This window comes from Botryllus schlosseri, chromosome 8 (genome assembly GCF_051294905.1).
Source record: "Botryllus schlosseri isolate E-star chromosome 8, Bs_hap1, whole genome shotgun sequence".
Taxonomy (NCBI): domain Eukaryota; kingdom Metazoa; phylum Chordata; class Ascidiacea; order Stolidobranchia; family Styelidae; genus Botryllus; species Botryllus schlosseri.
In genome coordinates, this window is record NC_137243.1 from 27,956,559 (window position 1) to 28,028,647 (window position 72,089).

General features: G+C 40.0%; 4 protein-coding genes and 1 long non-coding RNA gene across 7 annotated transcripts in view; 2 read left to right on the forward strand and 3 right to left on the reverse strand.

Annotated features, from left to right (window-relative positions):
* The first annotated feature begins 542 nt into the window (after nt 1-542).
* On the forward strand, nt 543-4,399 carry LOC145445464 (pre-mRNA-splicing factor ISY1 homolog). Its single transcript, XM_080323653.1, has one exon. It carries the CDS (start codon nt 2,800-2,802, stop codon nt 3,631-3,633), a length of 834 nt encoding a protein of 277 aa, XP_080179779.1. The 5' UTR covers nt 543-2,799; the 3' UTR covers nt 3,634-4,399.
* Nucleotides 4,400-5,844: 1,445 nt separating this feature from the next.
* LOC145445469 (sterile alpha motif domain-containing protein 15-like) lies at nt 5,845-12,558 on the reverse strand. The gene is made up of 3 exons (XM_080323665.1): nt 12,144-12,558; nt 9,062-9,278; nt 5,845-6,197 (listed from the first exon to the last, which is right to left on the reverse strand). Exons 2-3 carry the CDS (start codon nt 9,223-9,225, stop codon nt 5,987-5,989), a joined length of 375 nt encoding a protein of 124 aa, XP_080179791.1. The 5' UTR covers nt 9,226-9,278; nt 12,144-12,558; the 3' UTR covers nt 5,845-5,986.
* Nucleotides 12,559-27,081: 14,523 nt separating this feature from the next.
* Nucleotides 27,082-38,389, reverse strand: LOC145445461 (uncharacterized). 3 transcript variants are annotated; one of them, XM_080323651.1, is made up of 7 exons: nt 38,266-38,389; nt 35,322-35,435; nt 33,707-33,958; nt 30,371-30,604; nt 29,634-29,738; nt 28,410-28,509; nt 27,082-28,350 (listed from the first exon to the last, which is right to left on the reverse strand). In XM_080323651.1, exons 2-7 carry the CDS (start codon nt 35,365-35,367, stop codon nt 28,224-28,226), a joined length of 864 nt encoding a protein of 287 aa, XP_080179777.1. In that variant the 5' UTR covers nt 35,368-35,435; nt 38,266-38,389; the 3' UTR covers nt 27,082-28,223. The 3 variants fall into 3 exon arrangements, with proteins under 3 accessions (XP_080179777.1, XP_080179776.1, XP_080179775.1); XM_080323650.1 differs by having other exon boundaries at nt 27,082-28,347; nt 33,707-33,970; XM_080323649.1 differs by having other exon boundaries at nt 33,707-33,970; nt 38,266-38,379.
* A 9,576-nt stretch (nt 38,390-47,965) lies between these two features.
* On the reverse strand, nt 47,966-50,736 carry LOC145445377 (uncharacterized). Its single transcript, XR_013916984.1, has 2 exons — nt 49,499-50,736; nt 47,966-49,149 (listed from the first exon to the last, which is right to left on the reverse strand). It is a non-coding gene; the product is annotated as an uncharacterized LOC145445377 (long non-coding RNA).
* A 6,263-nt stretch (nt 50,737-56,999) lies between these two features.
* LOC145445452 (sodium- and chloride-dependent neutral and basic amino acid transporter B(0+)-like) overlaps nt 57,000-72,089 on the forward strand; it is a 19,892-nt gene continuing 4,802 nt past the window's right edge. Inside the window, exons 1-8 of the mRNA XM_080323641.1 lie at nt 57,000-57,152; nt 57,694-57,817; nt 60,087-60,218; nt 60,282-60,446; nt 62,393-62,600; nt 64,188-64,326; nt 66,824-66,964; nt 67,563-67,791. Of these exons, the coding sequence (XP_080179767.1) occupies nt 57,141-57,152; nt 57,694-57,817; nt 60,087-60,218; nt 60,282-60,446; nt 62,393-62,600; nt 64,188-64,326; nt 66,824-66,964; nt 67,563-67,791 (1,150 nt within the window). The 5' untranslated portion in view covers nt 57,000-57,140. The remainder of the gene's footprint in view (nt 57,153-57,693; nt 57,818-60,086; nt 60,219-60,281; nt 60,447-62,392; nt 62,601-64,187; nt 64,327-66,823; nt 66,965-67,562; nt 67,792-72,089) is intronic.

Sequence of the window (72,089 nt, forward strand, 5' to 3'; positions counted from 1 at the left end):
GTGACTGAGAACATCAACTTTTTTTTTTCAGCAATTTTTCAAATAAAATCAACGACCCATGACGGCGTGACCGTGTGCAATTGTCGACGAAGTCCGCGTGCCACGGACACCGATTCCATACCGGTTGAGGAGGAGGTGTTAGGATTGGGGGAAATATCCCCCTTTCCCCCCAACCCTAATATCCCCCCTTCCCTAACCCTAATATTGGGATACCCCAACCCCAACTTTGACCCTAACCCACCTCCTTTCTCCAACCCCAAAATTCCAATTTCCCCCAAACCTAATATCCCCCTTCCCTAACCCTAATCTTGGGATACCCTACCCAACTTTGACCCTAACCCACCTCCAATCCCCCTTTCCCCAACCCTAATATCCCCCCTTCCATAACCCTAATTTCCCCCAAGCCTAACATCCCCTGCCCAACCCTAATATCCCCCCCCCCCCAACCCTAATATCCGTCTCTCCATAGACACAAAATAAAACTATTTATATTGACGTTTATAAATTTTTGTTTGTGTTCATGGGAAACATTCATTGGTGATCATGGTGAACACTTTTCGACGTCTACCTGCTATCGAAGAATTGCCCTTCAATATTGCAGCAAACAATACATTCATATTGTTGAATTTATTCCACTGGAAGTTGAAGAGAGCCAGTCGAAAAGCTTCCAGTGCAAGAAATTTAACAATATGAACGTATTGTTTGCTGCAATATTGAAGTTCTGTATTTCGAAAAGCCTACTTAATTAATTCAAATCTGATTCATAACACTTGGTCAACACACATTTTGGTGCCAAGAAAGTTGAATGGAGTTGCAGTATTTTCAGGTCGCTGAATCCAAAAATGACATTAGTTTTTCTGAATTGGTTCGATTTTTTTTAATATTCCATATTTTTGGATCGAAAAGTGCTATAAAAATACACAAATTGTGACATAGGTCAATTGCTCTTCGGATCCTTGTATACTACGGTTTTAGGGCATTCTTATGTCGCTGAATCCGAAAATCACATTAGTTCCGAAAAGACCCTATTCTTTGAGATATTCCACATTTTTGTTCGGAAAAGTTCTCAAAATACGCATATTTTGGCATATGTCAAATTCACTTTATATACTACAACTTCGATGAGTTTACATTTGTCTTTTCAAGTGTGTGCATACGGCAGAGGTCTCAAACACGCGGCCCGCCAGAGCATTTTGTGCGGCCCGCGACAACATTTTAGATTTTTATTAATTTGACAATATATAAGAGTCACATAGGCCTATATCTTTTCAGGTTATAGAGTGAAAATTCACTCTAAAATTGCTCCGAAAGCCTTAAACTATTCAGCAAACTTCACTATCACATCTATTGCAAACTTTACCATGCAGTGGAAGATTCACTATTTCCCCACATTTCCAATACATGATGACAAAACCTGACCATTAGACGATTCGTGACTGAAATTTGTGAGTTGGACTTGGACACGACCTTTCTTAGAATTACCCAGACTCGGGCTAAGCCAATGGCAAAATGGAAATGACTCGAGTGGACTTGGAGTGACTCGGAATGCCGTGAATTTGTTATAACCACGGACGCAAAAACTAATCGCGTGTCAGGGTAATAGTAATAGATCAGAAGGTCGCAGCTTGGTATTTTGCTAACTGAGCAAGTAGCTACGGCAACCATTGGCAATCTGTTAGTTACATCTTCGGTCGCTAAACCATGTTATTAAGGCCAATTAAAGGTACCGAGTACCGCAGTGGTACACTCCAACGATGTAACAGCAATGGACCGTTCGGCGTTCCGACCTTTCAATCACTAGGACACATTCATTAATATATTTATATTATAATAAATAAAAATTCCGCTCCTATATTTGAAGATATTTGGCCATGACATTAATACCCTACTTATCAGAAGTATACTCGAATCCTGGATTGGAATTTCAATGCTCAACTTTAAAATGTTTTGATATCAGATCAGTATCTATTATCAATCTGGTAAATTCTAACTATGCATATTAGCTGAAAAAGTATAACCCGATAGCTATTACGATGGCATCATACATTTGCCCGCCCATATGGTGTCTATATCTTATAATTAATATATATCAAGTACAACAACAATTCTATTCAAATAGTTATAAATGTGATGAATGATGATTCTTTTCGTGCCAGTCCTAAATTGATACAAGAGTAAATCACATTTTGATGATGTGTGTTTACTGTCAGTCTGCTGGATCGGCTCACTTTCAATAGGACAATTCATTCCCGCCAAATAAGGCCTATAAATGCTGCGGCCCGCGACGTCGTCAAAACTGGAAAACTGGCCCGCGAGCACATTTGAGTTTGAGACTTCTGGCATACAGTATTGTTCTATTTCTCAAGCGATATCTTTGAAGACGCAATCGTTAACACAAGATAGCGTAATGGTGAAGCGTCCGGGGATTATCCTTGATCGGTGGATAATTTAAGAATTATAAAAAAGACTCAAATAACTCCGCTTCTACGGGTTGGAATTAAGTCAGATTTGTTTTACATCGTTTTTGGAGACAGCGCAACAATTTCATGGGGTTGACAAAAAAATTCGAAAAAATTTTTTTCGCATTTTTGGGTAAACTCAAAATTTTCAAACTCTACGAAATCCGTGATTATTGGTTGGAATGAATTCAAATTTGGTGTGCGTCGTTTTTCAAGGCAACCTAACGATATAATCACGAACCTCGCAAGATTCCGGAAAAAAGGTTTTTTTGAACAGCCCTAATCTACACCGTTTACAGTTTCTAGTTGCATTTTCTATAAATAAACTCAACACAGCAACATGGCAAGGAGCGCAGAAAAGGCCATGACTGCCTTGGCGCGGTTCCGAAGAATGAAAATGGAAGAAAACCAGATCATTGAAAAGAGACCCTACATCGCTTCGGAATGCAACAACTTGAAAAAGGCCTTCAAATGGAGAGGTGAAATTATCGGGGAGATTTCAAAGAAAGTGTCTCAAATTCAAAATGCAGGATTAATGGAACATCAAATCCGCGATCTCAATGACAGCATAAACAAGTCTTTGAGAGAAAAGCGTCATTGGGAGCATCGAATTATCGAGCTGGGCGGTCCGAATTTGATACGGTACGGTCCGAAAATGCTTGATCACGAGGGCCGCGAAGTACCCGGCAACCGTGGGTATAAATATTTCGGCGCAGCAAAGGATTTACCCGGAGTACGCGAACTGTTTGAGCGTGAGGCGCCTTCGAAAAAACGCAAAACGAGAACGCAGCTGATGCGAAATCTAGACGCTGATTATTACGGATACCGGGACGAGGATGATGGAGTTATTGTACGGTTAGAAAAAGAAATGGAGGCCAAACTCATGGCGGAAGCCGTCTCAGAATGGAAGTCGGTACAAGCTTTGAACACTACAGACACAACATCAAAAGAAGCCGATATTTACGCTACAGATAACATAGATTTCAATCCAAAAGATGATGACGAAGATAGTAACTACGACAAGCAGCCTTACGTGTCGCACGTGCCGGTGCCTACTCAGCAAGAAGTCCAAGACGCGCTGCTGCAGAGAAAAAAGAGAGAGTTGTTGGAGCAGTACGCAAGCGAAACCCTGCAAATGCAAAGTTCGGAAGCCAGAACATTAATGGGCCTGTGAATCTTGTGTAAGGCTGGGCTAAATTGAATAACTGAGTGATAAGATTCTGAATTGAGTATTACACTTCGAGCGAGGGTCACTCGTTATGATATCACAAAATTCACAACAGTATGAATGATGTGGAAAGATCAAATTGTCTACCTTTTATAAGACCACAAGGAATATAATGCCAATTGTACATCACATTCAAGATGACTTGGTATTTTTCGATCACATCCATCGCATTGCACTTTGTGACAATACCATGGGTTGAACACAAATTTTCAGATATCTCGTTTCCCCTGATGTGCTTAGCTATGTACTACCACATGTTGAATATGTTGCGATACGACCAATCGGGGTTTACAGCGTTGCACGGTGCAAAATACTATTGAAACTATAATTCTTGAGTTTGTAAATTAACTCTTGATGTCAAGGAGCGTATCATTTCGGTAGGTACTGAAAAATGATCTCTCAATATTCGACTTGATCACTAGAATAACTACTGTACTCAATTCGGATTCGAGTACTCGAATCATTGTGCCCAGCCGTAATCTTGTGTTGATAAGCTTGTTGTCAGCAAGTATGGAGATCTGCTGCTCGAGATGGAAACGTGCCAAGAAATGAACCTTGACCGCAGTTATTTCTGTGATCGGCATCAAATTGGTACCAGCTTTCAGCCGTTCTTAAAGATCTATCGTCAGCAAGCCATTCATTTTACTCAATCATGTTTAAACGAGGCAATACCGTTTGGGTTCAGAGCAGTTAATAAACGCAGTCAACCATTCTTTATTGATTATGTTGAATATTTCATGATACTCATTGCGTCAGTGTACTAAGGATCGAGGCACAGCGCTGCAATATCGCGGCAAACAAAAATATTGGGAAATTCTCTTGTAGGTGTAGAACTTCAATATACAATTGAAATGAACCCGAATGTTTTCGGCTGACACTCGTCAACAGTAATTGTTGGCAACTAGTAGAGAATTGGAATGAACATCGTACATCATGATATTCATTTTAATCTAAATATAATATTCAAACTATTATGTTCGTATCTATAGAGCGATATAGTGTAATGTTGATGCGTCCGGCTTCTCGTGCGGTATGTCGTGGGTTCGATCCCTGTCCAGGTCATACCAAAGACTCGAAAATTGATATCCACGGCTATCCTGCTAGGCGCTCAGCAATCATGGATAGCATGGAGGAGAAAAAAAACGGGGGCACAGACTAGATGACCTCACGGCCGTATCGCAACTCCGTCGTAAAAGCATCTCGATGGTGCAGGCGAAAAAGAATATCATCTCTCTCGTATTGTCAAATATATTCCACTTGAGCATTTCGACTGTCTCTCATTAGCAGAGAATGTCAGTAGCCTAGATGCAGTTAACAAAATTCAAAATATAGACAGTCGTTACAGTGGTGACGATTCAAACCATATGGACCAATTATTATATCTGTATCTGTGACTTTCAGCATAGACTTTTACAAACTCAAGGATTTTCAAAAGTGCAACTAGAACGCACTCTTCAAAGTTCGCAAATAGAACTACTCACTTTAAAATCTCCAACCAGAACTACTGAAAAACTAGTAGTTAGACAACTAGATTCTAATTTCAAATTCTAGCATCATTTGTGATGTTTTTTTGCTCTAATTTAATTTGTGCAATGTTTCTATGCTCTAATTTTCATCTGATCTGATTTCGGGTTTACCTGAAAATGCTTCGGGAGAACTGCATCGTGCGGAAAAAGCCAAGTTTGGTGTACAGACATTTGCTATTCTCATGCTTATGAGAATCAATTGATTTGATACGAATTTACCTTGATGTCCAAGTTCATGCGAATTCAGTAATTTTAAGTGAGGGAGTGTAGCTATCATTCTAATCTTGATTTGGAAAAGGTGAAAATGTTGTACTTGTCCAAGTCTGATACAGGGACTAATTGCCACGATTGCTACAACAATTTCACCTATAAAGCAGACGCAGATATTCCCCAAAACTAATTCTACTTCACAAAACAACCACTTTAGTACTCAGAAACAGTGGAAGCACAACTTCTACATCCTCCCCAAAGTACCTCGAGTGGGACAAATCCTATCATTACTAAGTGCAGAGAAACTCCTGAGCTAGTAGGGGAGTGAATCAGAGCCGCTTGACAAGTTGAAGTCCCTATGATGGAAAAGTGTTGCCTCATAGAGGCCTGACGTTGGTTTTAAATAACTGAATAAAGTGAATTCATGAAAAATGTAAGATTTATTCCATCTTGCTGAACAAAAGTAAATGAAATACAGTGAAGATATACGAAGAAAGATATAAGTGGGCTACTGACAGTGCGGCTTGACATAAGCAATGGTATGGAACGATGTCGACATTCTCTCATTTTCCCTTCAAGTGTTCAGAATATAACAATTCATCGATTTTCTTTCCGGTTCGACTTTTCCTTTCTAGAAACATGCCCATAGGCGTTCGTGCCGGCAGCGATATTGATTTATTCCAGTAGGGAGCTTCCAGACCCAGTAGGTCTCTGACGCTTGCCGCTATGAATTTGATGTGGTCGAAGTCCGTCACTCCCAGATGCGGTAGATGACTGAAAATGAGGAATTATGATTAGGGCTTGGTAAAATTGAGTACGGTACCTCAGTGATTCGATTATGAATTGAGTTAGAGTATTACGAATTGAGTCGATTACATGCGATCAGCACTCGTTATCACGTCACAGCCTTATCAATGATTAGAAAGTTTGAATATGCGACAGGCGACCACAAAAATATCATGCCAGTTCTACATCACATTAAAGTAATTACTAGGGCAAGTTTTTGTTGCAGTTAAATCCGTGGAAAGTTGCATTTATTTTTGAAAAAAGTTGCAGAAGTTGCATTTTGACCACACTTTGCTCGGTCGACTAAAAAAAAAAAGGGTCAACTTTCCAGATTGACTAATAAAAAAAGGTCAATTTTCGGCTCAGCTCCCGAAATGCCCGTAAAAGCGTTACTTCGGTGCTGATTTACGGTGTTTCAGTCGAATTTGACCGTGTATTTCACCAAAATCGAAATACTTTCATGAAAAATCGAAAAAGTTGCATGAAGTAAATGGACAAAAGTTGCACTATAAGATTCCTTCAAACAGCTTAAAACAGCATTCTACATATCTTACGAGTATTTAGGAAGCTGTAAAAAAAAGTTGCAAAAACTTGGACGCTTCTTCGTTTTACGATCAGAGAGAGCCAGTGTTCCCCCATGACACCAACAAATGTTTCACATGAACACGAACAAAAATTTATAAACGTCAAAATAAATTGTTTTATTTGTGTCTTTGGAGAGACGGATATTAGGGTGGGGGTGGGGGGTATTAGGGTTGGGGAAAGGGGGATTGGAGGTGGGTTAGGGTCAAAGTTGGGGTTAGGGTATCCCAAGATTAGGGTTAGGGGGGATATTAGGGTTGATGGGGGGGGGGGGGGATTGGAGGTGGGTTAGGGTCAAAGTTGGGGTTAGGGCAAAGGGGGATATTAGGGTTAGGGAAAAATTGAGGTTGTGGGAGGGGGGATATTACGGTTGGGGTTAGCATATCCCAATATTCGGGTTGGGGTGAGGGACACGATATACAACTCTAATAGCCCCCTACCCTAACCCTAATATCCCCCTTTCCCAACCCTAATATCCGCCCTCCCACAACCCTAATATACCCCAACCCTAATCTTGGGATACCCAACCTTGACCCTAACCCGCATCCAATCTCCTTTTCCCCAACCCTAATATCCCCCTTCCCCAATATCTCCTCAACCCTAATCTTGGGATACCCTAATATCCGCCCTCCCACAACCCTAATATTGGGATACCCAACCTTGACCCTAACCCGCATCCAATCCCCCTTTCCCCAACCCTAACCCATAACCCTAATATCCCCCAACCCTAATCTTGGGATACCCTACGCCCACCACCCCCACCACACACAGAAAAAAATAATTTATTTTGACGTTTATAAATTTTTGTTCCTGTTCATGTGAAACATTTGTTGGTGTCATGGGGGAACACTGGCTCTCTCTGATCGTAAAACGAAGAAGCGCCAAAACTTGCCCGAGTAATTGAGTGCTTATGTTTTTAGACTTCTTCTACACTTAGGCAAACCAAGACACTACTTACTTTTACACTTTGGATTTTGTGAAGTAGAAAGTCCATTTGGATACGCTTGCATCACTATTACCAGTGAAATTGTCATGAAAACAGGGTAAAAATAACCCCTGTGTCACAGTAACTTGGTATACGGTATTTTCGAAAATAGCATCTACCCGTATATTATGTAGTATCGTTACCATAGTCATATTTTGCATGAGTTGTGTTGACACATTTTAACGAAATTAGCCACCTGCGTTAACTGCTGAGAGTATGCGACCCATCGACCAAATTTACTCTTTCAAACCGCTCATTTGAGTACTACTCAACTCACAGCCTACTTCTCTACTGCTACTTGAAGAAGTTTTGACATACCGGTAGGCCTACATCTAAAAGGAATACTCCCACTAGTAATTGAGCAGATATTTACTTCTACTTGAGTAACAGGTGACTGCCTCAACTCACCATCTCCGGTACCTACTTGAAACAAACAACCAGGGACTTGGATATGTTGGCTACAAATCATTTTTGTCAATTATGCAACTATGTGATTCTACGGCTTGATTGAATTGCTTGCATACCGGAATATATGTTGAACCTCCCATTAACATTATTCAACATATCCTAAAAAGATCCAACATAATATGATGCCTCACTGGGCAACAATTTTGAACGCAAAATTTGTTGACTTCGATTTTGCACTTGATTTAGGTTAATTTTTGGCGTGCTGATTCCAAAAAAGCCGCTGATTTTCTTCTATCATGCCAAGTTTTTGCTCTACGACATATGACCAAAATATGCAAAAATCGCAAACCTTGGCATAGTCAGCGATGGGCAAGGAGAAAGTATCCCCCAATATCTGAAGATATGGGGGTAAGATACCAGGGTAGATTGGAGTTTAGGCCTACATATGTGGGCTGACTATTGCTAGTGTATGAAACGAGACAGCCCACAGAATTATGAGTTATTAGCGTGAATCTGGACCCTGAAACTCATACTTTATTTGTCCTGCAGATGCAGAAGCCATATCAGTTTAAATCAACCAAATAAAGCAGTGCAAATGTTTATTTGGAGTCTATTGATTTACTTTTGACTGCTTGTGGTTTTTGAAACGTTTTATACAATAAACTCAAAATATTAAAAGTAGTACCGGTAGCCTACTTTGTGGGTTATGAGACAATGTGCCAGGTGCCTCACCAAAAACTTGATGTGATGGAGAAAAACGAAAGTAATTTTTGAATTCAGCGCCCAAAAGTTAGTCGAAATCAATTGTCTGATCAAAGTCAACAAAAATTAGTGTTTACCAATGTAGTAATAATATAATTGATGATAATTATGATACCTTGCATCGGCTAGAATCAACTTTCTGCCGTTAATCAAGTTGGTTCGGAAGCATTCCCTGTACTGAGGAAGTCCGATTTCCTCTATCCAATTAGCGACATCTTCACACGTCCAGTGAATGCAAGTCGGTATGAGTAGATCCTCCTCTTTTACTGGACTTGCCATTATGCGTTGAATATATTGGTGTATAATAGGACCGAAAAATGCTTCTTAACACTCTGTATGCAAACAATAAATTGTTACTAATAGAGGTGTTACGGTAATTAACATTAATGATATTCTTGTATAAAGCTATTAGAAGCGTTTTTTAGCAGATTTGTACAAACTACCAATCTGTTTTTTTGAGTACTAATCGTGGATGCTGAAAAGTGAGTGACAGTGAATTCTACTTGCACATTTAAAATAAAATTAGTTGCCAAACAATTAGAAAACATGTGTCATCGTTTAGGCGTGAATCTTGACACCGATGTTCTTGCAGCGATTCCTAGCTCAGAGTCATGGCTACTAACAGTGGGGTAACCAGTGGTGTTTTTGGGATGAAACCTTTCCATTTTGGAATGCCGATTATCTCTCCAATATCCTATATGTTATGTCCTATATGTTAGCAAAACTGCACTTTGGGTAATTTGGATCTGTCAGCAACTTGGTGAAGCTTTGTAGCCAATATTAGCCAATATATTTCAATACTGAAATAGACATATCATCAGCAGGTTGCCTAAATTGATGAGAACCCTTAATATGGTGATGATGCAAATGCATCTATCAGATCTCTACATTGTCAGGTATAGCCTGGCCGCATGCCCGTGACTACATTTTTTGCGGCCCGCGAAGGCACCGGCAAACGTAATAAAAGTGTTGATAAATATTTTATTGTTTGTGCAATAGCCCGTCCTCGAGGCCAATGTCATATGAAATGTTACGACTAGAGCCCGACCGATATTGGATTTCAGACCCGATACCGATAAGACCGATATCCAGTACCTCCACCGATAACCCCGATATATTCAGCCGATATTCAAAAGATGTAGAATCTAGCTCAAGGCCCATATTTAACACCTCAGAGCATTTATTTCAACAACTTTACAGCCATTGATATGCTTGATCATGAAATATGATATAGGGGCTATAAAAATATATCAAAAAAGCACCAATCCAGCAGTAGCAGATTACAGTTCACGAAGCACAATTTCTCGGCCCTTTCTCCAAGGAGTGAACTTCTGTGGTCTTCCATAAATGATGTATATAGTACTAAACACAGTAAGCAGTCTTTCACTTGGTACCATAGTTAGTGGCACAGCAACAATTGGAAATCTTTCTTCATTTCGGTTTCACCGCTCCCTTGCAGGGGATCTTTCGTTCATGGTTTCACTAAATATTGATATTCTTCTGGCAGTACACCTGGAGCCTTCAGCACATCATTAACAAATAGCTGAAGAGAATGAGCAAAACAACTCAAATTGTACACGTCTGCAACTGCTCCACCCATCCCCTTAGGCCTTGACCATGACCAGCATTTCAACAATCAATTGATCAATAATAATTGGCCAATGTCATCATGGAATCAAAAATTTCTGTATCAATTATTGGCTTTACTCCACGTTTGCTTGATTTTCTTGCCCTCTATGCTCGCATATTTCCTATCATGGTGGCCCCGCAGGCCTCAGTCAGACGGCTTCATACATTACTGGTATAATTAGCTCTGTTAGTCTTGGTACCGAACCAATAGCACTATCTTCAGAGAAATGTTTCGACGCGACGCTTTTCTCTATCATCACGAGGGTCGGTCCAGCATGATTGAAGTTCTCATTTGTCTTACTGATTGAAATCTTCTGCAGACAACTACCCATCCAGCTGCACTCTGTCTTCATGGTGATCGATTACTGCAGGGGGATTCCCACGAAGTCAGTGGGGCATAACGGTGGTAAGTTATCTACAATATTTTTCAGATAGGCAGTAGAGGCAGTTAGGCACGCCTACTGCCTGTATGTGCCTACTGCCTGTATGCAGTATGCATTATATGCAGCTTGGCCATTTATTTTTATAATTTACTGTCCTCACGTCTTCTATCGACTTCTCTGACTCCCTGCCACCATGTTGTGACGTCACGAAAATGGCCGATATTTTTTTACCTTCAATGGCCGATACCGATATTTCTCTCCAAGCGTGATATCGACTCGATATTATCGGCGAGCCGATAATCGGTCGGGCTCTAGTTACGACTGCTAAAGAGAAAATCAAAACTGAAATGACTTATTAGTCCGGATCACAATTGTGATATTAGATTAGAACTCCAACTTTCATTGCTGTACTTGGAGAAAATGGGGGTTTTGTAGATTCATCCTCTGCGTGCAGTTAGGTGCAAATCACTAATAACTTTGATCTCAACTCATTCATAATGACGTTCCAAATCAATACAAGAAGCGAAGTTTTTTTTCTGCAATTTGAAACACTATTTGATACCGACCATCCTAAATACAGGCACAATTTATCATATTATGAGGTGTAAAATAAATCAACCGAATTAATCAAAATTTTTAAACAGTAGTAAATTTTGTTGTCTATGTCGTCCTCACAAAAGTACGTGAAGAGGTAATGCGGTAAGCTTTTAACTGAAACGTATTCAAACAAGATTGCTGGGTATGACGCTGTCAGGATCCGGAATGGAATTGGTGGCCACGTCACGCAGGATTTTCTGTTTATTTGCTTAATTATTCTATAGAGAAAAGCTCTCATCACGCAGGATTTATTTCAAAAAATGGACCGAGATTCCATATAGGGTCAGGATTGTGCGTTCTGAAGCTGACCAAACGTAGAATCAGCATTCAGCATATATATATCTATGAGCCGATTGCTGCTTCTATATTCAAATTTCCCTCCTTTCTTAAGAATCCCCACAGCCTACATTACATTCGTCCCTAATTTTGACGAATTGATTGAGGATGGATGGCCAGCTTATAAAATCTTGTTAATGTTTCTGACATATATAGGCTATGTGCTTTCATCAAACCAATGATTAAATAGTTTGTGTATTGTATCCAGGTCTTCGATTACTATATGGTTACTATAATCAAATAAAAGCTTACGTCGTGTCTTCAAATTCCGATTATACTATAATGCTGCCCGCGATAGGATTCAGATGCTGAATGTGGCCCGCGAGAAGTTTGCACACCCCTGCAGTAGGCTATGCTGCAAACAAGTATCATAAATATGAATGTGTTGGTTACACACAGTCTAGGTGACACATTTAAATTTTCATAACACTTCAATAATTAAGATTTTAAAACAGCTACGGATACTGAAGTCCGTAACTCAGATGTAAAACTTACCCTAGAATATCATAAAGACAGTAAAAGTGTAGTGCTAAATGATCCACACCAAGCAAAAGCACAAAAGAAATCATCTTATAAAAGCACATGACAATATTTGTCGGCAGATTGCCTTACCCAAACGAGTTGTAACTACCTAAAACTATTCAGGCATCTCTCACTCTCATCAAAAGTTATCAGCAGACTTTGCTTTTTGATAAAATAATCGTTATTTGGTTGGACAGATCAATAAATCTCTCTTTGATTTTGTGCAACTGTATGTGGTCATCGTCATCAGTTTATTAATAATTTATCCATTCAAAAACACCCTAAGATTACGATGAAACGAAAAGATTGAAAGGTAGTGTCCAGAAAATTTACTGAACTATTAAAGATCGGAACCAGTCTACATATTTATATAGGTCCTACGTCTTATCACTGTCACAACTACATAATTCTAGTTCTCTAATTAAAATCATTAGAGCGAAATTCCGGTAATGAAGTTGTAATGTAATTTGTCAAATGTTTCTGTGCTCTCATTTTCATTCTAATATCTAATTTCTGGTTTTATTGAAAATGCGACAACGGGAGAACTATATAGTGTGAAACGAGCCAAGCTCGGTGTACAGGCATTTGCTATTCTCGTGTGTATAAGAATCTACTTCTTTCTAATTCGGAATTCAATTTCTGAGCTTTTGCAAAGTCAATAATTCTAATCCAATGTGGAAAACATCAGCGTAGATATAATTCTGATTCTAATCTAATTTTAAAAAGCTGAAAGTGTTCTAGTTGTCCTAATCTCGTCACAACCACCGATCAGCACCATTGCAAATTGTTAATTCAATGATATTCATAACTGACACCATGGTAAACAAATCAAAGAAGCAAATTCGAAGGTCGTTCTCGTTGCCATAGTGTTTTAAAATGCCAATGTGCGACGTGCGTGCAGATTGCGCCATCTAGCGGGTATCTATCAGATCAACCAGCTGCTTCTGCTTTTAAAGGGGTACAGTACATATACTTTGTGAATGTCGGCAATGTCGCGCAATGTCGGCAATGTCTGCAATGTAGGTACAATATACGAACTTATACCGTGCAATATACTTATATACAAATAAATTTAACTGATATTATAGTTGACCGATAGCAATGTCGATGATGTTGCCGCAATGTCGATAATACCAACGCAATGTCGAAAATGCCGGCGCAATGTCAGCAATGTCGCCGCAATGTAGGTACAATATGTGAACTTATACCTTACAATATATATATCTATGGTATTGGGTGGGGATGTATTGTGAAATTCCTATGTTTTAAAATTTACAGGTGATAAACTTAATCTGTTAGTGACCGACGCCTGGAAGAAATAAAGAACGCTCTGAAAGAAAACAAGACATTTAAGCCGTTTCCATGTGCGGCCACTACTTGGCTTAGCCCGCATTGGCTGAGCCAAGGAATGTTGGCCCAGTGTTGCCAATTTAGCGATTTTGTCGCTAGATCTAGCGATTTTTCGTTCGGTTTAGCGACAAAAAATATCGATCTAGCGACTAGCGATAAATCTAGCGACTTTTGAAAAATAGTGATTAGCTTAGATTAGTTAGCGATTTTCTAGCGATTTTTTTCAAAAATATTTGACATCAATCCGTTTTGAGCAGTAAAGATCATGCACGTTCACCGCCATCTCTTATGTGCACCACAGCGTCAGCACGGATCGCCGATTTGTATTCAGGTCGCGTGCATGGAAGTCAACGTCTCTACTGACTTTCTTGGTCATGGAAGCGAAGTTGGCCATAACTTTTCCAGCCATAAAAATCGCTAAATTCGCCAAAATCATGGCCAATAGACCCCCAATACGAGCAATCACTATCATGCTTGCCCAATGAAATTTTCTATAGGCTACAAGGTCCTATATGTGAATTGATTCTTTATGCCTACGCCGGAAGAATATATAGGATTCCCCCCTCCAAAACTGAAACCGCGAGTTACAAGATAACTGAGGAAACTATTGTGCATACTATAGCACTATTCGTACCAATATCTAGATCCAACTTGGAACGTGTTTAAATCGCCGTCCCCCAAATCGCTCGAATACAGAGTTTTATATCTGATTCACGTCAGATAAATGAAAAAATAAACGATTACATCGCGTACTTTTGATACTAACACAAGATGTAACAACTCTCTAATTTATATACAATCGATCAGATGGATGGACATAGGGAAATAGAAATATAATTGGGTCGATGGTCAGCCGCTATAACTAGTGATATATACTTAGCGGGTTGGCCCTCCTAGGTTGGCCCTCCTATTATTTTCTGGAATGCACGTCGCTACTTATAGGCTAATTCCATTATAACTTAACAGGGGCTGTAATGCATACCCTCAGAATTGTCAAATATTTACAAATGTTGTTCTTTTTTGAATTCTGGGTACATTAAAAAAAATTAGATTGAAAAATTTCCAGCGGTTCAAAAGATAATGCGATTCAAAATTCTCATGTCACTAGGTGGCGCTGCACGCAAAAATTTTTAGAATCCATATTTTTTGCTGTAATGATGGTGGAGAATCAATTAAAATGTCTAATTATACAATTTTGAGGCCAAGGAATTGAAAAAAATCAACATTTTCGCTCTAAACTCGGAGAAAAAAAAGTTACGGACAAAACAAAATTGGGGGGAGCGGACTTGAAAATCCATGTAGGATACCGTTTACACAAAAAAAAATTATTGCAAAATGTACTCTGAAGCAGTGTGATTGATAAAAAATAGGATTTTAAAATCAATCTCTATTCCTCAGGGAAATCACGAAAAAAACTTATCTTTGTATTAAGTGATTGGTTATAATAGTAGTTGCGGTGGGCAGCAGTGCAAATCTACTACTTCAGAGTACATTTTGCAATAATTTTTTTTTGTGTAAACGGTATCCTACATGGATTTTCAAGTCCGCTCCCCCCAATTTTGTTTTGTCCGTAACTTTTTTTTCTTCGAGTTTAGAGCGAAAATGTTGATTTTTTTTCAATTCCTTGGCCTCAAAATTGTATAATTAGACATTTTAATTGATTCTCCACCATCATTACAGCAAAAAATATGGATTCTAAAGATTTTTGCGTGCAGCGCCACCTAGTGACATGAGAATTTTGAATCGCATTATCTTTTGAACCGCTGGAAATTTTTCAATCTAATTTTTTTTAATGTACCCAGAATTCAAAAAAGAACAACATTTGTAAATATTGAACAATTCTGAGGTTATGCATTACAAATGTCAGAAAATTTGCTAAATTATAATGGAATGACTATATAGTGGTTGGTAAACCAGGTGCGAGTCATGTCGTGTTCAAGTACATATTAGTTCAAGTAGTCGCTCCCAGTCAATGATATATATACAATGATTGGAAACTACCGTGAGCTCTGCGTTTCAGCGTGTTCCTGCGGACACGCTTCATCGCATACACAGTTGTGCTGTAAACAAAGGCTTCCTCAGCAATACTTCTTTGAGGAACTAGCGATGATATATGATTCATTGGGTATATTTATCAGTGGCAATTAGCGTTAACGTGTTGAATAGCTTTAAAAGCGCATTTCTTTCTCGCGTCTGGCATTTTTTTTTCTGATTATGCTAGCGGACCGCTGCCATATAAACGTTGATTCACGTACACGTACTTCGTACACCTAGTTCACAAGATAAATTTCGCGCGTCATGCGCGTATCACAAATCCAATTCACACATTGACGACTCGCAATTATACGCAATACCCGTGATGTAGCCTTGCGACGACCAACGAGGCCTATGCTGTTCACACAGTCGCGGACGTTCAACCTTTGTTGTAATTGACACAACCTTCATTCCAACTTGAGGTGTCGCTTTTCCATCATATTCCTACATCAATAACATCATATATAATTAACTATCAAGCAGATGTAGTTTTAGAGGAGTAATTCTAGTTATTTTGAGTACTCGAGTAGGTTTGCCTACTTCCTCGGGTGATATTGTTTTCTTACCACTCACCAAACAAAAACATTACAACTTGTTTTTTTCCGGGAATATCTAGATCTGCTGAGTTTTGAAGGTTTTTGAAAATAGCACGCACATATTCAATGGCCATTTTGTCGCAGTCACTAAGCTTAACCCTGCAACTTCAAAGTGACTATTTCCAACTGACTCCAAGCGAACAACCAAATCTAGTTTTAGAGCTTTTTAAAAGTAGGCCTACTATACAGATTTATATTTTCGCTACATCTATTTGAACCTGAGTAAATCATTGTAGCAATACTTCCACTACTTTGGTAGCAACACTGCATACATCACCCACCTATGAAAAAAGTCACCTATCCATGATCATTCCACAAAATCTCGATGCCTTAAAATACAGAATTGCATTTTCAGGATTCCATCATGTTATGTAAGAAATGAGGAAGATACATACACTTCACAGATAGAACATTTACGAATACATAATTTAATCCTCAAATCCCTAATTCATGTGTATATGACCGAAATGATGATGCATGCATTTGAAAAAAATAACATTAATATGCAACTGTACAGAACTAGACCAATGCAAAAATAACCATGTGGACAACAAAAACAGTTTATGCGTGATTTGTTAAGCAGTACTAGATATCAATTTTTGTCATTTTCAGCTTGGGAGAAGTATTTGGATGTCCTTAATAATGCAGCAGTACACTCGCTTTCGTTGGCTCAAGAATGGCCAAATATGGCCCGAATGATGACGTATCTACTCTTGATGAAATCTGCCTTGTTTTTAGATGTTTGTCCATCTTTGCTTGCTCTTGCCCGAATCATTGATAGGATGGGGAACATTCTTTTTCTGTAATTTTATATGATATCAAGGTGTCACCAAATTCATTAATATCTGTAGTGCAGAATAAGGATTCGGCTATTTGACCGTACCTGTCCATGGTTATTAAATGCATAAATGGTTATCGAGACTCAAGAATTTTTTGGTTTTCTAAGTTGATGTTCCTTCAGCACAAGAATCTATCCATTTTCGCATTTTAGGCAAGAAATCATTTTCCAGCCAGTCCAAGCGTGAATCGTCTAGACTGCAATATGGCTTCAAGTCGGCGTTGTAGCTGAACTTGGTTGATGTATTCATAATGTCGAACCACTTGTAAATACCGGCAAACCATTCAGAAGCTTCTTTAGCCTCACCTCTCCTGCTCGCATAATACGGCAACACTATTAGACAGAAGCTGAGCAGCAAAAATCTCCCGCATCTTTGCCAAGCTTTGCATACGAAAATGCGCATTCGTCAATTTGCCGCATCTCAATTCCATTGGTTCAAACAGCCGTAAAATGCCGCCATCGAATAAATTCACCATCCTTGTTGAGAAGTTTCGTACCACCAGTGCGGCTGGCGTAGAGGTTGTTGCGTACGCTCTTGGAACATCTTGCGATTTGCAATGAGTCCATCAGCAACAAACGCAGCTACCCGAAATCCACAATCCTCCAAGATGCCGACACATTTCCAGAATATAGGCCTACTCGAAAGTTGAAATGAAGCCACCGACTTTGTTGCGCAGTATGCCAAGGGTTTGGAAACAGACGTTACCAGGCCACTGGCATAAACTTGAAGAGCGTGTGTAGCAGGTTCATCATCATCTACAGGTCTCGACTCCCCAAGATCAACGAATCCTACCATTCCGTATTTCGTTGTACTGAATAGTGAATACAATATTCTCTTTCACTGAAAATGGAAAAAATCAGAAATAGTTAGACAAAATCACAGTGAACAGCATTGCTGAAATATTCGCAATGAAGTTTTCGACACAGCTATTAAGCATAGGCGCCGAACGCTAATTTTCCTTAGGCATGCGAGTTCGATGACGTCACAAAGGAATGACGTCATGATCCGACGGAATTGATAATTAGGGATAATATAGCATCAATTCATGAGAGTTAAGTGCCTGCATAAATGCCGATTATGCAATATCTTCGTGTTAACAAACTTGCGCGTATGATAAGCTTGTCAACGAGTCCGGAAGTGCTGTCAATTAGCGAGTTCCTGATCGCTAGCGAACAATTAAATACGCCGCTTATCAACGCGTATTACGTATCCTCGGCAAATTACTCACACAAGCATCTTAATCAGTTTCGCTTTCAAGATATCAGATGGCGTAATTGATGCTTACAAATGTTCGAATCTCAATCTGTCTCAATTTTCCAAGCTTTTTCACGCTCATCCACAGATGCAAAAACCTGAGCAGCTAGTCAGTACCTGAATATTGCGCATTGGCTGAAGTTTGATTAGACCTTAGTATGCAGTACTATCTCACTATGCTCGCAAAACCTGTTAACAATCAACCAACAGGCGAAAAACAGTGGAATATCTGCCACAAAAGGTGATAGCAGTACTCCACCACGGTCAACATTACTCAGTGAAGTGTACGCAGTCAACCGTATCCGCGCACACGCTGATTTCGGCGGGAGTAAACCTTACAGCGTTAGGGGGCGTGGCAGTTTCCAATCATTGTATATATATCATTGCTCCCAGTTAAGCGAAGGCAAGCACCTTTCCGCAATTATATCAGTATATCGCATCGCGTATTCACGGACGCATCGAGCAAGGCACAAGTTTGTATATCTAGGAAGGTTTTCACTTAATTCCCTATCAGCGGCAGTTTGTTTCACGCCTCTACATAGTACATAGTGAGTGGTTATGACTGCAAACCTACATGGTCAGGGGTCACGCAGAGGGATCTGGTTTGTTGAAATGTACCGCATAGTTCGCCCATTTTTGAGATGACTGACATGAATCTTGCGTATTATGAACTCGCAATATGATACCATACTATGTGTTACCATATAATGTCCTCCTTTTTCAGGAAATCGAAAATGTCTTCCGAGAACGCCTAAAATGTCCTCCTCTCTGGTAATTCGTCATTCTTTATAGCTTTGACAGCCAGGCTAATGGATAGACACAACTAAAATCGCCATAAATGACGTGAAATCTGCAATGCGGATGTACGGGTGGGTCTTTCAACAACTTCAGGAATTAATTCAGATTTAGCGACTTTTTCTAGCGATTCTGTTTCAAGATTTAGCGACATCTAGCGATTTTCGACACCAGTTTTAGCGATTTTTGTCAATCTGGAGTTGGCAACACTGCTGTTGGCCGCGTTTCCATGTACTGTACAGTACATGATCATCAGCGGCCGATGAACGTCGGTGAACAAAAATTGACAATCTGTACCGGTACTTTTAGGTAAAAGTTCGTAGTACTTAGTAGTACTTTTAGGTAAAAGTTCGTAGTTTTTTGTGGAATCCTGTAGCTTTAGAAATGTTTCCGTCAAGATACTCGGAATGGTGAACAACGCCCAAACAGCGAAAATCTTCCAAAAGGAACTTTTGTTGCTGTAGGGTGGTACATCGTAGCTGCAGATAACATCAGGACAGTAATCAAATCATCCACGTTGATATCCCTCCGAGGATTGTTGTTGATGCGACATATCAAATACCGCTTTGTCTTGCGCGCGTATTCTGTCGACTGTTATGACCTACGTTGTCGGAAGATGGCCAGAGAACAAAGAAACTTTAAATGGACCGTTACGTATCTTCTGGAATATCAGAGACGTGTTAACAGTATGACAATCTCTTGCTAAAAAGCAACAGACTCGTCATACCACCGACGTTGCGCGAAGATGTTCTGAAGCACCTTCACCAAGCGCACCTGGGAATAACCAAGACCAGACAACCTGCAGCTCAAGCTTGCTGGTGGTCGGGTTATTCAAAAGACATTGAACACGCAGTACTCAACTGCAACCGCTGTGAAAAGCATCGACGAGATCGAACTGAACCAATGATGGGAACCGAATTTCCGAAACGCCCATGGGCTCGAATTGCTGCTGATTTTTTCAACTGGAGGACAAGTACTACCTTTTGATCATGGATTACTACTCCAGAGACATAAAACTGTTCTCAGTGAAGAAAACGATCTCGTCACAAGGCACAATTTCTAACTTCAAGATTGTGTTCTCTCATCATGATATCTGTGATGTTTTACTTACGGACAATGCTTCAGTATTCGTTTCTTCTGAATTTTCCCAGTTCTCCAGAGCCTGGAATTTTCAGCACCTCATGCACCTCTTCTCCGAAATATAGCCAGGGCAATGGCTTCAATCAATCAATCAGGTTTATTAATATTTTCATCGTTTCAAAACATCACAAGACTGCGATACAAAGAAAAGATAGGAAGGTGTCGAAACAACTTGGAGTAGCCATTAAGATCAGACACCCACCTCAGCCTAGGCGAAGTAAATAAGAGGCATGCACACTGAATGAAAAGTAATGCAGAGAATATAAGACGCAAGCGACAAAATGAGGTGGCATGTGGCGAAGGGTGAGGTCGATATTAGGTCGTGGTCCGGTAATCCTGAAGACTGGCTAGTATTGATTTAGAAGAAATTGCTTGTATTTCGACTTGAATGCGGACATGTTCGACGACTGTCGGATCGCCGGCGAGATGCTGTTCCACAATTGGGGTCCGGCATATGGTAGTTGTTCTTCGATGACGCGCGTGTGCTGTACTTGTGCGCTTTTGTCTCCGAGATGAAGTAGTCATTGAAATTTGAGGGACATTGACCGCAATGGAAATAATACATAAACTTGGCAATTTCTAGCTTTCTCATATCTTCTAAGTTTAGAACACCAAATCTTTTGAGAAGCGATTTATCAGTTGCACATCCAGGCACCCGTGGGGCTTTGGCAATGATACGGATGATCCGATTTTGAAGTTTTTGCAGTGGGTCAATTGTATTCTTGCAGGCAGCACCCCAACAAAGAATTCCGTATTGTAACTTTGATAGGAATAGAGTGTTGAAGAGTATCAACAGAACGCTGACTGGCAGAGTGTAGCAAAGGCGGCGAAATAGACCACATACCTTCGATAGTTGTGGTTTGAGTGATTGTATGTGACTCTTCCAGGACATGTCCGAATCCAGTAAAACACCAAGGTATTTGGCATTTTTAGAGTTGGTAATTGGTTGGCCAGCGATGTCAACGGTTAGGTTATCGCAGGAGTTCACGATCAATAATTGGGATTTAGCAGCGTTAACCCGAAGGCTATTATGGGACGTCCACTCATGCACTTCGCGCATTTGATCACGGGTGAGGGCATTCAAGCTTGTGGTAGTAGGTGCGTGAGATAGGAGGTGAGTATCGTCAGCGAAGAGTGTGGTATTCAATGATGAGGTTTCAAAGATATCATTGACATATAAAGTAAAAAGGACAGGTCCAAGAACAGAGCCTTGCGGAACACCACAGGTAACAAGGTGGGGGGAGGACAAAGTGTTGGATATCGAAACCATTTGATATCTCCCAGTCAGGTAGCTTTTCATGAGCTGTAGTTGTGGATCCCGGAACCCGCAGCGCCAATTTCGAGAGAAGAATACTGTGATCGACGCAGTCAAACGATTTTTTTAGATCAAGAAAAATGCTACATCCCACACTTCGTTTCTCCAAGATGTCATAGTACTGTTCAGCCACTGTTAGCAGGGCATGCGAGGTTTGATGCTTTTTGCGGAAGCCGAATTGTTGTGGAGAAATGATAGACATCTTGGCGAGGAACGAAGATAGGCGGGAAAAGAGCAATTCTTCGAACACAATTCCAATACACGGTAGGACAGATATAGGTCGGTAGTTGGTGACATTAGTACCATATCCGGCTTTGTAAACCGGGACAACTCTGGCAGTTTTCAGATAATTCGGGTAGACACCATTTTCTATCATGAAATTGAAAAAATGGGCAATGAGATGGCCGATGTGTAGACTAATCAGTTTTAAAAACCAGGCTGGAATTAGATCATATCCAACTGCCTTGTTAGATTTAAGTTCATGAATGGCAATACCACTTCCATGGAAGTTGCAGGCTCGAGCATGATGGATTGGGATACTGATTTAACCTCAGGCCTGGCCGACGCAGGTTTCGAAATAGATGAGGCGATATTAGGCCCTACATTACAAAAATATTCATTGAAGTAATTTGAGATGGCTGCAGGATCTGTCAGATCTTCCCGGTAGTCGAGTTCGTGATTTGCGAGACAGGCATCGGGCGTTTTTTCTGGTGCAAGAGCAATTTAATTCTTGACTAGGTTTTTCGAATGTCCTTCTTATGTTTGTTGAAGAATTTCGCGTTAGTTTTCGCTTTTGCCTTGGAGATATGATGGGAGATGATATTTCTGAAGCGTCGAAATCTTTCTCGTTCGTCTTGTGAGGTGTTCTTGGTATCGAGTCTGTGATGCCACCGGTTACGTTTTCGGATCAGTTGCACCAACTTTGAAGACATCCACGGTACCCTGTTCAATTTTCGACGACTTCTTGAGATGCGTTGAAGAGGTGCAAATTTATCTATCAGCCCTTTTTATGTTTAACATGAACTCCCCAAATTGACCATCAAAGTTGCTTTTGGTGATGTGAGGGAGAGTAGACGGATGAAAGATATTGAACGAGGCCTCGTTGAGGGCAGGGCTTTGGAGCAGCCGTAAATTTGCATTGCTCCAGCTCCGGCTCCGGAGCTTTCTTCTATCATACATCAGCTCCGGCTCCAGCTCCGGAGCAGCATTATTACCACTACTCCGGCTCCAGCTCCGGCTCCGGCTCTGAAAACTATCGAAGGTGTCTGTCTATATCAGGGGTGAGCAACCCGCGGCCTGCGGACCATATGTGGCCCGCGAGAAGGCTTTGAGTAGCCCGCGAGCTAATTTCCCATTATATTATCGAAATTATGCTATATCATCGAAATTAAATTGCTCAGATTGTGAAGTCGCTGGGCCAACCAAAATTATGATTAGTCTGGCCGCGGCACTTGGGATGTTGATGACTGGACTAAAATATCAGTTTCAACACATTGGCATATCCAGGGTCCAGTCACATTTTTAGTAAATCGTCGTCTATTACAATAAACTAAAAAAGCACTTTACTCCGTGCCACAGCATTAAAATTCTGATGCGACGTTTTAACACTGGCACTGTACTCATTGCCAATAGGCCATACAGCTCAATCTTCAAATGTGCGATTATTATTCAACTGTACCTGTAGTAGGGGCAAAATGGGCGGATATAACGACGTGATAAATAGAAATTCGATTTGTACCAAATGGCCTATGGTTTGACGTTCGATATTGGTGCACTCGAAACCAGTCCATCCGGTGTCGATCAAGTTTATCGGAATAATATTTTCCCGTTGAAATGAATCGAATAATCGAAATAAGCACTGCGCCATGCACATTGCGCCATGCCAATAACGAATTAAACTATGCAGTATGCACATTGCACATTTACAAGTTTACGAAACAGATGATTACAAATTGGAAATCGCGTATCAAATTAGTAGTTTGTCTCCAACATAGAATACCATGGGGTTTTGGCCTACTCTTCTGTCATTGTCATCCCCTATTTAAGCTCGAAAATCCTTACTGGAGTGAATGACAATGATGTGCAGTAATGAATTTCAATTAGCATGCATAATTGCTTACTCGCAATAACACTGTCCACTTTCGCGGCCCGACTAAAGAACTATCACGAAAAAACGAGTATTTGCTTATCCGATTCATATATAGCAACGATGAGATGGAATTTCTCGGCTCCTACTCGTCATATCGAAATGTGCAACGAAATCACGTTTTTATCATCTCCCCCTTTTCGCGTAATACATTGTGATAATTATTTTCGAACCGTATACAATTGGCCAACAAGTTTGTGCTGATGATGAAATTGCGGGTATGATGAATACCCACAATATTGACAGGCATATGTCGCATACCGAGGTTCGGCTCTCATGTATGAAAATTCAACATTGAACATACGACTGCTCTACTATTAAATACCCAGGAACATGGTTAGCGCCAAGGAGGAACAGATTCTTGATTTGGCGAAGGTTTGCTGTTGAATTCGGTGAACTCGGCAGATATGGTTGTTGCATATATGATAGTATTTTATGAAATACGTCGGAGCCGGAGCTACCCCTCAAATAACTGGCTCCAGCTCCAGCTCCGGCTCCGGCTGAATTTTATATAGAGCTCCGGCTCCAGCTCCGGTAAAATGCACGGCTCCGGGGCTTCGGCTACGGGCTCCGGCTCCGGGCTCCGGCTCCGGCTCCAAAGCCCTGGTTGAGGGCATCTTTGTCAATGGAAGCAGGGTGTCTGCTGAAGTGATGCGATTCAGCAGGTATGTGTTGTTGAGATAATGTGCAGCCGATATAATAGTGGTCACTTATTTTAGCAGATATAACAAACGGGAACATTTCTTTGTCAAGTACGTTCGAATACAAGTGATCAATTAAAGTGCTTGATTTATCGGGGATTCTCGTGGGCTACGTGATCAATTGGCAGAGACCAGCGGCTTTAACGGTGTTGGCGTATGAGTTCGATCTCCTGTTGAGAAGATCTATATTATCTATCTATTATCTATCTTCATCGAGAGATGAGTGCAAACTATGAAGGCCCTGCTCAAGAAAACGGATGATCTCTATCTGACGCTTCTGAACTATAGGAACACGCCCTTACACAACGGGTTCTAGCCAGCTCAATTGAGCATGGGGCGCAGATTGAAGACAAAGCTGATTTGTCATCCTGACCGGATACGACCACAGACTGTTGATGCCGAACATATTCGAAAAGGGAGACAGGACATAGACAGAAAATGGCTGCGAGTTACAATAAAAGACATCATGTGGTTGAGAATGACAGATTCGGAATTGGAGACCATGTATACATTCCAGATTGTAAAAACATGGGTATCATCAAGGATATGCATGAAAATCCTAGAGCGATCATCGTTGAAACGAACAATGGACTAATGAGGCGAAACGGAAAACACTTAGGAAAGTACAGCCCTCCGGAGGAACGAACCAAAACCATCTTTCTCGCATCAGAATTCAGAATAAATCGGTTGAATATTGTCTAACAGCGGCAAAGCGAGAGAGAGAGAGAGAGAGACATGGTATTCTTTTTCGCCCGCACCGTCGAGACGCTTTGACGACGGAGATGCGATACGGCCATTATAGTAAGGTCATCTATTCTGCACCGCCGGCTTTTTCTCCTCCATGCTATCCGTGATTGCTGAGCCCCTAGCGGGATAGCCGCGGATACCAGTTTTCGAGTCTTTGGTCTGATCAGACCGGGATCGAACCCACGACCTACCGATCGAGAAGCCGGACGCACAACCATTACGCTATCTCGCTCGGTACCTCAGGAAACTGAAATTTACTATGTATTTCGGACTGGTGTGTAGCAATAGATTACCCACCAGTATTATCAACCAAAAAACATAATGCATGCTCTTTGGAACAAGTCCGAAAGGGAATAATAAACAAGACTCAACATGAAAAGTCTGCACCTTACCTTACAGCAACCTAAGGGGATCGCAGACTCGAAAAATTACAAAGGATTCCAGCCTTGCATCCAGGGTTGTAACGACTCGAGTCATGACTCAACTCGAGTCCGACTCGAGTCACGATTTTCTGATGACTCGACTTGACTCGAGTCATTTATTCAAAATACGGAAATGACTCGACTCGACTCGAGTCATTCTGTGTATTGACTAGACTTGGACTCGAGTCATTGCGCATGACTCGAACCGAGTCATTGACTCGAGACTCAGACGGCGAAGACCGACGTTTCATTGTAATTCCGAAGCCAACACACTATTGGGATTTCGTAATCATGCCTCATACTTCGAAAAGGCAACTTGACTTGAATTGTGACTTTACTCGCGACTTTACTCGACTTGACTCGAGACCTCCAAAGATCGAGTGACTTGACTTGACTCGAGTCACCTTCGAAAAGAGATTGACTTGACTTGACTCGAGTCAACATTTTGTTTGTTTTGGGGTATTCGTGGTGTTTGTCGACTACTATGGTCATTTACACCAGGCCGATATTCTTCTTATTTTCCGTAATTGCCGACTTATAGCACGGCCCCCCTCTAGGCTTTTGTAAGACACCGCTGACGCGGATGAGGTGGCGAGGAGGAGCCTAGGTAAACCTCCAACACTTAGGTATCGGAATTCGGAAGTCGACCTCGGTCGGACTTGAACCCGCACCCATTGGTGTTGCAGCCGCGGATTATACCACTGCGCTATCCCGCTTGAGTCAACATGTGCCATGACTCGAAAGGACTGGTGACTCGAAGCTAGTAACTTGATCCCAACACTGTCTACACGTCATCTTCATGTAGGCCAGTGGTTCTCAACCGGGGGTCCGCGAAGCAATTTCAGGGGGACCGCGAGACCTCTAAATTTTTTAAATGACTGATAACCTAATTTTTATTTTATTTTTTAATTTGAGAAAGCGTGAGGCAGTTTCGCATCACAACTGCTAAAACCTCATGACTCATATCATCATAATAATCGTCTCACATGAACTATCGTAGTGTGGAAAATCACTTTCATCGCCAATTTTCCAATAACCTGATACAAACATATTGCTGTTAGAGACGTTTTGTTGGGGTTTGTGAAAAAAAAGTATGGAGATGGTAACGTCAATCAGGGTGACTTCGTAATGTCAGCGAAACCTTCTTGATGCGAAGTTGTCAGTCTCATCAAATTAGTGAACAGTCGTTTGAAATAAAAATTTCCGAAATATTTCCCTAATTTGTCCCAATGCAGGGATTGAAACCTCGCCACGAAATCCATTTTATCCTGTGATATAGGCTACATAACCACTATTTGAACAGTTTCGTGGAGGTACAGAACTTCAATATACAATTGAATAGTATATTCATATTGAAATGAACCCGAGTATTTTCGGCTGACACTCGTCATAAATCGGACAATGATATACCTGCTCTTAATGCTCGGCTATCAGATTTGGTAAATTCTTATTGCGGATTTCCTATCGACAAGGCTGTTTTTTGATGAACAAGGAGTGTTTCGTTGCTATCAAAGCATTACGCTCCAACCCTGAAATTCATATCACCAGTCATATTGATATGCAGCCTTGTCTTGTTAATGTTCAATTGTTCATGGGCGAAAATGTTTGCTCGTAAATATATATATGTAAACCCGAACACAACAAGTCGTTTCATGACGGTCTTTCTCAGGTTGGAAAACTTCGATCCATTCTTTGGCGCATAAAATTTGTCCATACTTTTAGATTAGGATTTCACTTTGACGGTAGAAACTCTCTGTTGCACGTCCCTGCGCTAGATGCTGGACGTGATATGTTCATAAAATATACGTTTCTTCATTTTGTTGCCATAAATGTTGCGATCACACCAAAAGCATCGTCGGAAGCGTCATGCGTTAATATTGCATTAGCCTCCATTTGTCTTTGCGGAAATGGTTTTCGGCGCTCCTCGTTGATATCAAAACGAAGACGCGGATTTACAAGACACGACCACGTACTCAAAAAATACAGCAGCAAAATTAGCTTTAAAATAATAAAAGTCTACCAATTTCTACATAAATGATATGATGTTATTTTCAAGAAAAATCATTATTTTGCTGTTTATCACAAGCCTGCAGTTCATATTTGCACAAGACAGATGAAGGTTGTACCGTGATAAAGCTAAAATTGAACTAAAACTTGAGGGGGTCCGCGAGGGTCCGTGACGGTCAAAAGGGGTCCGCGAAGCCAAAAAGGTTGAGAACCACTGATGTAGGCTGTATATTTCATACCGCAGATGTAATGGCAAATAAGTGTAAAAGTGCAAATTAGTTTTGAAAAGAAACAATTCACAGATGCACTCGATATTGAAATCAACTCGTGCAAAGAAAGTATAAACCCGACATCTCGCTCTTCCTCTCAGCAATCTCATCGTTGCGACGATATTTCCGCACAGCTTGAGGTTCAACAACCCCAGGCTCAGGACGAACCGCTTACATTTTCTGTGCGGCTTAACGTCACGCATTAAACATGCTATTTACTGAAGGAATATCCTTCAAGCCTGTCCCGTTGATCGAACTATTCTGGATTTGCGTGTTTGTACGCGAATCGTTGTCTTTATTATGATTCCCCTGTGATTGTCTCCTTAACGAAATTCGTGAAATTTATTATACGTAGAACGCAAAACGATGATTTATACACACCTTAAGGTAGCCCCGAATAACGCAAGAGAAATTAACAGCAAAACTGCGATGACTGATCCGAGAATGAATTTCATATTGTCGTCCCACGAAGTAGAATCCCCTATGAAGTAAAATCATGATTTGTTATACATCCGACACTGTCGTGCATCAGACTCGTACAGACTACTGGATTTTAAAAATACGTGACTAGAACTAGAAATTAAGAATTTAAAAATGCACAACTATAACAAACGAAAACACAGCTACATTCAATTCCGCATAGGAACTAATTAATTTTTATTTTATCGGATACGGGTTGGCGTTTCACATAAACATCAGTACAAGGTAAAAATGAGAAGGGTTTCGAGTAGGGCTGGGCACAATGATTCGAGTACTCAAATCTGAATCAAAAGATTATTTTAATGTTTCGAGTCGAGTAGCAAAAGACGATTTTCAAGAGTAGCCTACTGAAATTATACGCTCCTCGCCACAGGAAGTTATTTTATCGACGAAATTATGGTTTCGATACTATTTTCCACTGTGGAAGCCTTGAAACTTTGATTGGCCGTATCGCAGCATACGAAACATAGTACAAAGCTACGAACGTTACTGGAAATAACGCATTTTCGAAGTCATGATCCTCCCACAACATTGTCACGAAGTGAAATGAAATCGGTAGGGTCGAAATAATACCAAAGTATAAGTAATGTGATTAATAACAGGCATTATATTCTTTGTGGTGGCATAAAAGGTGGATATTTGAACCTTGACATCTTATTATATACTTATATAATCAGTGATAATGGAATACTCTACTCGACTCGAAGCATAATACGTGATTCAGAATCGAATCACTCAGGAACTTGATTTTGCCCTGCCCTAGTTTCGATCCACAAACCCCACCCCGGGCTACGCCACTTTTGGTACTGATGACTCTGAGCTATCTATGGCTACAAGAATATTACACAACAGAACACCGGAATCACGATTCACGCCAAACGACGACACGTGTCTCTAGTTGTTAGGAAAATATTTTTTTAATGTGCAGCCCGAACTAGGACCATATTCACTTTTCAAAGTTCACAACAACAACTAGAACGAGAACTATAAAAACACAGTAGCTAGTTGACCCCCTTCACCTTCAACTTTCTAGATTATTACTTTGTACAAGTCTGTCGTGGATGGATGCAGAACACGTCATCAGGACGAATAAGGCTGTGAGGATAATGATCGTGTGATATTCACCTGATCTCGGATCATGATCGTGGTGATTGCGTGGTGATTCTGGTGAAGAGCGCGTCATTTTGCTTGGCGTTCTGATCGTTATTGTTGACGTAGGCGTTTGTTTACCTGTCGTAGAAAGGAATCGAGTATATTTCCATTTCAGTATACAATTGAATAATATATTCATATTGAAATAAACCCGAACACCATTTCAATACATATAGTTAGTACGGTACTAAATCTACTTACATGTTATGACAGCATACATTATTTCTCATCTATAGAGATTATTAACTCCTACTCGCTTGTCTTTTGTTCTTTTCGTAAATTTGTTGTAAGCCATATTCTGTGGAATTGCATGGTTGATAAAAGACTAACGAAAACTGTTCCTATTTATGAGGTGAGCGTAGTTTCAAGAACATAGTTTTTGGCATATTGTCGGAACAAGAAAACAGCCATATTTTAGATTCGTTTGTTCTTACTTAGCGACAATGTTTTTTTGCTCTTGAAGTCATTGATAAATTAACTTTTAGTGGCAAAGAGCGTATCAATTCAGTGCCCGGACAATCATTCCTTAATCCTTACTAGTCGACTAGAATCAATAAAATGAATACTCGATTTCGATTTGAGTAATCAGAATGACTGTGCCCTGAGCTACCTATTGTCGGCTTTCGCGAAAATGTCTACCAACTAAATATACACTAATGTGATAAAATCGGGCGCTACGGAGGTCTACATAAAATAGATGTAGCACTGACCTCGTTTGGTTTTATTAGCTTCTGCGCCGCAGTCAATGAATGTATAATTCATTGAGAAGCCGGCCCTGGCTTCTTGTTGCTCCGTTTGAAAAGACACCGTGAACGGCCACGTTTCCAGCAGCACGAAATGGCAATATAGGTACTTAGCGTGAAATATTGCGTGACAATCGAGACTGTCGCTTGAGTTGAGCATGAACACGAAGCATGTCGATTTTTCTTTCCCGCAACCAAATACTGTAACGAGAAATACATTCGTTGTTACAAACCTTGTGGGAAATATATCTGCTTGATCTGCAATTTTAATATTTACTCTAATTTTATGTGAATAGCTATAAATGTTATCGCATCGAGACTATATCTATAAAGATTGACGTCTCATTAACCAGGTGCGAAACGTAGACTAAGCGCAACGCAAATAGAAAACTGTCTTCCTGTATAGTTGAGTTGTTAAGTTTATTGTTGTTCATTTTATCGTTTCAAAAACACCACAAGATTGCGATGCAGCGTAAAGATAGGAAGGTGTCGAAACGACTTGAATGTCTTTGAAATCAGACTCCAACCTGGGCCTAGACGATTTAAATAAGAGGCCTGCATACTTATTAATTATGATCTCAGTAATTTTGAATTACCGCGGAATGACGGTGTTTTAAATACAAAGATTTGCTCACAGGACAAGGCTCTTCAACCGGGTGTATGGTACACCCCAGGGTGTACCACTCGAATGGGGTGCAGTGGGGTGTACCAGATCCGCATTACAATGTACCGGCGATTAGCTATCACAATAAATAGGCAGATTTAGGCTCAGAACAGGTTGACCGAATTTGCGATATCGTACGATGTTTATATCAACCGTGCCCCGCTTGTACATTACATTCCTTTTGTCATGTCTCAAGCAAATGGTTCTTCTCGCGATTTAAATGATGGTAATGGACTTATTGGTTGTGGAGTAGAACAGGGTTAAGGTAACATGTGTTCAGCTCGCGATATCTGTTCATACTCTATAATGATTCTCGAGAAAACCGCTGGGATAGTTCAGACATGTTGTATTTGTACTTTCTGTGAGATGCTTAGCGCAGTGTACATAATTGCAGGGTTGTAGCGAGCGGGGTCTCGGGGTTCGGGTCCGAGAACCACTGATAGATGGTAGATCGGTAACCCCGAGCCATGATTTTTTGTGGTATTCATGGGGTTTGTCGACTACCATGATCATTTAAACCAGACCAATTTTCATCATTTTCATTACGTAGCTGCCGACTTGTAGCACGGCCCACTTCTAGGCTTTTTATAAGACACCGCTTACGCGGATGATTAGTATTTAGCAGTTACAATACATTGCACTCTGACTCATTCTTATGTCGATTAAGCCGGTGTCCGGTCAATACCGAGAAAACCATTACCGAGAATGCCATTACCGAGAATGCACACCACCGAGAATGGACATTACCGAGAATGGACACCACAGAGAATGGGCATTACCGAGAATGGACACCACCGAGAATGGACATTACCGAGAATGCAATATATGCAATGCGGGCATGTTATGCATATAGGTCGTGTGAGTGCATCACGGCGTTGCCACATTCGGTATCGATGCTCAGGTACAAATTTCGCGGCAACGTCAGTCCCAGTAAGCTATATTCTTGACATTGGCCATTCTCGGTAATGTCCATTCTCGGTAATGACCATTCTCGGTAATGAACATTCTCGGTAATGTCCATTCTCGCTAATTTCCATTCTCGGTAATGAAATTCTCGGTAATGTCCATTCTCGGTAATGGTTTTCTCGGTATTGGTATAGAACCGATTAAGCCGGGGTATGATGCGATAAGGCAAAAATTAGCGGCTATCGACACATAATTAAATTAGCGTGTTTGGAACGCCTTCAATACGCAATTGGAATTCACGCTTGGTGCGATTCAGCGTTACTAGGATTCTTAGTTTTTAATATAATATTGTCTTTGCAATCTGAGCTCCACAGTACAAATGCGAACCGCAGAGAAAAATGATACGCCCATAAAGAAATGCCAAGTTTGCATCGTGTATGTCTCAACTTCTCAAGAATGAAGGTTTCTCTGAAAGTACGTTTGGGTGATTCCAATATATTCCGACTTCACCGACAATCGTGATGGCAAGTCAAGAAATAACAATATGCTATGAAGTGATTCTTCAAAAAACGGACGATGCATCATCATTAATTTTGTGGTCAAATTTTCCGAAGACATCCCTCAATCAGCTCTACCTGTTAATTTGATCACGTCGATTGAGAATTGATAAATATTGGACAGTAATACGTGAAACTACCAATGTTATTGACGAATTTCAAGATTGTAAAAATAATTTTGCGCAGGTCGTGACTACGAACCGGATCTCAGTAACGTTTTATAACATTCATACTCGCAATTTTGGTGCATATGTAGTAAGCCTACTATAGGTGTTTTGCTTTTACAATTACAAACTTTTATATCAGAAGTACATCTCACGAAATCAGTGAAATCACAGAACGCTACGAGGGATATCCGGGGTGCAATTTTCCCATGTAGTCAATTTAACATGATTATTTGTCGTCCAGATGGGCCATAACTACTAACCGCTGGGTTGTTGCCGCATGCTATATCTGCGATCGATATGCGGCCGTGTATATCAAAATAGCTTGAACAACCCTGAATTAGGATTACTATGGAGTCGGTGTAATATATGATAGGGGATGATCGAGTTTTAGTAAACGTTAAAAGGGTGTACCACGACTAAAACGGTTGAAAAGCACTGCTCTGGGAGACTCATTTTCTGTTTGGCTAGACTACCATGGCTGGTACAAAATGAACGCTTCGTTAGAAAAGGTTGACAACGGACCAGGCCAATTAGACCAATGAGAATGAAATGCCGGCAATCAATTATAATCCAACCTGAGAATTGTTTCTATGCTCAATGGAATTCTAATTTAATATCTGGTTCTCCGGGAAAATGTCAAAGAAGAACTGTACGGTGTGAAATGAGCAAAGCTTACAGACATTTGCAATTCTCACGATTATGACAATAAACTCTGATTTTATATGAAATGAAGTTGACTTTTGTTGTATTTCCTGCTAATACTGAACTCAATTTACAAGTTTCGCGAACACTAATTCTATTTCCAATCTAACGAGGAAAAATTGTCTATCGATAATAATTTTAATTATGATCTAATTTGGAAAGGCAGAGATTTTTCTAGTTGCTCAATTTACGCAACGACAATGCATCGCTTCACTATTTTACATTCAGATTTTTGTCGACATGACACATGCGCACGTATACATGATATTCGGAACTACATCCAAAATATACGATATCCGTCACGTACTGTGCCCAAATTCCACGCGATCTCTGCTGTCTTCGCAGTGAGTGGCTCTAGTGGGCGAGTTCGACATATGCGTGTCTACTTCGATATCCAGCTGAATCATTTCGAAATTTCCGGCCGATCGTCGCGGTAATAATCTCCACTCGCAATGTTCGTTGGCGAAATATCTCTTCGGATAGCCGTGAGATCGGATGCTCCCACTGGCTCGGAGAGTCGTGAATGGCGACGTTCCGTAGGAGCATTGAGACATCACCACTTGAAGCATCGCTGAAAAGAATTAGTCAGGGGTCAACTCTTATGTGCACATATCAGACTTGCACAAACTAATGGATTTTAGAAAGCGTAGCTAGAAATATAACTAAAAATATGCCTACTTACTTTTCAAAACTCGCAAATAGAACCAGAACTGGAACATAACGACAATATAAAATCCGATGTAAATTAACTAAATTACGACTAACCAGATTCAATATTCAATACCGAAGCAACTCATTATTATTCATTTTACCAAAATCGGATCGGCATTTCAAAGGTACGGGGTTCTGGGCTTGAGACGGGAGGGCTAATGACCAAAAAAATCCACCCTGGCTGGCCCACTATTGGTTATGAGGACTCTGAGCTGGTAATGGCTGCAAGAACTTTACACGAAAGAGCACCGATATCATGATTCATGCCAAACGACGACGCGCATTTCCAAGTTTTTCGGCAACTAATTTTTTATTCTCACAGCTATAACTATGAAACTAGAGCTATAGTCACTTTTAAAGATGCACCACTAGAACTACAACTAGAACTACTAAAGTCAATAGTTATTTGACCGTCAAGTAACTAGAATGATAATTTGGTCAAGTTTAGCGCATATATAAGCCATACATGTCACAGACATACATATTGAATATTCTTCATACACGTTAAAAATAACTATAGAATCCCAAAAACTATTTGCATTGTGGGCAGACAGATGTGGTAATCCATAGGAGAGTTCAAAATGAACTCTCCGATATATTCTACGGATGGTTGTCCAAAATAGATTGGCCTAGGTACGCAAGGGATAGTTGCTCATGCTCCGGTATGTTGCGCTCTTTTAACCAGAATCGGACAAACTAGTATTGTATTACACTATTTGGACCAAAACAGCGGTAATATGACTGTAATCAAATCCCTGAAATGTTTCTATATGCTCTAATTTTAATTGTAATCTAATGCAACTTGAGAACTGTATCGTGCGGAACGAGCCAAGCTTTCTGTACAGGCATTCACCATTATTCTGCTTATGTTAATATACTCTGAATTTATAAGAAGTGAACTTGACTTTTGTTGTATTTCTTTCTAATTCGTATTTAATACAATTTGAAAGTTTTGCGAAATCAGTATAATTATAATTCTAATCTAAATTGAAAAAAAAACTGTTGAAATTCTTGTCTAATTCGGAAAAGCTGAAGCCGTATCTAAACGTTCATCTTTTCCCAATGTCATTTTGAATCTTACGGCTAAAAGGTTTATCAACTCATACGCGTACGAAAAGTATCGGCGATAAAATTTTAAATTGCGGATCGTGTAAACATTGCGAACCGCGATAAAATCAAGCACATATAGGCGAAAATGGATCTAAACTTACCTCCCAAATTCGTTAGTATATACCATATCGACAGAAACGCCTGCATCGAATTCCGTCGTTCTCGACCTCGTTGATAAGAAACAGATATTTACGATACGGATGTATAATTTTGATCTGTAAAAAGAGTTGAAGTGTATAGCAGACAGCTACTTCTGAGTGCGCGTCGTTCTTGAAACCATGAAAGTTTCCTTAAGTACTAGTCCGAGTATGCAAATGCAAAAGGTGCTTCACGCAGACAGAGCCTATACCTCAGAATTATAGCGTCGTATAAATCAAACACAATATATCAATTCAAACGTTTCTTGGCAAATTAGAATTAACCCAAAGGGATTATGTAGGAACGATTAAAATTACTCTCGTACGAAACAGAAAGATGATAATAAATATCGACAGTAATTCGATGTAACGTCAGCTGTACGAGTTGGGTGTGCATACTGACTTCAGAACTCCTGGGGTTCGTGTCAACCACTAATATACAATGTTATGTGCTGTGATATCCTGTCGAATGAGGAGACGAAGTACCATCCAAATAACTAATTAAAGCCCGAAAATCTGACGACATTGTCCCTCAAAATGCATGGATCAAGAACCTCTTTGATGAAGTCCTAGAAACATTGACATTTTGGATCGCTCCAACAATCAGATACCCTGGATCTATCATATTTTAATACAGGTTTCCGAATACTGTTTGTCGAAGTTTTATGGAGTCGTGCTCAATTTTATGATCTCTCTGGGATCCTCATCGGATATGCATCCTGCTCTCAAAAATCCGGGTAACGATCGGAAAATTCGCCACCCACATAATGATTTCAGCCACTATGTAGGCCTGATATATGTTTTTAAATCTTCAATTCATGTTTCTTCATCTTTTTGCTAGCGAGGACCCATGAATTTGTTTGGGTGTAGTAGATTGAGCCTCCTATCCTCGATATTTGCGGAGCTGATGACTAAACAAAGGTCTCAAAATAAGACGTAATATGGACGTGAATATAAAATAACGACAGATCTTATAAATACGGAAAATTAGTTATCTAATTGTAGTTTCAAAACTGTCCTTTCATAGACATCTTAAAACTAGTCCGAGAGCCTCCAAGGGTTCTATGGAAGCAAGGTTAAAAGCCCCGGCATTAGAGGATTAGAATTTTATGAGTTTTAGCATATTTATCAATATCGTGTCTTTATGTAGACTATTTCATATCAAGTTAGTTTATGTATATAGAATTTATATGGAATCTCATACTGCAGTCCCCCTTTGATTTTCTGAGTAGGCTCACGTCTTACCTATACGCCATCAAGAAAGAATTTACCTTATCCTCAAGCATTGTTGGCCTCTTCATAATCTTATATATTGATTTAGTTTGGAAATATAATACATATATTCCATTACATTTAACCCCACATATGAGCTTACCTAAATAAAACTATCAATGTTTTTATTAATAGACGCTGATACAACACAATGCTCTTCGTTCTCGAAATATCGTCGGATATGTGTTATACTATCTCAGCGAAATGCGATACCACATCCATGGAATTGAATGTGTAAAAATACAAACGCGCGCAAGATAAGGGCTGATTTATGTCACGTTCTCGCTTAGCGAGATTCGACGCAGAGATGAAACGCTAATTTCAGATGCGTCCTGATCAGATATTTGTCAACTTCAGCAATACTAGATATAAATTTTCCGGCGGTGACGCAATCGCGCATAGACACGCTATCGGAACAGTTAATCGGTTGTGCCATTAAATCCTGTTGGCGCTAACTCTAACCTGTACATTAGGCACGTTGATTCTCGATTTGGTAACAGATTTTTCATTTTCTATTGCTGAACATGCTTTGAAACTGCCGTGATAGTTGATGTCCGCGACAAATTCAATGTTGTCTGCCGCCATGCAGTCAGACCAATCGTTATCAATTCAATATGATATCTACAGAGTAACATCTCTATCGCGTAATTCGATGAGATGGATTCGTTCTGCTGTCACGAAGAACAATTTACTTGTAATTTGGAGGCCGCAAAATGTTAATTTGCGTGTATATTACATTGATGAATTGAAAATATTACAAATTCAGGATATATACCAATTGCTGTACGATATTTCTTATCAAAAATACACGCAATATTATTCGCAAACGTCACGTTCATCGACCTCCATGGCAAATCATTGCCAGGTCAAATACATTGTGGTTTCTAGCTATGCAATAAATATGCCCATAGTTTGTGCAGAAGGAGCTCGTATAATCAAAAATAGTGCACTGAGCTGAAGCTATATTTGTTCGCCTCGATTATTCGGATTTCCATGCTGCGGTGACGTCATATTTTGTGATACGATTGCTGATTTACAATGTTCTTTTCGAATCTATGCTAGTTGCTGACGATGACCCCCGACGAGTGTCACCCGAATATATTCGTTTTTTCAATATCAATATATCGTTCAATCATATATATCTGGGACATTTTTGTCAACAACAATACACGAGGGACATGATGAAATGTTAAACCTGATCCCAAACTACATTATAATCTAGTATTAACTTTAGTGTACCCAATTTGATTTGTATTATGTATTGTAGCCTATAATAATCGGTCACATATATAAGGGCTGGTTGTGATATGATAATTTCTTCAATAACTCCTACACCCAGATTAATCACGTATGGAATAGGTTTTCACAACACTTCGATATAATCTATGCTCATATGTTATCTTATCATTACATTTCTTACGATTCCTGTAGTAGGCCTATTTCATAATATTTCCTTCCATTTATCTAAGGGATTTCTCGAGTAGCGGTATCGATAATAATGCAAGAATATTGATAATGCAAGGGAAAGAATAAATGCATAATGATTATAATTATTTGAAAGATAATATGATCGAAGATTTGAACATCAATTAGTTCAGTATTTTACAAACGTTAATAGAGACGGAGTAGGGCTTACCTCGTTTAGAAACCCCGGTCGATATTTCAAAATCTCTCCAAATCTTAATCGCAGGGCCACATATAGTCGGCCCAGCAAATTACGGGCAATTAGTAATATATTATGTTTACCGATTCTATCAACAGAATTCGTGTGCGAAGTCAACATATGCCATAATATAATTTTGATGAATCGAGTCTTTTTCTATCTACTCTTAGCTCACTTCAGCTGAGCTCAAACGTACCATACTATGATCTGAATTGGAAAGTCATTTCTGGAGCCGCAATTTATCAATAAACACATTCTAAAGTTTCTGATCCCGTGCGCAATTAATAGAAATTTCCGCATGGGCTGAAAATGATATTATATACAATGAATTAGAAGGACAAGTACTACAAATCTGGTGAAATAGCCTGTCACCGAGTTTGTGGAATTTGGCGCGGTATAGCTAGATTAGTCCGGACTCTAGCATTTTTGTATTGCATCTGCATAAAGATAGCGATTCAATTCGAAAATTCTCCTGCCTTCAAGATACTGACTTGAACCCAACATTGCTGTATAAACCCGCATCACAGTTACTCTCATGAAGTAGATAAATGTGATATAGTGCATTCGCTTTGGAGTTCTATGCACAACGTGCAACGCACTCATGAAATTTCTCGACCCAATTCCTACGCGGTAACTCCGGGTGTTATGTATGGTGAGACTTCAACAATCAATCTTCTTCTCTTCCTGTATGAACATCCTGTACATCTATAACTGCTAATTGATGCGTACAACTCACGACAAACAAGGTGTGCTCTTATCAAAAGTTGTTGTTTTAAATGCACTTCCATTTTGTACCCCGCGGGTGCTAAGCAAATTCTAGAGAGAGAGAGAGAGAGAGTCTTTATTTTCATCGAACCAAAATACATAACAAACGGCAGTGATGGTGGTACAGAAAATATGCGTGCACAGTATTCGGCATTAGATAGGAATGATCGATAAGACCGTGAAGGTCATCTAGTCTGATCACACCAGCATCAAACAGGTACACTTGACTCAGAACAGTCTGGCTGTGAAAAAATGTTTAGTTAGGAAAGGAAAATATAAAAAAAAATTAAACAATGGTAGCAAATGATCAATGAAGCAATGTCTGGGCGAGGTAGGGCAACAGTGTTAGTGTAACGACAAGAGGCGATCAAGTAGGGCTTTTTTGAATCTATTATAAGGCAATTCACGGATATGTGATGGTAATGCATTCCAGATGATAGGTCCCGAGTAGTCGATAGATCTCTTAGTTAGGTTGCTATTGGGTTGGGGTAAGTAGACGTTTCCTTTAGACGAAGATCTCGTGTAATGGGAATGGACATGTTTAGCAGGTATGAAAAAGTCATCAAACACAGGAGGGAGACTATTGGAAAAATATTTGTGAACAACTTTTGATACTTCGAAGCGATACAGTTCATCAACTCGCAAAATTCGATGCTTACGGTAGTAAGGCGATAAATTGGTACGTAAAGGTACAGATGAGATCAGCCGTATCGCACGGTTTTGCAGGGTTCGAATTCTGCACAAAAATGTTGTACAGGCATTTCCCCATACTACGATTCCATATTGCAGATGCGAGTGGAAAAGAGAGAAGTAGATGGTTCGTAGTACTGATCTGGAAACCAAAGATTGGAGACGGGTCATTATTCCCACACACCGAGCTAGTTTTGATATTGTGCATTCAATATGCTGCTTCCAAGACAACTTGGAATCAATGGTGACGCCGAGATATTTTGCTGAGTCACATATTGAGATTTGTTTATGATTGATGTTCACAGTGAAATTATGACTGGCATTATTTAAAACGAGCATCTCGGTTTTATCTGCATTCAAACTTAGTTTGTTTGCTTGCAGCCATCTCGACACTTTTGGGAGTTCCCTATTCACAGATGCATGCAAATCATCGACAGTGTTGGAGGTTATGAAGAGGTGAGTATCATCAGCAAATAGCGTTGTGCGGAATAAAGATGCATTAACAATGTCGTTAATATAAATGAGGAAAAAAGTCGGTCCAAGGACTGAGCCTTGTGGCACTCCACAAGTTATATCTCTGGTAGTCGTTCTTAATGTCCCAAGTTTAACAAATTGCTTGCGGTTTGCCAGGTAGCTTTCAAGTAGAGTTGCTGCAATACCCCTGATTCCATAGTGTTTTAGCTTGTATCTTAAGATTCTGTGGTTAACTGTGTCGAAAGCTTTGCGGAGATCGATAAAAATGCTGCAGCCACTTTCTTTTTGCTTGATGGTTTTGTAATAGTCCGTTACAATTGATAGTATTGCATGGTTGGTGTTGTGGTTGGATCTGAATCCATGCTGGGTTGGAGACAGTACTGCATTCAATTCAAAAAAGTTCTTAAGTCGGCAGTCAATCAGTTTCTCAAAAACCGTGGCAAGATTTGGCAAAACAGATATTGGTCGGTAGTTAGAAATTAGCTTTTTACAGCCTTTCTTAAACACTGGCATTACTCTGGCAGTTTTCAGTGCATCTGGGAAAATGCCTAGACGTATCGACTCATTAAAGAAAATGCATATAACATCACCAATAATATTAAAGACTAGCTTCAGAAAGTGAGTTGGGATGAGATCGGGTCCTACTGCTTTGTTACTTTTCATTTCAGATAATACGATCGCAACTTCTCCTTCACTTGTCGGCTCAAGAAAAATGGATTTCTGAGGGCCAGGACTCAAGTACGAGAGAAAGTCATCGGAGGAGTCTGGTATTGAAGCTGCAAGATCCGGACCAATGTTGCAAAAATACTGATTGAACTTTTCTGCTACTGCAAGCTGGTCTTTGATGATGCTGCCATTCTCGAGTAGCTCGATGTCATCAGTACTCTTGGGAGCATTACCTTTAGTGAGGTTGATAATTTCTCCAATGGTTTTCCATGTGTTCTTGGGATCTTTGGAGCACTCTTCGAATCTTTTTTGGAAGTATGCTTTTTTGGCATTTCCTTTCATATGCGTCACTTGGTTTGCATATTTTTTGTACACTTTTTTGCCTTCGATGGTGCCTTGCAGATAGTAGTGCTTATGCATCCAATCCCTTGTTTTGATTGCAACTAGTATGTCATGACCAATCCAGGGTTTCGATTTCAAGCGCCTTGCATTGCGGTTGACTTTCCTAATTGGGAAAGATGTGTCGAGGGCTGCCCGCAGTTCCTCAATAAATTTTTCAAAATGGCAGTTGTAGTTGTCAGTTGTGAGTGGAGGAATTTTGTAGTTGTTGAAGGTATTGCTGACAATTTCAATATACTCTTCTATACTGCGTGGGTTTAAGGGCGTTCGAGATTCGAATTCTTTAGCACAATGTGGCAGGGCCAATTTCATGTGGCAGATGATGGGATAGTGATCAGTCATACTGTGTTGGAGCACAAAAGGGGACAGGTGATATTGATGAGTGTTGCAGTAGAAGTGATCTAGTAGAGTTTTGGATTGATCAGTTATTCTTGTGGGTTCAGTAATTATCTGAGCTATTCCATAAGAATCAAGCATTTCACGGTACCTTGTGTTAAAGTTGGTGGTCTTCAGCAAATCAATATTTATGTCTCCCATAATAAATATTTGTTCGTTAGCTGCCGTTAGCGTTTCCAGAATATTTGAGAATTCGTCAAGAAAAGTCTCTTGCTTTGTTCCTGGGTGTTTGTAGATGACTGCCACTATGAGAGCTTTTTGTACATGTACTCTGACAAATATATATTCTACGCCTTCGGTTTCAAATTTTACGTCGGGCATCATGTCATATCTCAGACCTTCGTTGATGTATAGTCCAACACCTCCAGCGTTCGTTTTGGATGGCGAGTGCAAAAAGTTGAAACCTGTCAGGTTAACATTAGTCGTTGGATGTTCTTTCAACTTGGTCTCAGAGATTCCGATGATGGTTGGTGAGCAATTGAACATTTCAAACAGGGGGGGAATTTCATCTAGATGAGCTTGGAGGGATCTTGTGTTTAAGTGTGCAAGTAAAATTCCTTGGGATGATGGGATATCACTACTATTCGTTGAATTGATAGATCTGCAGTTGCAGTTGCAGTTGCAGTTGCAGTTGCAGTTATACATCTCGATATGGAAGAAAAATAATCCTGCTTATCATGCGCATCTTCCACCTAGATGTAATAAATGTGACCATGACGCCCATGAGATGGAAATATATCACTGACAAGAAATATGAACAATTAAAGCGATAACTCTGGAATATTACAAACCCAACACAATTAGCATATATAATAAAACAAAATGATTTCGAATCAATTGAGTCTAAACCTTAACCCAGACCGAGGCCTACGATGACTTGGCTATCGTAGGTTATCGTAAGTTATCGTAGGCCCCGCGCATACCCTTATCCCAGTCCCAATCCAAATCGACCCCCCATCGAACCTTAGTCACTAAAGTTTGCTCGAAACTAACTGACATTCAGTTACATGTCTCTCAAATGACCATTAGTGGCATTCCTCACTAATATATGCAAGACGCCAGTCAAATAAACTGAACAGAATATAGAACAATGTATTGAACAATGAAAATTGAAAACCATTCTTTTGAATTTTTTGTTAGTCGATGACGATTAGCCTTGACAGGTGTCAGCCAAAAATAGTCAAGGTTATTTCATAATGAACAGACTATTAGATTTCGCATTGAAGCTCTGTACTTCAGAGAATATCTTCAAATACACATAAACAATATATTAGCTTGATTAGAGAAATGTTCGGCAACCTGTGGTCTGCGAGGAGTTCGTTACTGGTCCGCCAAATGTTCTCATAGATAGCGGTAAATATACGTCTGATAAATATAATGTAGTTAAACATTTTTGTTTTGTAAAGACAGGAACGCGAAAAAATATCATTTTGCAGCCGGCCAGCAGGGCAAAAAAGGTGACTGACTCCTGGATTACGGTATCAGAATTCCGACAACCCAAAATAACTTTACAACAAAGCCTGATTCACAGTAGTAGTGATGTATCACGATATCGAAATCCAAATCCAATTGTGGTGTATTTTTATCGTTTACCATGCATTGCGGCATGATTCAGCGAAGCAATTTCAAGAATGCCAATGGATATGAAAATATAAATTACGCCCCATGGACCTTTCAGTGTGTCTTCCTGGATCTCGTATGGGTTCATGAGCTCCATCATTATAGAAGAAAATGTTATGAGAAATATCATAAAAAATGCGTTTGAGTGACTGATGTTCCTATAAAGTTCCAAATCACTTGGAAGTCACCAATGCCCCAGTTGTAGTCAAACTTGATTCTACAATCTCGTTATATCAGTCATATATCTTCCCCCCAAATTTGCGTACTCCGACTACAATCCCGGCATATATTGACGGTATAAAATACTTCTGAATCAGCCAGTAATAAAACATGATATCTCACAATCAGTTGATTACGTCAATGCTTACGTAAAGTAGTGTATCAAACCGCTTTGTTGAATATTCACGTAAAGTATGCAAACAACTGATGTCGGAAGTTCAGCGACTATATCAGCGTCTGCTTTATTTTAGTTGAAATCAAGGTTGACTTTTGCTTTGGGAGTGAAGATATGTCAACATCGAGTTTTGATGGAAGGCTGACTCTATTACCGGAGGCGCAGCCAAACATCAACATGTTACGCTGATGTATAAACACGGTCGAGACATGATTCTCATCAAATGCGTGAACGCTCACAAAATGGTGTAACACGACCGTGTTACTAATTCGTACACAAATAATTGCTAATTTCCGGTGAACAAACACACAGTACCTCTCAAACTTCGAAGCCTGCTCATTCGACAGCAATTTTTGACAAATGCGAATTTTATTGAGAGCGTGACTAAAATGGTTAGGAAATGATGTTGCGACATGTTATCGAGATAAACGCGACTTGACAAGGCGCGGCGTGATCACGTTATATAAAAAGTGATCAATTTTTGTTTATATTTATATATCGACTTTTCAATTAGATAAAATAAAAAAGGGCAGAAGAAAACAGGAGACAAAAGAACATCGAGATAATCAGTTTGGGGCTCGTGTTAAGCGTTTTTGTTTGAATAAACCAGATTCTCAGATTCTGTATGATATGGAGTCATTTAGTGTATGGACGCATTGAAGTTCTAATCAGAAATGAAGTACTTCAACTTTTCGAAATACTTCAAGTATATTTTGCCTATCGCGCTACTTCCTTAAGTGTTAAAGATTTTCGTTTACTCTTACTACTTGACAGATTTCAGTTTTTTAGGCAAAACTGTATAAGTCTAAAATACTTACTTTTTTACGTACTTGTACATCACTACTTCTATTTCTACTTCTGTGAAAATTTATGGCGTTACATGTACTTCTCCTTGACTACCGACGGTGACTACGTTGACCAACTCTGCAAATGAAAGCTTGATGTTAGTTTCACCGCGGAAAAGATTCACGCGTTGTCACAGTTCTATTTCTTGTTCTTATGACGGTCTAAACCAGTGCTTCGCCACTTTTTTCAGTCCGCGACCCACTTATCATCCGAATTTCATTGCGCGACCCACCATACCTCTCTTTCGCGATTAATGTTTTAACCACTGTTGGTATAGGGTCAAATGTTTATGTTGCCAGTTAGTTATAGTTATCTGGTCACGGCTAGCATGAACATTTTGCGGAATTCATGATTGAATTCGGTCGATGATGTTTGCAATTGCATGTATTATTATAATTTGCTGTCCTCTTTTAGCCCAGATGATCAGGTTTACCGATAGTGCTGAGGGAGGACGGGTCTCTTACAAATTTTCGGGGACATAATCGATTATTTACAATGACAAGTTCGGGCGGACCCGTTGTTAATAATTACTTTTCGCAAATTTCATATGTCTTGGTTTGGCATGGCGAGGCAATGGCTGACACCGAAATGCCTATCTCCATGAATAATATACTTTTGAATCTTTTTCATCAGGGGAAGGTGTACTCCTATCGAAATCAATACATCTGACGACGTTAAATCGCGCCAAGCGCGAAGAAAATTAAAAAAAGTTGAATAACTCTCCAAATAAATGCCCCGTAATTTATGTTGGTTCATGGGATCAATTTGACACTCCACCTTCGGTTTGGGGTGCGGTATTTTGCATGTGATTACAAACAAGAATGGATTATCTAGACCAGTGGTTCTCAACCTTTTTCACCTCGCGGACCGGTAAAATTTCCAAATATATTTGGCAAACCGGTGGACCTTCAAAAATTAAAATTAACCCCAAATTTAATGTGTTATGTTCGTGCATTTACGTTCCGTGTTGTTTCCTAATTGTCTCCTAATTTCTATAGGATTAGTAATTACCGCCAATCATTATTTCCTCGTGTGTCGTGCTTGTATTTATACCATGTGTTCTGTTATCTCGTGGTCTTTCATTTAACTGAACTCTGGATCGTGTCGCCTGTCTTAAAGTTATTCTGCTGTTAATATATACTGATTTCATATTGCAACCTCGTCGTATTGAGTTATTGTTCGAACAAGATCAAGAACATAACATAATGCATGTATTTTTTTGCTGCAAGTGTGGTACTAGAGCAGGGGTGGCCAACCTTTTTTCTATTCACGGCCGGTTTTCGATTACGTATACGGCCTACGGCAGCATTCCAGCACATAGTCGCAATAAACTAACTGGACACCCGACTCATGGAAAACTGTCCAAGTCCATTTCTGGTGAACTCCAGTCTAATCTACTTTTTAATATCGTCTTACTATAAGCATCGAAATCGCTACATAGTGGTCATGTTATGAATAATGATTGGGACCGGTTATGATCGCGCCAAGCACGAAAATTCTTTCAGATACACGAATGAACTTCGTCAATAATATTCGTAGTTTCACATATTACTATCAAATATCTATCCTTTCTCTACCAAAATGATCAGATTCATCGATAGAGTTGATGGAGGGAGTGGGTCATCTTCGGGTGGGCGAATTGTTAGTGTAGTCACTTTGGGTCGTGTTGTTATTTCTTGACCTCCCATCAGGATTGTAGGTATAGTGGAAAAATATTGGAATCGCCCAAACGTACCGGAAACAAATTTCTTTCGTGAGCAGCGCACGATTCCAAATTGTTATTTCTATATGGGGCGCATCATTTTCCACCGCTGTTCGCATCTGTACTATGGGGCTCAGATTGCAAAGGGCACTATGACTATATTAAAATCGAAAAATGAAGTCGCATTGAATCACCCCTAGAAAATTTCAAGATTGAATAAAATATCTCAAAAATTTGGGGGTCAATTCGTAAATTCAATTTTCATGTCGACGGCCGCCAACACATACTAATTGAATTAGGTGTTCACGACCGCGCAAATTTCATTCTACGTCCGCAGGTTGGCCACCCCGTACTGGAGAGTGAGATTTTGAGGATTTTGTTCGTAGTTAAATATGTTTATGATGGTATTCATTTGATTTTACGGCAGTGTTAGCTGTCTGCTGAGTCGAGGTAAACTTGACTTGCCCAGATAAACATAGGCTATTTTCGTGCCGAAGACCGTGGATTAACCGACCGCGCAAACTGGAATATATTCTTCTCTTCGACAATATCCAGAGATGAAGCGTTTTTGAGTAGGACCATGCAAGCACCCTTTCGAGCAATCTTGCTCGTTTCCCATTACGATGCCGGACGTAGCCTACTACGAGTACAAAGCGCCGCGCGAAAACACCTGATCACAGCGATACCTGGCCCTCTACCAAATTAATGAATCGAGAGTCAGCTCGTACTAGCGAGTCGTTCACATATCGTCACCGGAGACAGTTGGAACTCCAAGTCAAATCGAACATGTCTCCGGGCCTAATCTTACCTCACGAAGTTCTGCATCAGTTTAAAATTTGATGTTTCATTTATTTTACAAATGGATAAGCCTTCAACATCTTGCATATTGAAATTAACGACGCGAACCGGCAGAAAAGTTGTAGCGGACCGGCGGTTGAGAACCACTGATCTAGACACCTCCTCGCCATCCGATCTGCGTATGCGGCGACTTAAAGAAGCCTGGAAGAGTCGGAAGATGCGGAATCATATTAAAGAATATCGGCCTGGTGTAAATGTAGTCGAATAAAATCATGGATACCCAAACAACAACAAACGCGAAAGCGATTTGTCTTTTACATCGAACACAAAGTGGTTGTGAGTTGCCTGCGTCGGGACAATAGTTTGCTGATTATAACGAAAATCAGGTTGGAGTGCGCATTTCCCTATTAACGTTCGCAAAGCGTTTGGAGGAAATAATAAATTCCAAGTCATAGGCATAGGCTGCACAAAAACGCACTGTCCAATTTCACTCTCCAATCAAATGACTGTCACGAAAACCTCGCTCACGAATTGTTGTGAGCATATATAGGTATGTGGCTTTAGGCGGCTACGGCGCAATGCAATTTAGAGGCGAACGTGTCTTTGCTCGTCTCATCTTGAGAAGATAAGTGTTTGGAACATTTGGCAAATGCAGGGATATATAGAACTCCGGGATGGCTGACTTCATTTTGGCCGTTACCTAAGTAGGTCCAGAAAGTTACCTGCAATCTGCCTCGAAATATCCACTTTTCTGCAAGCTAGCGATACAGCTGTTTCTAGAATAATGATCCTCACCCTTTTGCAGAATAGTTAGTGAGTAAGCTAGACATTCTTCCCATATCACAACCTTACTGCCGTATAGCCAACCTGGTAAAGTATGACACTGCTGTATAGCCAACCAAGTAAACTATGACAACTCTGAATTTCAGTAAATCATGAATGTGTTTAATTTCTACACATCATATAATCTGCATCAGGCCATGAATAACAGAGTGAATAACGAATAATATCAGCGTCTTCTACCTATTTACAAGCCATTGTCTGAAACCTTGCAGCTGGGAGGGGAGGGGGGGGGGGGCGGTAATAGGATTGATTAAATCAACGATTTCAATTAGCGTTAATCGACAATTACCATGAAGTATAGGGTTGCATTTAAAACAAACATGTTTAAAACCAGGCCCTTGTACAAAACATACCTGTTTTAAGCAATGACGTCAAGAATATTCAACAGTGACGTCATATTGGATTGACATTGACAATAGAAAATATAGGGTAAAAATAGCTCCTTTGACGAAATATATGTGCCATTGCTGTTGAACCAACTATTTTGAGGGTTCCAGCCATTCCATATCGATATTAGTCGGCTATATCGGGTGGTAATCGTCCGTAGGCTCATACAACACATGTTTTGGAAAGTATTTACACAATTATGGCATAATTTTACAACTTAAAAAGAATTTTTTTCAAAAGGCCTTTGTTTAAAACACTGTTCAAAGCATGTTTTAAACATTGTGTTTCAAACACAGTTTATTTTAAATGCACCCCCACCATGGAGCATTTACAATAATGAAAAGATAGCACGGCCTGTAAGGACTCGAAATTGTGATAGCAGCATTGTCATCTTCTATGTCACTCAATGAAAGTTGATCAAGAAATCAACACACCATTGATACTTCTCTTCAGGTTCAAATGCAACCTGGGGGGGGGGGGTAGAAGTTTGGAACATATCCTTATCAATTTGAGAAGCATTCGGTAGACCCAGTTGTTGAATTCAGCTAATATTTTGTTCACCGAGCAATGGATTCATGACCGCAGTGAAGAAATTACAACCATGGCTTAACGGTACATCACGAATGGGCGTCCTGAAGCATTTCATGCCATTTATCAGTTAAGAAATATTCAGTATCATTGTCTTGCAGATTTTCCGATAGAGCGATAGATGATTCCATGTCAAAAAAACATCTCGGTGAGGAGGCACGAGATCCAAATATTCAGATTGTGGCCATCTTTGCCAAGATTTCAATGGGATGTGCCCAGTATAATATATCAGGATATCCACTGTTGACGTGATGCAAATGCTGGAACATCGCGTTTGTTTTTCTGAAATCTGCAACAAAAATGAACAAATGATGTATTTAGAGACACAAATTAACCCTAATAATATATATATAGATATATGCAGAGTTGTTCTATAGTGAAGAACTTCTACTTCATTGTAGTACTCAAGTAGGTGTTGCCTATTTTCAAAGATAAATCTTGTAAATTTGAAGCAGCCATCTCCAAACTCAAGTAGCTTGCAGGCATTTCACTTTCTACAGCTACTTGAGGAAGTTTAAATACCAGTACGCCCGGGAATACCACTATTACTTGAGTAGCAACGCAGACTACTTTAACCACATCAGGATTAATGTAAATAGCTCATTTAATAACGTATTACTAGAATCAGCCTAACTTACCTTTGGCCGACCGAGGAGAGCTCCAATGCATTATTGCGACGATTTGACGAAACCTTGCAAATTGAAAGCAATCCTCAGAGTTTTCTCTTCCTTCGTCGTACAGGCCTATAGCCTATAGGCTATGAGTGTGTATATGGTAAAGACAGGCCGTATCTCAGGGTCATATCGTGTCCTGACGATTGTGTTTGCTTATCCATTCAAGGGAGTGGGCATCTTCATGGCTTCAGTAAGAGCAAATGGTCAACAAATGTTGTGGCCATATACTGTACTGGAAGTCAGCCATTGGCAATTCACAACAGTGCATTTCTGTTGAAGTATAATTCCAGTACTGTAGCATTAAGGTGCCATTCATTAACAAACATATGCCTGCCTTGTTTTATTATACATGTAACTGATGAATAGTATCTGTAACAGGAGATTGGATTTAAAAGTTGTTATAGACACTCACAACTGCAACGACTTTGACGTGTTGTGTTTGCATTAGATTCAAATGTTTGGTTATCCTTAATTGAAATGCCTCTTGAATCTTGCACATCGGTAGTGTACTCAGTAGCTCCAATTCTTACGAAGAATAATCAAGCAATGATCTGGAATACCGGTAAGCCTGCAATAGGCTACCAGCACTACCTGCATATTCACATATTAATCTATAGCACAAGATCTTAACTGACGAAGTCCCTCCTAACGGTCGACTTCATAGCTCACACGGCACAGTGTAAATGTACACTTGTACTTGTACAATATACAGCCTTGGATGGTATGGTGACATACATTCGCATAACATACCGGTAAATGAAAAACATACCGCAAGGCGTAATCTAAATCATACTGCGGATATCAATGTTAATGTTAATTATTCTACATTTTGTTATTTTCTCACGATTATCAGCGCAGCAAAACATGTTACATAAGATACTAAAGAAGCAGAGATATTCCGAAGCCGAGTAAATGACCTTACCGGCATACCGCTAAATTGCTGCTGAAGGAATAGGGCTAATACCGCAAAAAGTTTCAGACTACCTGAACATCTCATAACCTAGTTAACCTATAGCTTTATATAAGAACATGAACATGAATATTATATGCCCCTACCGCTCTCAAAAACTTGAAATTACACACAGATGAAGCGGCTGACTTGAACGTGCATCAAAACTGAATGCGTGAATCCGGACCTACTTAGGTAATGCCGCGATGACGCAATTGACGCAGTCAGCCATCCCGGAGTTCTATATATCCCTGGGCAAATGTATTAAGAAACGGTAATATTTAGAAATTCTTCGCGACCCTCCCGAAATATCTTCGCGACACACTGGCGGGTTGCGACCCAGCCGTAGGGAAGCACTGGTCTAAACGAGAAATCGCCAACTTAATACGTGTCGCGGGCCAGTTTTCAAATCCCGTAGAGGCCGCGGGCCGCATGAATTAAAAAATCGAGATAAAATAGGTCACACAGAGTTTAACAACCCTGTTTTTATTATTTTGTCGTCATTACAACGCTATGCTCTCTAATATGGGTGACGTGCGAGTTATCACAAAAGATATTATATATTATTAAAGAAATACAAACACAACCAACAAAATATATGATTAGTATCACTTTCATTCTATTTTGAACTATGAGTTGCGCTCGATAACTGACAACGCTTTTCGGCGACTAAAGTATCGATCTTTGGGTTGGCTAGACAAGGTAGGCCTACTTGTTGGAGAAATAACTCCTCGGAAAATCTTGAACTTGTTGGTCGTTTTCTACGCGTCCCGGTCTTGGCAGTGTCTGGGCCATTGCACATCCAGGCAATATGCCCTATCATATCAGCCAATTCTTCCTCCTTGGAATGCTATTACCATCGCCGAAGCCGTATCATCAGCTAGTAAGGGATCGTGATGCTGGGCACAGCAGAATAACTATTTTTGAACAAAAAGCAATTTCAGCATTTGAAAATGCTTTACTAACTACGCGTTCTTGCGAAATCCCGAATCAGATTGCGGGCCGCATAATATGATGTAAAGGACCGCGTGTTGGTGACCCCTGGTTTAAACAGTAGTGTGTCTATTTGTTGATTGTCAGACTCATCATGTCGAAAATAAATCCAAAACTCTTATGTTGATCAGGATGTGGCCAACTGCATGGTCTCAGTTCATATATTATTATAGATTGCATGAAAATATAGTCGTGCGAAAAAATAATGTCAACGACTTGAACTCACGAATGAAATGACACATTATTTCACCACCTCGTCCCAAGATTGGGTAAATATGAAAGGCTGAAAAACATCACCAAATGACGTTATAACGGGTATCCTGACGTGAAGATGTGACTTTATGGTGGTTCCACGAGATCAGTGCTTTGTCAACCTTTTTTGGAATGGCAGTTGTAACATTTACTCAAAACCGATACTCCTCAGTTCAGGTAATACACTGAATCGATAGTAATCCTAATCGGATGATATATAGAAGTAGGAAATGCCTATCCTGTATCGGTACAGAGAATTGCTGTTGAATTTCTTTTGCCAGCTGTGCGAAGTGAGGAAGTTGCTTTGATTCAACTTGGTCATCTGTTAGGTGTTTGAATTTACTTGTTCAAATTTATTAATATTAAATTTCAACAAGAGCAGGAGAGAGAGATCAGATAAATTTTCGTCTGTACCCCCAGGTACTTTGACGATGGATATGCGATAGGGCCTTTAGGTAAGGACATCTAGTCTGCACCACCATTATTTGCCCTCCATGTCATCCGTGGGGGTTGCTGCGTCTAGCGGGGTAGCCGCAGATACCAGGTTTTGAAGTCATTGGTATGAGCAAGTCGGGGATTGAACCCAATACCAACCGATCACGAAGCCGGACACATCACCATTATGCTATCTCGATCGGAAATCATTGCTCGCAAAGTTATGCCGTGATCAGCGAGGAGAAAAGTCGCTTTTTAACTTGACTTGACTCGAATCACCTTCAATAATCGAGTGACTTGGTGACTTGCCATGACTCTTGTCAAAATTTGTCACGTGTCGACATCACTTTTTGTCACTCGAAGGTATAGGTATATATCAACTTGTTCCCAACACTGATGCAATCAGAAATTTAGGTTGAAAGGGGAAAAGCAGCAGCCGTTTTCCTCACAAAGCTACGGCAAAAGAACTACATCTAAAATACATTCACGAGTTGTATCATTTCTCTCCATCTCGGCAGTAAAGTGTCTAAGGTAAAGGTCTCAAACTCAAATGTGCTCGCGGGCCAATTTCCTAGTTATTGATGAGGATGCGGGCCGCAGCTTCAATAATGAGTATATTCAATGTATAATTTTCAAGTAGGCCTTATTTGACGGGACTTTGCAGACAGGCATTCCACAAACATCGTGAAAATATAATTCACTATTGTACTATACACGCTTGGCACGGAAAATATCACATTTTCAAATATTTGAATACAATTATTCTTGTGCTGGGCATAATTTGTTAAAATAATGAGTTATAGACATCTTGCGAGAGGACGCATCATGACATCGTACAAGCTGTCGGGTTATAATATTGCAGCTAGTGAACCTTTAACGTTCCACGATTTTATGCAAAATATTTAAAAATTTATCAAAGATTGATCCGATATCATATCATTTGAGTGGTGTAGCCTAATCCGGGTTTCTGATACATTCGCGATAAGTATAGGCCACCGTTACTGTCATTGCCAAATTCAAATTAAATCAGCGTTAGATTTGCCATCGATTATTATTGGAGCAGATCAATCACAACTTAAATATAGTAAATATTGTGCCGTAGTAATAGCATTGCTTCTTAACCTTTTTAGAGATCGTACCCCTTGTGCTTTCAACAAGATTTCTCGTACCCCATGTATATTTTCAAATTTATAATGGTACCTACATTAAAATCAGAAAGCCCATTCACATAAAATCGCGCCGTGTGTGAAAAAAAAGTTCCAGTTAAATAAATTGGCCTAGAAAATATTCCACCGCATATAGGCCTAATTCCACAATGCATCTCGTACCCCGAAAGGGTCTACGGACCCCTGCTCAATAACCCCTGGGATAGACATGTCAATCATCATCATCATCATCATCATCATTGGTTTATTAGCAATTTTATCAGTTCGATACACCACAAAAAATGCGATACAATGAAAAGACAGGAAGATGTCGAAGCGACAAGGAGTAGTCTATGGAATCTGACACCCACCTTGGCCTAGGCAATGTAAAGAGGAGGCATGCACACTGAATGAAAGTAAAGAAGATAGTATAAAAAATGAAAGCGACAAGAAATAGGGCGGCATGTCATGGGAAGCGAGATCGATAGGTCAGTCGTGGTCCGGTAATCTTGAGGATGGACTGTATTTATTTAGTAGTAATTGCTTGTATTTCGACTTGAATGTGGACATGCTCGTCGACTGTCGGATGGCCGGCGGGATACTGTTCCACACATCAGGTCCGGCATATTTCAAATCGCCGAACAACCCAGTAGTGTTACAGCGGTGGAGCGTACCACTCTACTTTAGTCGCCACCGATAATAACATGGATAAAGAGAACATATAACCCCCCAGCATGTAGCCAAATATACGTCACGGGGCCACAAAATGCCAAAGGTTTCCTTACGGACCTGATTAGATAGCTATATACCCTACGCAACGCAAGCTACGACCTTTTGATATATTACTATTCCCCATGGCAGTTTCATAGATTGTTGCGTCTGTAGGATTACGAATTCACCGTTCCGAGTCGCAATTCCTTTTCTGATATTAACGACGTTTGACCCGACTCAACTCGAGTCATTTTTATTTAATCACACATTCAATCGATAATTGAGTAACTTTGCGAAAGGTCGCACCAAACCAGATCACAACTTTCAGTCACAAATCATCAACGGGTCATGTTTTATCATCAGAAACTGGAAACGTGACGTAATGCCTGATCTTCTACCCCATGGTCTGTTGATATTTCAGGTTTCTGTAGTAGTTTTAGAGTGAACTTTAAGTTCTTCAATCTGAAAAAGATATATGGCACTTGAATATATTGTCGAATACTTGAAATTCCAAAATGCCGTCGCCGGCCGCACATAATGTTCTCGCGGGCCGCGTGTTTGAGACCTCTACTCTAAGGGAACTTCAGAACATCCTAATCCTTTGCGATATCCCCGCATGGCGTTGCTGTTGTACCAACTTGAAGCACTGCGATCTGCTTGCGCTCAAACCAGGGATATCTAGTTTTAGATATCCATGGCTCAAACCTTTGGTCCGTAAGGTGGTCATTAAAATGAGTAGCAATCGTTTAAAAAGACATGCAGATCAGCAACGCGATTTGACCATGAACTTCAACTTCCATTCAAAGCACATGAAGGTAAGCTTTGAAATATTCAGCTTTAAAGTCGGAAATTACCATGTCAAAAATATCTATCAATCCCGGACCTGACTCTGCCGTATCAAGAACGCTGCTCAAGTTCAAGTTTATTCATAAAATTTCATAATGCCAAAAAAATCAAAAGACTGCGATACAATGAATGATGGGAAGGAGACGAAACGACTTAGAATAGTCTTCGAGATCAGACACCCACCTGGACCTAGGCGATGTGAGTAGGAGGCATGCACACTGAATGACAGTAAAAGAAGATAATTGAAATGATAAGCGACAAAATCAGGTGGCATGTGACGGAAGGCGGGATCGATATGTCAGGTCGTGGTGCTTGAGGGTTCTTATAAAGACCTGGTCATCCAAGCACTAGTAGACGTCCTTGTACAAAATCCAACAAATTATTTGGCCGAGAAGGATTTTAATGCACTATAGTTGAAATCAATGCGAGGAAAAAGAGCTGTATTTTTGAAGAGACACGTGATGGTAACCTATTCGTGGCACATCTGAACAACATATCGTTAAGTATCTTCATCTTTGTATTGCAATTTCCGGTTGGTTTGTGCGGATGAAATTAATTTTGCAAAAATGAGCGCACCAATGGACAAGGGAAACATACCTAGCAAACTGACAGTATGGACAGGGAGACGACGAGAGGCCGCGAGGCCTTCAATCTTATTACCGTTACGAATTGGGATTTGCAACTAGTTTAATGATCATAACAAAATGCAGACCTGGGCAAAGCGCGACTGGCGGACCTATTCTGTGCGACACGCGAAACGTTGCTTGGAATCGTGCCAGCAATTTCGCAACGGGTCAATATTAAAATATTATTATGAGTTTGCAATGCATGCTATAAAAACAATGCCAATTATATATTGTGGTGCATACCCCAGCGTCAATCAATGAGTGGAAATACGAGTATTTATCAGATTTCCATCATAGCTTGGGGCGTGAATCAGGTATATACGGCACTTTCAGGTATAATAAATTGTGTTTTACCAATGGGTGAAAATATGTCAAATACACCAACTAGGTGTGGCGGGTTCGGTTCACGTGTTGGGATTTCTGGGGTGGTTCACGAAAAGAGAACCTATAGTACACCGCTTTGATATACCTTTATAAGGATTGGTTTATCTGATTCATTTTCACCCATTGGAAGCATGGGTTTTCAAGACAGCGGCCTTTGCGGAAACTGCAGCGTACCAAAAACTGCCGATTACTTGTTAGCGATATGTCCTCGGTAACATCACCTGAGACAACATTAAAAAACATAATCGAACGTAGCAGAGTGAGCTTTAACTTGGAATGTCTGTTGACGCATCCGCACAGCACGGTTATTCCGGTCGTAGAATTTACAGGGCTGTAATGAATCGAGTCACGATTTTCTGATGACTTGACTTGACTCGAGTCATTTTCTCAAATCGACACGAATCGACTCGATTCAATCTGTGTAATGACTCGACTTGGACTCGAGTCATTGCGCATGACTCGAACAAAGTCATATGACTCGAGACTCAGACGGCCAAGACCTAAATTTCTTTGTAATCTAAGAATATTAAAGTAACCGCACTGTTGGGATTTCGTCTATTGGTACTGGTACTTAAAAATTAGACCAGAATCTGCTAAAAGTGAGGAAATTAGTATATTATAAATGCGAAGCAGTTAATATCACCAAACATAGTTATAAAAAGTGGGTTTAACAAGACTTTAATTGTTCACACCCTATGCTACACTCTTAGCGAAAAGAGTGCGTATTTCCACCCGTGTAACACCCCTTATATACGAGTGTGAAATGGACAGTACACCCATGACACACGAAACCTGATCTCACCTCAGACTTATTCCGCGGTATAAATGGAGTACATCATTTTAATCCAAATTATGCATGTTCGTAGGATTGTTGACCGCGATTAAATTCTGAGTTCGATTTCGTGAACCACCCTTTTCGGCCCGTAATCCGCGTATGGTAGGCTACTGAATGATAGTTTTCGTGGTGAATTTCCTTTACAAGGTGATGGTGATCTATATATCATATATATATTGTCTGAATGTATCTAGCAATGCTACATCACTCAAATTAGTAGTTAGATATGATATATATGCTGCGGATTGTGTTGAATTTGCGAGCTACGTGATAAACCAGAGGCGTCTTGTATCGCAGCGAAGAAGAGAAAGGTAAAAGTGAACAATTTTAGTCGGTTGACTGACCGCTGTTCGCTGAGGGCGTTGACCGAGTCACTTTTTACGTTAAGCGTTACAACTGCTGCTTTTACCGAGATCTTCAGAGAGCGAATATGCCGAACGAAGTGAGTAATATACGAATAATATACCGGAATACATAACGTTATAAGTTCTGTATACGTTTTATCTTGTGCTTTCGCCTTTCTGTAATCCTTGATGCCCTGTAAACGCTTGGCTCGTCCCGTTTGACTATGTATGCATTTGCATTTGAATACTACGATTGAATTACTATATTGTTTAAACTTCAATTATATCAATACAACTTTATTAGCGGATTGGAAATCGGATCATAGATACCTGGATTTTGTACTAGATTAACATTATCTTTCAGGATCGTATTTAAGCGAATCACATTTGTCTGCGATGCCAAAACAACATAGTTTTGGGCTATTGAAAATCACGAACCGTGGAATAAGTTGTACTTGAATGAATCCTTATATTGGTAAATCTGTACAGCAGTGTATTTGAAAGCGGCTTATGTTGAATTATAGTACAAATTGTGATTCCTGTTGTCGGTATGGCGTATACATAACTCTTGTGAAGCGACATTTACGAGTTTTGCAATCTATTTGCCCTCGAGACACAACCTATTATCTATATTCTAAGGACGAAAATAAGGATCGCGGCAACTGGGATAGCAAAGCAGACTACTTGCTATCTTGCATCGGATACGCCGTCGGATTGGGAAATGTGTGGAGATTCCCCTATCTGGCTTATCGAAATGGAGGGGGTGAGCTATTGCTCTGGTTTTCTTCTAATATCGGCGCTTGCTGCGAGACATTTTTCAAGCGTGTCCCACCCACAGCCCTTTTTGTATTTAACCAACTCATCAACATCATCAAATTATGCGCAACATTCAGTTCTGCTAAACTGGTGGATGAATGGGGACCTTATCTGTCTCAATATTTACTCAGCTTTTGAACAATACAAAAATTTGTATCGCTGAATTGCGAAGAGCATATTGCAGGATGATCATAGTGATGAGGTGATAATACAATTTAAAATTTTGGTCCTAAATGATTTTCCTGCCTATCGCAAATTAGCAGTAAGTTTGGGTCTACTTACTGCTGCGAGTTGGCGGTTTCAAACATGAACTTTATTTAAAATAGATTACCCATCTGTAAGACCAGTGATTATCTTCACCACTATCTTCGATTCGTTCTCGCGACTTGAGACCCAAATGGAGAAATAAACAATGTCAATTCTGCCACTACCCGTGACTAACAGAATAATAAATACATCTCACGTATTGCTATTGTTAATATCGCTTTACCGGATTAAACGTATTATATTTGTACGACTGTGATATATTTCATGACAGTTATATACGGACCTAAGCAATCTTAAATTTTTGTAAGTGGGCCTTTGCTAAACATAGTTGTGAAGCCCCGAGCTACAATAACACCGACTGTACTACTGGACCGCTTCTGCAAGCTTCACTGACTCGCGGCGTTTGGAGAGCTTCATTACTATTACAGGCTTATTATATAACAGCAAGATATAATTCATCATTCATCATATAACTCATCATTCCAGAATGATGAGCACTGAGCAGTCATTTCCCAGACCCGTGTCAAGTTTGACATTTTGAGTACATTGTTGATAATGTTATCCATTCAAAAACACCACAAAATTTCGATGCAATGAAAAGATATGAAGCTGTCGAAACATCTTGGAGTAATCTTTGATATTAAACACCCACCTGTGCGAAGGCTAGTGGTTCTCAAGCGTTTTAGACACGCCCCTTATGATGGTGAAACATGTCGCACCCCTTTATTGGCATATCACAATACATGTGTGCCAGACGACGAGGTCGATATATTATATCGTGGCCCGGTATTCTCGATCTATGACTAACATTCAGTCGGTTAGAGCCTGCGTGTATTTTGACTTGAATTAAAACATTGATTAATCATGATGGATATTTCCATCGTAATTACAATTTTATTTTCAAATCCCAAATTTTAAACTCCAATAACTTTGATTCTATAGGTTGGAAATGAACCCAATTCTATGTGTAGGGGAGTGTGGGCCACAATGGGCCCAAAATCACATTTTCAGTCATAAAAATATTTCGAATCGAGAGGCACCAACAAACTCTAGCAAAACGATGGATAAACATGAAACGAATATTTTAAAATAACAAAATATAACGTAAGCACTGCCAATTGAATATTGTAAATTTTTTTCCCATTGTGCCCGATAGGCGGGGTACAATGGGACACGTGGTGGGGGAAATGGGACAGCAATAAGATATTCATCACCGCGTCAGTTAGCAAGAAACTGAGAACTGCTAAAGAAAATGACGGATTAGCAGATGTCCAAGACCAGTATTAGCTTACATCCCGAAGTTTGGAACCGTGATGAAACTTGCCCGAAGATCGCTGTCGGCTCGTCGATCCTCATCGAATATATGGGGTGGTAAAATAACCTTAATGTCCTCCCTTTATTGAGTGACGCTTCAACAGATGATTTTAAGAGAGTGTTCGTGACGATCTTGCTTCTGTGCCCGCGTCTGTTGATTTTTATTTATGTTTTACAATCTACCTTTGGATATGTTTCCCACCCACTTCTTCAGGGCAAAAACCCCTAAAATGTTAAAACCACAATCCTAAAATAGCATACAGTGCGACTGATAACTGCTCTGACCTCTGACTAAGTTGTGTACTAATTTCAAGCAAAACCAACGAGATAAAGCCCTCTAAAGCACGATCGAATGGTAACATGTAAAGTTACGCAGGTTACCAAAATTACGAAATTCAAAATGTAGGCCTATCATAGTGTCCCTGTATCCATTGTGCCCACCTTCCCCTATAATTTTTCGGCCAGCCTAACAATATTATAAGGTAGCCATGAAACTGTGAAAAAAAAACTTGTGCATGGACACTTGGACAACCCTGTTGTAGACTCCGATTGTTCAGTGGGCGACAATACGCTCTGTGAAAGCTGATCTTGTGTGTCGGCTGTGTTAGCTGATATCTCCTTCTCGTGTGTTTTAGGGGCGTTTCTCATTCCTTACGTCGTGATGCTCGCTTTTGCTGGCCTACCGATCTTCTTCATGGAGTGCGCCATGGGCCAGTTCACTAGTCTGGGACCAACTTCTGTCTGGAAATTCAACCCGCTGTTCAGAGGTGGACTTTTAGCCAGAGTATAAACCTCCGGAAATTACTTTGATACTACATAATTTGCGACAGGCGTGGGAATTTGTATGGTGATATTGTCGGCACTCGTTGGAATCTACTACAACGTGATCATTGCCTACACCGTGTTTTATTTCTTCTCGTCCCTGTCCAGCACCGTTCCCTGGGCGTCATGCGACAATTGGTGGAACAACGCGTCGGCGTGCAGTACAGAGTTCCGTGAGTACAGGAGATATGCTCCAGGATTATCGTGAGTCGTCTAGTGACAGTCGGCCTATCAGGAATAATAATAAGAAATATCGGCCGGGTTTAAATGAACATATACTATAGTCCAGGGGTCGGGAGCCTACGGCTTGCGAGCCATATATAGATCTTTTGGTGATATAGCTCTCTGATAAATTGTTAATTTTGCATTTCTTCCAAATCTTATTAATCAATTGTGCTGCAACCAGTATTAAATCATTTGCCAAATAATTGCCAATTAAGTAAGACTAGGAGTAGCCTATACATCGGACAAATCTACACCGTCGAGCTCGATACGAAGTTATAGTAATGGTAAAAGCAAAGTTGGTTTCGAGCCGCAAGTAATATTATAATCACTATACGTTAATTGCACGACATGGAATTTCTGATCGCATAACGCCTTGATTATTTAGAGGAAAAATAGACGCTTATGACAATGCAGTTTTTAAATTTATACTCTTTCCTGATCATCGGCGCAAAATGGAAGTCACATTCCTTATAACAAATTCCATCTGCAAAGTGCCGGCGATCTCTATTCCCAATTATTTGGTAGCTTGTTCGTACTGCCGGTAAATTGTATGCTTATATCGCCACGTTATGTTGCCGTCGAACGATTTGAGAATTGAGTAGCAAAGTTAACCAAATGATATCATCTAACAATATTTTCCATCGAGGCTGTTTTTATAATGTGTTTGAGGAACTGAATAAATATTGTGTGTGACTGCCAGAAGAACAATTTAGGCATGCATGGGTTACTACCCTCGCGCGTGCTGTACGGATGCCTTGGAAAGCTGCTTAATTGTAAAAATCGTGTTACAGAATGACAAAGAGTTTATTCTGAAGTTAACTGTCTACAGCTGCTTGTTTTGCATCAAAATGTATATCCTAATTGCCTTAAGTTTCGAAAAATATCACATGGCCCGCATGGAGTCAATATATTTAGCTTGTAAAACGGTGCCGATCCCTGTTTCTAAGTCAAAGTGTCTCATGTTCAAATGTCGGGCAATCGACTTGATTAGTGCAGACACCACATCACATTATATCGGTGTTTACACAGAAAATATGGCTCACACGATACGCCATGAAGGGGCGTTTGATTTCGTGCCCCAACGACATCGCGAATTTTCAATTGTGACGTGAATTGATAGAAATCGTATGGCTCTTTGGAAATTAAAATTGAAAGTATATGGCTAATATGGCTCTTTTGACGAAAAAGGTTCCCGACACCATGAAAAACAACAGCCTATAACGAAGTATATACTCCAACGAATCAGATTGCATGAACAGTCAAATTAGAAATGGATGAGCCGTGAATAATCAATCATGTACTGTGAGAATGAGGTAAACGGCACATTACGGTGCGAAATTGTGCTTTCACACCCATTTCAATGGGTGATTATGAGCCAAATACATTAATCCTCATGGAGATATATCCCAGAGAGTGCCTTCTGTTTACACGAAGATATCACACATAGTGGATACAGGTGATCAGTACCCACTACATCTTTTGGATAAATAAGCATTGGCGTATTCGACCCCACTGGAATGAGTGAATAATCCAAAATTTGACAACTTAAAGTGCGTTTGCCTGATTTACACCCTTTACGATGGCCAACATACAATTTACATACAATATTTAAACAATATCTGTATTTGGTAATGACAAGGCTACAAACAAGTGGACAACTCATGTCACTTGACCAACGCCAATGCAGGCTAGAATAGTTCGTTGTGAGCATGTGATGGACAATATAGGAGATTTTTCTCAAACGCGTGCTCTCGAATGAATCCAGAGTTTCTATAATAGCTACTGTAATCATAGTTCATTATTTATCAAAATTTCAATCTCTGCAAACCCGTTCCTACGAATCACAAATACATTTGCACCGTTTAAAGTAGCCTAAAATTGACTTTTCCTTCAGAATTACTTTGTTACCCCGTCCTATCGTCTTTGAGCGATGCGGATAAGGCGCGATTCGAAGCTGCTACATCGAATTTCAACGATGCGGTCCCATTAAAAACCGTCAAGGAGCAAGCTGCCTTATTCAATGTGTCGGCCCAATCTCTGAATTGCACCGAGGAAAATGCCACCGCCGTCCGCGGCACGAGCCCAAGCGAGGAATATTGGGAGTGAGTATTTTGAATTGAGCTTTATCATCATTTTCATCAGTTGATATAGACAGTTTTAAAACGTGTAATCGATTTTGTAGTTGCACCAAGACGACGTATGTAATGATTATTGACAATTCTCTAATGTTGTAAAATCTTTTAGTATGTTACAAAATCCATCAATTAGCTTGTGTTGCTGATAAAATTAATTAGCTTGTGGTGCAAAATACCGTCGTTGATATTAGCACCATAACACGATTTTCATTATGGAGAATAATAATAATATAACCAATATCTTTTTTACGAGGTTGGCAATTACCGAGGAAACTCTACTGTAAATAGAGAATCAGATATGCATCAACATGATTGGGGAAGCAATAAACTACACTTTTATACTCAATTGATGTTGATCTGAGTATCTCCATCTACATGCTCTGAAATGCGGCATATTCTTCAATGATCAGTGCTTTGAGCAATCATAGCACCCCAAACAAAAATAATTGAGATTTGAGTCCCACAGCTCGCTATAGAATATGGCTGTAGCATGCAATAATAATTACTCTGTAAGTCCATAGGTGGATCCAGCAAACGGCACTTTCAGGTGCTAGATCGTGCTCTCACACCCTTCCAGTGCTGGGAAATGTGTCACTCACACAAAACAATGAATGCTTTGTTGCGCCGATAGCCGACGATATACATAAACTTAAGACCTTGGTAGCTTTCACACTCTATTTAACGTCCACTTGCGAATGTACATAAATTCATTAGTTACACGAGCTTACGGAGCGCCGCTCCTTCATCAGGTGTGAAAGGAAAAGTAACGCAAAAAGAGCAACGCAAAAAGATTTTCAATTTGACCACATGCATATTATGACATCATAAGGAATGAGAAATTCTAGATTCTAAAGTCGCGTACTTTATGACGTCATATACACTAATATCACTAATAATGTCTCACTGCACGATGAATGCTTGACTTGACACCTTTTGTGAATGTGAATTAGCCTATAAGCACCTTAACGAATCCGATTTTAGGAACACGACTCACTATTTGCATTTAAAATAAAAACTTGATATTAGTGTCTATGACGTCATAAAGTACGCGACTTTGGAATCTAGAATTTCCCATTCCCTATGATGTCATAATATGCATATGTTCAAATTGAAAATCTTTTTGCGTTGCTCATTTTGCGTTACTTTCGCTTTAACACCTGATGAAGGAGCGCGCTCCGAAAGCTCGTGTAACTAAAAAGTTATATTCATTCGCAAGTGGACGTTAAATAGAGTGTGAAAGCTCTTACGTTCACACAATATAGATATATCCCGGGGGTGTAATGGATTCTGTTTATATGTGTCACCTTTGTTGCATGGGATTGTATACGTAAACGGAACCCTCCACACCCCTGCGATATAATTCATAAGAATTGGCGTAAGTGAATCATTTTCACGCATTAGGAGAGTGTGAAAGCTAGATATGGTACCTGAAACAGAAATTTACTACATTTACCACGAATTGAGCGAAATATACGATTTTCGTTAACAGTGCGATAAACTAATACGATATAACTCGATGATATTCGGTACTGTGAAACATATCTTCGTTTTCAGGAAGTACGTGCTGAACAGACCGGAAAATATGGAACCAGAGAACACTGGACCCGTTCGCATGCAACTGGCATTGTCCCTCCTGGTGGCTTGGATTGTTGTGTTCTACAGCTTAATTAGAGGCGTCAAGTCTTCTGGGAAGGTGAGCATAGGCCTACCATGAAATTCAATCGATGTGAGAAGAGACTTTTGGAGGTGCAGAACTTCAGTACACCAGCGAAGAGTATACTCGTATTGAAATGAACCCGAATATTTTCGGCTGGCACTCATCAGGGGTAATCGTCAGCAACTAGTTGAGAATTGGAAATAACATTGCAACTAAACATTCGTATAACCAAATATGACGTCACCGGCATGCCTTGAGGAAACTTTTGTTAAAATCCACCAACCTATAGTGATGAGTCAACAAAGGAGTTCGTCCATCATCTAAAACAGTGGTTCCCAACGTGGGCGATATCGCCCCCCAGGGGGCGATTTGGCGATCAAGGGGGCGAAAATAACGAAGGGGGCGATAGGGAGCGAAAACAACGAAGGGACGATAGGGGGACGATGGCGCGTTAAAACGGCTATATTGGAGTCGGGACCGTAACTACCGCACCCCAAACCCCCCAATTGGGGGTGGGGGCCCGAAATCGAAGGAAGCCCAAAATTATTTCGTGTATTAACATGAATGATAGAGTAATTTTTTAGAAATTCGTGCGACTTTTTCATGCGATTTAATATTTTCATGTATCTTGATGTTGGGGGCCTCGTCACCCAACAAAAATACGCATGATTTATGGAAATGGGAGACTTCGGCGTCGGCCATTACTGCTCCACGACGCACCAAGAAATATGAAGTTAGAGGCCATGTAACATTCGACTCCGAGAAGTGTGCCAGAGCGATCAGCAGCGAGAAGACCTTGGCCGAAAAGGAATGCCCTTGTGCTGACCGAAGACTTCGATATAAATACATATATGTTTAATTGTCCATAGGTGCCTCAATGGCTGGCGTCGAATGTTCATGTCCTGGTGACCTTAACCCTACAGGACAAATGCCATCCCGCAAGGAAAAATTATTTGCCAGTAAAGAAATACCAATATGAAATCATGTGCATCTTTTAGTTTGGTACGTTTCGACGATTTCCATATCTTCTGACATAACAGATATAGGAGGTCACGAAATAGCATCATGTAAAGAAGTCAATATAACAGCGATTCCGCCCGAAGATGCTTAATTATTATTTAGGGTTCCTACCTTTTCCAACATACCGCATCAACCATATTAACCGATTCAAACATGAATTACATAACTTTGTCGCGCTTCGCGCGTTTAGGTGAAATACGGTGACTCACCAAGCAGTACATGGAATAGGGTATAGCTGATATGTAGCGACAAAAAGCCCACTGGCTGAGGGGGTTCTGGGGTTTGGTTTATCAGTCTATGGGGCCAAAGACCAACATTTTTTTTCGGGGAGGGGGGGGGGGAGAGGGGGCTGACGAAGTGCTGTTTTTCGGTTCCCAATATTTGGGGGGCGATGATCGGTGTGGAGCTTCAAAAGGAGGCGATCAGTCGAAAAAGGTTGGGAACCACTGATCTAAAATATTGTACAACGAACTTCTCGTGCCTGTGGCGTCATATTTGGTGATATGATTGTTGATATGCAAAGTTCTTTCCAATTCTCTTCTAGTTGCTGACGATTACCCCTGACGGTGGTCAGTCGAAAATATTCGGGTTCATTTCAATATAAATTTAATATTCATTGAATGTTGAAGTTCGGTACCTACAAGAAGCTCTGCCATAACTATCATGAAAGAATTTGAAGTCATGCAAATGTGATACGGTATAACTATTATGTACAAAATCCGTATTTTTACCATTTTTTGCTACTTACTTAAATCTTGGTTATTGGGTAACGTCCTATTAAAATAAAACCACACAGTTTTACATTAGGACCGCTGTTCACCAACCTGACATAGACCATCCAGGACTATGATTCATACGCAATCTTCATCGAAACGACATATGGTCAAAATAGTGATTGTAAGTAGAAGTAGAAGTAACGCTGAAAATGTCTACTTAATAGCAAGTACAAGTAGCGATTCCCAAGACATGTCAAAAGTGCTACAAGGGAAATTAGGTAATGCAGATTTGAAATTACTCAAGTAAGTCGATTCAAAAAGTAGATTTGGTCGAAAGTGACATTACTAATCCAGCGATTACCGATGGTAGATAGGCTATACTTTACAAATTCCGAGGATCCATCTTGGTGACTATGGATGAAACTGGAAATAATATGAAACTGAAAATAATATGCATAGCTATTTAATATGTTACTACCAGTACTCAATGAAAATGTTTTTGTTCTGCAATTCATCCCATTTTATGTTACCTATATTCTAATTTCCGTTACAATTTACACGTCAGAGGTGAGTAAGTTCAATCTATCGTACTGGAAGTCGTAGTAAGAGTCAAGATCAATAAGTTCTGGCTCCCAAGGACGACACTACCTTTCTTTGACTCCGTATCCAATTAGAGAACATTTAGTGATACTCCAACCTTTCAGTGCTGAGAATATTTTCATGTTATCGAAGAACGCAAGTAGCTATATATCAAAGAGCAAAGAAACCGATTAATGGGCATATTCATTATGTTTCAGGTCGTCTATTTCACCGCCCTCTTCCCTTATTTCGTCTTGCTTTGCCTTCTCATTCTTGGCTCAACGTTGGATGGGGCTTGGGACGGAGTTCAATTTTACATTGGATACAAATCGGACTTCAGCAAACTTGGAAATGCAGAGGTCGAATTTCAGTATTACCTAATATTTTCGCTGCCTCAGTCCAGTGAACGAAGCAGCTCAATGGCGGCTGGTCGATTTTGGCTAAATCAATCGTGTATGCATCGGACTTGGCCAATTAGATAATTGTAGTCGTTTAATTAGTCAAACTGCAGAAAAATACCAATAATATAAGTCTAATTTAATTTGTGAAATGTTTCTATGCTCTCATTTTTTTCTAATCTAATTTATGGCTTTCCCGAAAATGCTACAGGAAAATTGTATCATGTGAAACGATACATGCTTGCTGTACAGACATTTGTCATCTCGTGCTTATGAGAATGTCCTGTGATTTAATATCAACTGAACTTGTTGCTGTATTTTTTTATAATTCGGAATTTATTTCATTTTCTAAGTTATTACGAATTCCGTAATTTGTAATTGTAATCCAATTTGGAAAAGCTGAAAATTTTCTAGTTGTCCAGCTGTGGCATACGTCAGATACAATGCACAAAATCATACAATTTCTTAATTCATCTCCCTTTTTGCACCAGTGTAATATCCATGAGACATCAAGTGATAAAAAAAAACATGCCCGAACGTCTTGGTACTTTCGCAACAGGTTTGGAAGGATGCCGCGACTCAAATCTTCTTTTCACTGAGCGCTGCTTGGGGTGGATTGGTGGCCTTGTCTTCCTACAATCGCTTCAACAATAACTGCTTCTACGACTCTTTGATTGTTTGCATCGCCAACTGCTGTACCTCGCTTTTTGCTGGATTCGCGATATTCACCATTGTCGGAAATATGGCTTACACTCTCAAAAGACCGGTTGAAGAGGTAGTCCAGTCAGGTATGCGCAGATTAGCGAGTGACACTGAGCAAGTGTTTCGGTGATGCCTGATATTTATTAATTCAGAAGTTTTCAAGTGGTTTTATAAGTAATGCTGACAAAAGCAAGTACCTTAATGATTAGATCAGGGGTTCTCAAAGGGTGGGCCACAGAGCATTTTGAGGTGGGCCACAAAGCTATTTAGACAATTTTAGAATTAGTGTAAGTTTAGTTATATTTGTTATGTTAAACGCTAGAAATATATTCATAAACTTTTCATCCGACTGTGATGAGACGTAGTGGCACGTATGGAGTCAGCATGTACAAGTCGAAAACGGGAGGGACAAACGGCGGCTTTTTCCACTGGGTATGACAACCTACGGCTAACAGCAACTAAAGTAATTTCGAGTATATGATAACTGGAAGGTAATGCTGAAGTAACCAAGTATTCCGTCAGGGTCATATGTCATATGCCGTTGAAAGCGGGTGCAATCAACTCGGAATTAAGTGTAATTGATGTATAGATTTACTGTACTTCCGCAGGTCGTATTATTGTAAGACAAAAATAGCCATAATTGAAAATTATTAGCAACTTCTGGTGAATCTGTACTGCACCACCGCAACGAATCGTAATGGATTGAGGATTTAGCGGAGCGCATTAATCTTTGGAGTCGATTTATAATATCCAGCCTGAAAATCATTGAACATAATATAAGAGTCACATGAATTGATTGTATCATGGCATTGAAAATTCTGACATCGCAACTTCACTTGGTTTGGTACAAGACATACAATGTACATTGTACAGCGTACATATTAAAACATTATTTCTCCACTTCTCTGTAGAACTAGCGCCCCATTCATTAATGAATTGTTTGAAGCTGGCCGAGAATGATCATATTAATCCCCACAATAGTGGAACTAAAACCCAAACCACACAGTGGATGCGGGGATTTGATCATTGTGTTTCGCGACGCGAATGGAGCAGCGGACGATCATAATATACACAGGAGTTTTAGCCTATGATCTACCAAGGCCGTAACTGCCGCACCCAAACCCCCAATTAGGGAAGCTCAAGGGGCCCAAGATTATTTCGTTGGTCGTTTGTTGTAGGATATTTATTCAACTCGAAAATTTTCGTTGCGCTTCGCGCGATTTCACGTCCCTAGTTTTATATATCATCAGTAAATTAACAGAAAAATGCACATATTTTACACAAATAGGCACATCGGCGCCGTGGACTACCACGCATAGAACAGGATTTCCACTCTAAGATAAGAGGTGGGCCACAGCACATTTTCAAACCGGAAAATGGGCCACGGCCAAGAAAGGGCTGAGAACCCCTGGATTAGATTCTGGATCAAGTATTAGCATTCGAGTGTCGCTTACTATGACGTCATAACATGATGAAAGACGTGGAAAGTTGAAATATGTAGCCTACTCCGTATGCGATAACAAAGAATATATTGCCAGTTCTACATCAATCTAAAGATTATGTGGTATTTGCTCAACCATACCAATTTCATTGCACTTTTGACAATGATGTGGGTTGATCACGACTTCACAGATATGACAGATATGACATTTCCACTAATGTACGTCTACGTAGCTTTGTACCTCATGTTACGTATGTCGCGATACGACCACTCGAGGTTTCAAAACTACCAGTCTACTGCAATGGAAATAGTATCGAGATCATATTCTCGTTGATAAATGAATTCTGAGTAGCAAGGAGCGTATCATTTCAGTACTCGAAATGATCTGTCACCCCCGACTCTACTCGCTGAACTTAATACTCGATTCAGATGAGAGTATATACTCGAATCATTCTGTCCGGCATCACGTTTATTAGCTATTTGATGGCTAGTATAGCTACGAGCGCTGATATAGATTGCTTTTCCAGATTGTATACTTACATGTTATTGCTTATATTTCATCAAATACATCCATGTAATAAGTCAAGGCGTGAAATTGCGATATTGCTATTGAGCCTCATTGTTGAGAGGAGAATGGCTAGTCACAAGTTCTCAACCGGGGGTCCGCCAAGCATTTTCAGGGGGTCCGTGAAACTTTTTTGTAAAATGATTGATAACCTAATTTGTAATAATTTTAATTAGCGAAAGCGTGATAAAGATACGCTTCATAATTGCTAAAACTGCATGACTCACATCATTAAAATGGTCGTTTGAGATAAGATATCCTGCAGTTCCAACTCATTTTAATTGCCAAATTGCTAAGAGTCGATTAATACAAACACATTGCTGTTTAGATTTCCTGATTTTTTTCCATACTCTATGTCCCAATGAAGGTCTTGAAACCTCGTCACGAAATCCAATATCTACTGTGATATACGCAGAGGTGATCAAAGTAGTCAAGAAAGCTACTCAAGTAGAAGTAGAAGCAGCGACGAAAAAATCTACTCAAGTACGAGTAGAAGTACTTGTTCCATAAACAACTTAAAACTACTTGAAGTAGAAGTAGAATTGACCGAATTTGAATCTACTCAAGTAAGTATGTAGTTGTGAAAATGATCGTAATTCGTTCGCATGGACTGTCAAAAGCTGCAAATGGACCTACGCAAAAGGTGTGTAGAGAGCTTGATTCATATTGATGCATCCCAGGAGGTGTCAATTTTGGCCAGAATAACCAGTCGTCCACATCATGGGATGTAAATGATACCATTGATATGGAATTGCGATACTAATTCTTTGTTTACTCAAACACCCCGCTTTAGAGAATATCATGGCATGGCACCCTCCCCCATCTTATAACGCCCCTAGTTCAGTCGAAGAGCAATACGGAGAAGTTGTGTCGGATACGACTTTATTAACGCGATTAATATATGTTAATTAAAAATATAGCAGATCGTAAAAATGCCATATAGTGTATAGCTTTATTTTCGGAAAATATAAGGCATTACTACACTTGCTTTTATACTTCAACACACAGAAGAACTGAAACTATAATTAGAACTCAACGTATAATACTCGGTAGTCTGCTAAAACAGGTCTAACGTTAAAAAAAGTCAAACTCCACTTTTCCAGATTAAGACTCGTCATGGGCTGCTAGGTATAATAGGTTATTGCTAGTTTGCGAAACGATGGTTTCAAACTTGATTGGGGCCATACTTATACTGTGATTAAATATTTAGTAGGCTTTAGGCGACAATGCTGTGTGAACGCAACCAACCCAGTATATAAATTATATTCAGCGATACTTTCGGTAATACGCATTTGTCAGTCCTCATCTACTGTGCGCGAAGCGCAACGAAAACTATTACATGGGTAATATTATTACATGGGTATTACATGACTTTTAAGAAAATTAAATGTTGGTACTACGTGAAAACAGCCCCGAAATTCCTTAGGCTATCTTTCTTATTGGGGGATTAAACTACTTCTACTTGACAAACCTAAAATAGGAAAAAGTAAGTAAGTAGTGCACAAAATATTACGAAGTAGAAGTATAAGTAGCAAAAAATATCTACTTGAGTAAGTACCAGAAGTAGAGGAAGACCACTTGAGTACTTCGAAAAAGTAGAAGTACTTCGTTACTGACCACCTCTGGATATATGTAAACACTATTCCAGAATAACTTTGAGATGGGATGCTAGATAGAAATGACTAGGCTGGACGTTATTAAAAACTGTTTCTCAATTTTGGTGCCATATAAGTTGCGAACACAGCAAAAAGTGTCGTCGGAAGCGGTACGCGTTACTATAACATTCATGAGCGCCTACTTTATGGAAATATTTTGTGCACTCCTTCATATCAAATCGAAGACGAGGATTTTCAAGACAATAAATACAGCTGCAAAAATCGCTTTGATATAATAAAAGTCTACACCCAATCGCTACATATAGTATGATGTTATTTTCACGAAAAGTAATTTTGTGACTGTTTCTCTCTAGCCTACAGTTTATATTTGCCCAAGACAGAGGACGCTTGCACGATAATTGAGTTAATTTTGAACGAAAACTTGAGGGGGTCCGAGGGGTCCGTGACAGTCCAAAAGGGGTCCTTTAAGACAAAAATGTTGAGAATCACCAGGCTAGTGAGTCTAGCTGAGCGCTATTCGGTGAATTAAATAAAAACATATGGATTGCGATTATCTATGACTACGACATGTTGTTGGCATGTTCTGGCCGAAATATATTCACGCGCAGAATTTAGAAGTTACGATTTCTGTTAGTTGTATAGATTCAGTGGTACATCGTGTCCATTCTCACAATGTAACGGTCGAATCTATTTGCGAGATTCCAACGGTATTCGTGTGTTTGCTTAAGCAGCATTGTCATGAGCAATCGTAAGATATATCCG

Bases quoted from the DNA above. Each gene is read 5' to 3' on its own strand.
- LOC145445464 (XM_080323653.1), top strand. From the start codon at position 2,800: ATGGCAAGGAGCGCAGAAAAGGCCATGACTGCCTTGGCGCGGTTCCGA.
- LOC145445469 (XM_080323665.1), bottom strand. From the start codon at position 9,225: ATGGCAAGTCCAGTAAAAGAGGAGGATCTACTCATACCGACTTGCATT. The intron at 6,198-9,061 runs GTATCATAATTA...CCTCATTTTCAG, and splicing joins TTGATTCTAGCCGATGCAAG to TCATCTACCGCATCTGGGAG.
- LOC145445461 (XM_080323649.1), bottom strand. From the start codon at position 35,367: ATGCAGGCGTTTCTGTCGATATGGTATATACTAACGAATTTGGGAG. The intron at 30,605-33,706 runs GTACGTGACGGA...TTCTCGTTACAG, and splicing joins TCGCGTGGAATTTGGGCACA to TATTTGGTTGCGGGAAAGAA. The intron at 29,739-30,370 runs GTCAGTGCTACA...TTTCTACGACAG, and splicing joins AGCTAATAAAACCAAACGAG to GTAAACAAACGCCTACGTCA.